This window comes from Xenia sp. Carnegie-2017, unplaced genomic scaffold (assembly GCF_021976095.1).
Source record: "Xenia sp. Carnegie-2017 unplaced genomic scaffold, XeniaSp_v1 HiC_scaffold_20, whole genome shotgun sequence".
Lineage (NCBI taxonomy): Eukaryota > Metazoa > Cnidaria > Anthozoa > Malacalcyonacea > Xeniidae > Xenia > Xenia sp. Carnegie-2017.
Genome location: NW_025813483.1, coordinates 11333343 through 11405431, shown reverse-complemented (window position 1 = coordinate 11405431; position 72089 = coordinate 11333343). Strand labels below are relative to the sequence as shown.

Below are 72089 nucleotides of genomic sequence, written 5' to 3'. Positions count from 1 at the left end.
TCACGAATGGTAAAATCAGCTTTCAATTTAAGCAGTTCTTCAACGACACGAACATGACCGCGTTGAGCGGCAAGGACCAACGCAGACTGGGAGTTTTCCGTCTTTTCATTGACAAAAATCTTGGATTTTGATCCAATGTAAGAGACAATATCACTGTGATTATTGATTGCGGCTCTAGAATGAAATAAATTGTCAAAGTGATAACGTCAGGCTTAAGTCCAAAAGTCCTGAATGATTAAATGTACAGATGATACGAATGAAACGTAATTTCATCATTTATTAAAAAAAACCTACTTATGAATCGGAGTGAATCCTTGTTTATCCTTTCTGTTCAACTGAAGTAAGTCCAAATGTCTCATCACATCCATAAATCGAAATAAACTCTTCTTCATGCCATTTTTGCAAGCCGCATGAATCAAATAACCATCTCCATGTCTGATTTCTTCGCGCAAATCTTCACGAATCACATCTTCATCTTGCAGACAAACTTGTACAGTACATTCATCACCACTGTCCACAGCAACATGAAGTATATTGCGGTAATACTTGCCACCATACTCCTCGCTGAACAATAACTCTTGCACTCTGCTTTTTTCTGAAATAGAAATGTTTTATAAATACATAGGCAGCAGGAAGGGGGCGACTGTACCTTTCGTTTAAACAAATAACATTTTCACATTTCAGGAGGACAAACGAAAAATCTTTAATCCTTCTGCCGAATACGAAAGTCATTAAACAAAATACACATATTATGTTGCAAAAATCGTTTTACCGTGTTTCAGGAAAAGTTCAAGCATATTAGCATGTCCTTTATTAGCGGCGATGTACAATGGACATCTTTCTGTGATATCAACCTCTGTTATCTTTCCACCGTGTTCTAGCAACACCTTGGCGATCTCAACATGGTTGAACGTAGCGGCAAAATGAAGGGGCGATCGACCATTCACGCTTTCAACATGGTTCACAAGATCAACAATGAAGTCATGTTGCAACAAGTTATGAAGAAAATCTACATCACAAAGAGATAAGGTGATAATGAAAATCTCAGGCACTCATGTTGAATCTCGGGCACTCAAGCACTCACTGAATCAAACCCGCCCCCCTCTCCATCTTAAGCCCTTTTGCCGTGTTTTTCAAATATTATATTGCGGATAATACATTGCTCGGTTGAAGAAAGAATGCTTATTTCATAGCACATCTTTTACGCTGTTAGTAATTTACTTTCAAATGCATAAAATAGCATTTACAACATTGCAGTTTTTAAAATTTTATTTGGGAAGGGTATTTCAGGTCCCTCTGCCACATGGCTCACGCTTAACGGGGTGTCTTGTGGTTGATGCCTTCCCTGTGTAAGATCCTTAAAATATCCCTTGGCAAAGAGTACAACTATGAAATACCTTGGCCTAATCAAAATTCACCACAGATAACTTGCTACGTAGAGACAAACAACTATATGGATACGTGAATGGCAACTGCATGGCAATGGGTAAACTTACTGCGTGGTTAGTTAGAGTTGGGATTGGAGTTAGCACGAGGCTAGTGTAAGAATACCAAGAGGAATTCTATACATAATTGCTCATAGGTTGACCTACATTTTAAAGCAAAGTAATCCATTACAGCAGTGACAACAAGTTTGATAGTATGTTAATATCTATCTTCTAGCCTTACCTACGTCACCCATTCTGGTGGCTACATGAAGTACACTCTCTCCGTTCTTAGCTATCACACACTTGGTGTCTTTTACGTAATTTAACAAGGAAGTAAGAGAATTAAGACTACGCGACTCCAAAGCGTAAAATATACATGGTTGGCCTCTTTCATCAGTTTTCGAGAGTAATCTTTGAACTACAAAAGAACATTTAAATATCGAGCTGGTTGAAGGAAAAGAGATTAATATTTCATCAACGAAATACTAACTTTCACTGTCACTTCTTTTCTCTCTCAAAATATTATTGATCATTGTTTGGTCGTCATAAATTGCCGCCAGTTTCATTTGATCAGCTAAACTATTTTGCACCTTACTCCCGTTTTCGTCAACGTCACTCACATCGGGTACGGTCCCTGCTCGTTGCAAATCTGTTGTGTCTTGCTCATCAATGGGTTTCAGTCTGGCCAGGGCAAAATGTGCAGCACGATTGACTTCACTTGACAAATCATAGTCCACGCTTCTCTGGCGTCGTGGAAAACCCACGTGCCAACGCGATCTCACGTGGTTCGCCATTCGTGACAATTATCACTTGGAAAATGCACAAAAAATTCCAATGAGCAAACAACAGGGGCGGCAGAACTTAGACAATTGGCGGCTCATATTCATATATTCATATGTTAAAATCTGTAATCATTTATTGATTTAAGTAGAAACTAATAAAGAGGAAGATGCATGTATGAATATGGAATTATCAATTTTCCATGGTTTACGCATATCCATGGCACATAAGCATGCAGGAAGCCATGCTTCGCCTTTCAATATCTCATAATACTCTCGACGATACTTGACGATGTTATAACTCGAATGAACAATCAATTCGTTGTAACAAATATACCAACCTTATGACGTAATAATAAACGTTGTCACATAACCAGATGTGATTTATATAAAGCTGAAATTGACATACATACCTTTATCAAATTACGTATTGTTGAAACTTCATGAAGCAGGAAAATGGGAGCGCAGACAATACATCATTAAAATCATCACGTCGTTTATTTGACCATAGAACTACAACTGAAGACGTACGATGCACTTAGAGCTTGGTTTCTTGGGTGACTTACGTCGCCAAATCACTAACATTCAGAGTATAGAATACCAACCGTTGCATTATAGGCCTGAAGCACCATCTTTATTTATACATGGTCGTTTATACGAATGTCAGAATAATCGTCACGCGCATCTAAGACAACATGAACTTATCGCCCTTCCAAAATATCGATACAAGTTTATCCGAATATTGTCAATTTCCTACCATCAAGAGGTTAAGTAAATGATACCTGTTCATGAGCTAGATATTGATGGAATAGCAAACTATCACATTTAAGTGCTACGCATCATCGAAGACGCAAAATCATTTTCCGGTATTAACTATGCTAGAGGAAAGACATTGACCGCATGACGTCATTGAAATTGCAAAAATTGAATTTTCATCTCACGACGTTGAGACAAAACCGGATAAAACAATCTTCAAAATTTTATGTTTTGTTGAACAAACGAGAAATGAAACACGAGTCGACAATTTTAGGTATTTTTAAAGAGAGGCAAAAGATCAAGATGAAATGAAATAAATCATTTGGCTATGTAAGACTATCACTTTATAGAGTTAAGGCTGAAAACACACTGGGCAGTCGTATCAGTCGCGCGTCCAAAGCGAATTGATGCGCACGCGTCAGTCGCTTGAACGCTAGAAACACACCTGCAGCGACCATTGCGACTTTTACTGTGGCGTCTATTGAACATGGCGGAGATTTCTGTTTGTTACAGACACAGACATCACTTAAACTTTTTATTTTGGCCTTTATTATAGCTACTAACATATGAATATTTACTCAGTACAAACTACTATGTGGAGAAAAGAGAACAAGCCACTTAAAACACGCCAATATGATCATAGTCCATTACGCGTATATCGTGGATTAGGATTCCAGTTTGTAGCTCGTATTGTCCCTATTTGATAAGTCATATAAAAACTGAAAGATTCCAGTGTGAATTCATTATATATTGCCTTCGTTTTCCAAGGTATAATCTATAAATTTCGTATGATGCATATGACAGGAAATATGATATGCATTTAGGAAGTTGAAATGTATCTATTGGCCAATCAGTGTAAAGCGACTAAAGCGAACAATGTCAAAAATTCAACATGTTGAACTTTCAAAGCGACTAGATGACGCGACTACGCTACTAGCTTAGTAACTACGCAAAGCGGTAGTTTTAGACGCGCGACTAAAGCGACTGCCTAGTGTGTTTCAGCCTTTATCGTGCATTTCCGATACGCATATCTAAATTGGAAAGTCAAATAATGTCAAAACTATCGCATGGATCATAATAAAAACTTGCAAGTCTTAGAAACAAATTAATCCTCCCGAAATAGGGTTGCACCATCTGCTTGGTAAACCTATCGATCGAAGATGGTGGACATGTTTCCCAAGGGGGGAGGGCTATCTTAAAACGGAAATATTTTAGTGAAAATCAAAAAATCAGAAAATCATTTATATTGGATCAACTTCGGCTTCTGTTTTTATTTGAAAAGTTTACTGTTCGCTAGTTGAAATGATGAAAACGATGGTGTGGACATAAAGCTAGACACGAAGGTATACAAAAAGATAGACATTAAAGTTGGCAAAGGTACATACAAAGAGAGAAGACAAGTTTAACAAAAAGATTGATAAAAAGGTCGAAAAAATAGACAAAACTAAATACACGAAGGCAAACACAAAGATAAACAAAAGGTAAACACGAAGGAAGATACAAAGATGGAAGAAAGGTAGAAAGAAACATAGACATAATGATAGAAAAATAGACACGAAAGGTGGGACACAGAGTTGGGCAGAAATGTGGAAACATAGGTACACATAGGTACACAAAAGACACAACTGTAGAGAAAAGATAGACACAAAGGTAGGACAAAGTCAAGCACAAATGATGACAGAAAGGAAGACACAAAGCACAAAGCTAGATAGAAAGGTATAACAAAAGAGGTAAACAAGATAAGTGACACAAGATAGACACAAAGACAGACAAAAGGTAGACAAAAATGAATGACAAAAAGTAGACACAAAAATAGAGAAAAACGTAGACACTGAAAGGTAAACAAAAAGATTGACACAAAGTTAGGGAAAAATTAGTCATGAAAGTACAAACAACACAAAAACAGACCAAAAAATAGACATAAAGGTAAGCACAATGATGGACAAAAGGTAAACAAAAAGAAAGATCAAAAGAGAGACACAAAGGAAGACAAAAGGTATACCCAAACGTAGATAAAAAGTTAGACGCAAAGGCAGACACAATGGTAGACACAAAAAGATAGACATCATGATAGGCAAAAGGTAGATACAAATGTTGACATAAATTTAGATTGAAAGACAGACAAAAAGTTGGATACAATGGTATTCAAAACCAAAAGATACATATAATGTTGTCAAAAAGGAAGACAAAAAAGTAGATACAAAGGTATGCAAAAAGTTAGACAACAAGGTGGACAAAACTTAAAAAGTAGACACAAAGGTAGACACAATGGTAGAAACAAAGGTAGACACAAAGCTAGACAAAAAAGTAGACACTGGTAGACAAAAAGATAGAAAAAGGTAGACATAAAGGTAGACAAAAAGTTAGACGAAAAACGCGGACAAAATGTCATACAAGAAATTAAACAAAAAGGTGGACACAAAGGTAGACATAAATTTAGAAGATACGTAACGTTGAAAAGACCTCTCTTTTGATGAAGTGGAAACTTTTTTAAAATGTGTCTATTTTGGAGTTTTTTTTCAAGAAGCCGAAAAAGAATCGCAAAAAGCCCTGCGTGGTTATCTGTCGTACAGACGTAGGGTTAACTTTTTTCTCTTTTGTAGAGAAATCTAAAGTTTAAAGAGAAAGAGAAGAAAAAGCTAATTCGCCTTAAATAAAAAAATAATTTACCTTTCGTCCCTCGGGATGTATTCAAACGTTGTAAATGGTACACGCCAAGCAACAGCAGCTACCTAAAAAAACGTCAAAAAGTTGAGCGAGTGCGTCAATGCATTAATCGATAATATCCTTAATGTAACAATACATGAGTTTGGTGAACAGTCACATATGATGTTGATGTGCTGAAAACGTCGTTCAAAGTCTTTGTACAATTTGTTAACATGTCGGACAAGCTTAGTTAGGATTTCTTTTGGCAGTGAAACGTCTTCATCACAGCTTCTTATGTATTAAAGAGAGCAGCTAAAGATGGTTGTAAGATGAAGAAAAGGTGTTTTATTAAAGATTGAAAACACGGATTACTTGGATTGAGCAGTCGTACAACGCTACTGGCTGAACTAAAGATGATGTGTCGATCGTTGTTGACAGATTATGTTCAGAGTTGAGTTGACTCACTTCACCTCGCGTATGCTCAACATGACGATGCGGCCAAATATTTCGAAAACTCTTTTTAACTTCTCCAGTTTTTTCGAGGCGATCAGAAACTCGTGGCTCATGATTGTCAAGATCTTATGGCTGCAAGTATATAATAAAATTACATACATGAGTACATGAAAGCTACACGATATCATGAAAAACCATTTACCTTTATGACAAATATTTGAGATCTCAATTTGAAACTTACACGTAGAGAGGCAGCTACATCACGTATACAAAAGACTTTGATACTTCGCTGTAACAGACTAAAAGTTATACACCAAACTTATGGTAAGGTATTAACAAGTAAAACTTTGATACTTTACTGTAGCATTTTCATCACACATCATTACAGATAAGGAGAACGCAGCTCGAGACAAAAAATGAAATACCTGTTGGCAAGTACTAGTCAATACTGCAAGTACTAAGCAACAATAGCAAGTATTCCACAATACTGACAAGTATTATGCAATACTATCAAGTACCATACAACAGAAGCAAGTATTCCAAAATACTGGCAAGTACTATACAATACTAGCAAGTACCATACAACAGAAGCAAGTATTCCACAATACTGACAAGTACTATGCAATACTATCAAGTACCATACAACAGAAGCAAGTACTCCACAATAGCAAATTTAACAGAAAGCAATTGGGATAGTCGTGGGATTAAGCAATATGTTCATGAAAACAGTAAACTAGATCCGCTATATATTCGGCGAAATAACGAATAAGAAATATTTAATCCTCAGTAAAAAAATTCAGAAAACTTAAAAAACAATGAAATGTTTTGCCCAAGTATTAATTAAAAAAAAGATAACGTCTCAAGACAAAAATTTTTTAGTCTCAATTGCTCGAACAGACGTGTTTAGAAATGGCAGATAGCTGCAAGCGAATATCACGATAGTTTTCAGCCCAGAAACTCATTTCTGGACTTTCTACCATCATGTGCAATTCTTGCCGGTCAATCCTCTTTCCACTCCAATCGAAATCACCTTCACCCTCCTGACGAGTAACGGGGCACCAGCTTCATCCAATCGGATAGCATCGGCTGCCGGAGATTGACGGCCATCTGTGATAACCACAGCGACATTCGGGAACGAAGATCGCATTCCAGCTCTTCGCGTAAAGAGATCAGAATTCGCTAGTTTCAAGGCTAGATCGATACGAGTTCAGCCACGAAGATGAGGTAAGAGGTTCAGTTGAGTGGTGAGGTCATTTCTTGAATAAATATCATTAAATGTTGATGTAATGTTTGCAGTATCAATATAAACCATTAAAGCAATATGCGTCTTCCGCCAAGATATTTCTAACGTGTCTGCAATCATCTCAACAAGGTTTTTCGCTTCAGTAAATTTGTCGTTTAAAATACTACCAGACGAATCCAAAATGAAGGCTACATCAAGAGTTCTCTTGCAAGGCAATGGTGCTATAAGAAAAAATAGTAAAATAACCAATATGATTAAGAGGCTATGGACATGACTGGGGCCATCAGCAGGGATGACATTGGCAAAACAATATGCATGTTTGTCAGAATAAACATATCAAAAGAGTTCAAGACGGCTCAACAGATTAAAGCCAAGATGTATATTGAACACGGCACATATTTGTTCCAACTAAAAAAGAAGTTTTAGAGAGGCAAGTGTTTGATGGCTGCGTGACCACGAGAAATCATGTCTTATTGAAAAACATATAACGTCTAGCATAAAATTTGAAAGAACACACAAAGATTGGACTGCTATCTGGTGGTCAGAAGCAATTTCAGGACAAATCACGATTTCTACTTTAAAAAATTTGACCGAAGAATTGTAAAAAAAATAGAAATATGACTGACAATGGTCATAAATATCAACGAGTTATGGATTGCAGTAAAGGCTGCTGGGTAAGGCAGTCCGATAAATAACCTAAATGTGCGAAAGATTTAAAGCAACGATTAAATCTTTGGCGGATGCACTATTTATCGAAATTTTTGGTTGTTTGTGACTGGTATACCTATAGCTATGATTATTTCTATGCCCAATTGGTTCTTCTGAACCTCAAACGCGCGAGCAATAAAGTCAACAAGATCGTAAAAGACAAAGTAGCTACACATCATACTTACAAATCTTTGAGCAGACATCCTTAGTAAAAGCAGGAATCATCTGACTTAAAGTATTAACGGTATTAGGTACAAAGATATCCCTAGGTGATCCTGCAACGCGCTCAAGATCGCTAGCACGACTCGAGCTCAATAAAAATTGCCCTGCTCTAAACCATTCAGAATTAAGAAATTTTTCATGTATAAATAATACACGTGAATACTTATGTTTATAAATTACGAATTGTTTTTACTTCATATCTGTTATCCTTCTGATTTTGGCATCAGATCTTCAGAATTCATACGACTGTATCGCCTCCTCGATTCCTGGAAAAAAGGGCGAGAATCTTCCACAGTTGGTTCATTCTCTTTGTTCTTCTGTAAAGACTCCTGGCTGTCTTTACAATCCAGTTAAATAATTCCAACAGTTCATTTAATTATAACAGTGACGTAGCCAGCCTCTATCATTGGGTGAGAGCTCGTAGACGCATACCTGACTCATGTTGCTAACCGTTTAATTAATTTCGAAGAGTACAATGCAGCGATAATTTACCGTGTGTATATGTCACTTTTAAATTCTGGTATAACTAGCTGCCTTAAAAACGCTGGGATTGACTTAAACAACCTACCAGAGGTGAATGAGTTATTTGATGAAGACAACCCAATCTCAAATCCTTTTGCTGGTATTGACCAAGAGTATCTCCAATATGAATACTACAAGAAGGAGTTTAATCTTGTGGTAAGTTGTAAAATTGGTTTAGAATATTATAAAAAAAGTAATCAAAATTTTACAATCAATATTTCACTTTTTAGGGACAACAAAAGATTGTTCTTGGAAAATACCACACAAAGAAAAGAAGAGGAAATAGATTGAGAGATGTCGAAAAAACAGATGATGCATACTATATTCCCTTGTTGGAAAGTCTGCAACAGCTTCTTAATGATGAGCCAATTCTTAACGAGGTTTGTGTTGATTACATCTGCATGTGATGTATGTATATAATTGTCCATTGAACACAATGCTGAATATAGAAAATTTTAATATTACCATTGCCTTAGCTTTGTTCTGCACATGACAGTATCCGATCCAATTTTGTGTAGGTGGAAATTGGGCCAGGTGCATTTCTTAATGATTTCTTTCATTCAGATACAATATATAGTTATAGCTCAATGGTGCATCCATTATCCTGAGTTGGTTTTATTTTTTATGTAAGCTACAGCTACAGTAATTATAGAAACTTATGTTCGTCTTTCTGAAGGTAAAACATTATATGTTGGTGATGTTGAAGAGAGTGGGCTCATTCGAACGAATCTCCTGAAGTGAACAGACAAACACCATTGTATAGGTAAGTCAGATTGATGTAATTAGTCAGGTGACTGAAATATCTTCATTGTGAATGATGAAATTGCTTGAAATTGCTCTTTATTTACTTGCTTTTCAGTAAAGTTTATGTACACAATTAATTGCTGTGAACTAAATAATATTAATATTTTTCCTATTATAATTTTAGTACCAAATGGATTACTATCAATGGAACAAAATATAAAGTAGGAGCTACTGTCCACATTGGTTATGATTATGTTGAATTTCCCCAGTTTTGGGAAGTTATTGGTATTTATATCATTAACCAAAATGTTGCAAATGCCATGTTTGGTATTTCAAGAAAACAGACTGTCAGGTTTTCTGAACATTATCAGGCTTATGAAGTTGCTCAGTCAAAACAGAAGGAAATTAAAATTAAATATTTTAAAGAGTTAACCTCACATTTGCCATTTAACTTGATAAAGCCATTTGGGTGTAACACAAAATACATTTGCCATAGATATGAAATAGATGTAGAATAAATTTTACTTTCCTGAACACAGCATATTCATGCATTATCGTAATGTATATATTATGGCCTTTCAAAAAAGCTGATTATCTTTGGTATAAATTATTCTATTTACTGTTTAACCTGTGTACTTATTATCAGTGAATGATTTAAAGGGGGGGGGGGCAGGTGCACAGGGGTGCTCACCCATCTATGTTCTGGTCAACACGGTTGCATTTAGGTGTGCCAAAACGGTATTTCTTATTAATTTTAGGTTTTAAAGAACTCACAAAGCCAAGGTTCCCTCTATAAAATCCATGCTTAATCCAGCTCTGGTTAATATAACATATGTATTGCCGCTATTTTTTACGAAGTTTTTAAACTGTTTAAATGAACGCATAAGTCAACTGTTCTGTTATCCGTGTCAGAACGAAAACAGCTGCAGTTTGATATAAGTATAAAAATAAGTTAAAAAAACAGTTAAAATAAGTGTTATTTTGACACCCATGATTTTACAAGGAGAGTGGTGCAGAAATAACGCCCTTTATAAATTATTGTAACTCTTGCTAATGGTGTTAATTTAACACCAACCACTTAACACCAAAAAAACAGTGTTACTTTAGCACCTTTGTGGCAGAACAAGGTGCTATTTCAGCACTATTAATTAGGTGTTAAAGTGTTGAGGTGTAAATTTGACACGCTACAATATGTTTAAGGTCATATGTTGTTAAATCAACACCAATATTGGTGTTATAATAACACCTTTTATTTAACACCACCGGTGGGTGTCAGTTTAGCACTAGAGAAAGTGCTAGTTTAACACCTCAAAAATAACAGTGTATATGTCACTATGTGACATAATATGACATATAAACAAGGTACGATATTGTAATACTAATAACTTGCTTATGTATCGATAAAGAAGAATATAGCAAGGTTTTCTGTTTAAGGAACAAGTTCTTTTTTTGAGATGTTTCTTTATATAAATAAAAACGCTAAATATACAGTGGTATGAATACTATAATGACGTTATCACTTGTCACTTTTGTAACTTCATATTCTTTCCTTCATTCGACACCTCCCCCAAGCTAGAATTAAAAATTATGACTATAAGTTACTATCGAAGGAAAAGTGCTAGCCAAACATTGCTATAGGCTTAGCTGAGTGGTTTCGTGTTCAAGCTATACATTGCAATTTAGCTTGGATTTACTAATTTTCTTCAAGACAGGTCTGGTGGTGGTGAATGTTAATTGGCGTGATATGAACGATAGATCGAACTCAGACATTTTGTACATGTGTGTGCCTTTAAAATTAAACATTGTGTTGGCAAGGTTTATTTCAATAAACTTTGGGCTGTTTTTCATTTCATGTAATTTTTTGTTCAAAAATACGAAACATTAATCTCTGCTAAAAATATTGTTTGAATATATATGAAATTCACATTTAATTCACCAGAGATTGTGTGGTAATCGATTTCTCAGTAAATACTGAAAATAGAAAAGTTCTTCTTTCAATAACCACCCTTAAAAGCAAACCTTCCAAGCACTCCAATTAGGCACATCAGAAAGAATACTTCTTTTGATTAGAGCTATGCGACTATGTCGATGATATTTCAGGGCACGTGTGTCAAAATTTGACGACTGACTTTTATCGTGGATGGTGGTTTGGTACGTATACCATGTGGATCATATTGGTTATTTCAAAGTTTATAGAGGACATTGGCGGGTAATGTGATTATAGTTATGATTGCATGGATAAATGTGACTTTTTTATATAGGATCATAAGTTTTTTAAATGTATGCCATTGCATTTAATAAACGCAGTGTTTTGGGAGATGTACCCAAAGGCCAGGAAATTAAAAAGAAAACGTGAATATTCCTGATAGCCATAATAAATAATATTATGACAAAATGGCTTTGCTTGGCTTCAAATGTGGACACTGTTTTTTTCCAAAACAAAACAAAATGGGAGGGAAAACCAGTGGATCCGGGAAAAAACCCTCCAATAATAAAAAAGATCAAAAATTTAGAAAAATTTTCTTAAATTTTTGTAGTTTTAAGATGTTTCCTTTTTATGTTGTTTTCAATGATCCCGATGATCTATTTAAATATGCTGCAGCGTAGTCAGATCGTGCGTCCTATATAGCCGTATGAAAAATTTGAATTTACAGAGCGACAAGAAAGCGGACTGACTACCCTATTGACACAGCAAATATTTTGTGTTCAACAAAAGAAACGCAAACTTTCGTAGAGAACAAAAAATGAAAGAGTGCAAAATATTAACAAAGATTTTGATAAATAGACGAAAAATGAAAATTAAAAGCATCCCATAAAATTATATGAAAAAATTATTCAGTACGTACGACATGACCATTCATTTGTCAATAACAATGAAAAAATGAAATGACCAAAGTGACGTCATGACTTGCATAAAAATCATTTTTCATGTCTACTAGACTTCATTCAAAATTTCTATGTTGCTTCTTTAATACCTTCATTAACAGCTGGCTTTCACTCACGTGTTTTGTCAGAAAATTTAACAATTGTGAAGATTTAGTTTTAAGCTGTTGTACTTGAAAATGCGTTATACTGATAAACGTTATGCATAACAAAAGTGTGATTCTTTCTACAAGGACGCTTGTTTCTTGGTGCTTCTGTCGGACTTGGTCGTTCATTAATTGTCCAGTTAGTAGGAATACAGAAAAAGTCACTCTACAAAAAACACGTTGTAAATGTCAGCAAAATGAATTATCAAGAACAGAAATTAAATACATTGAAAAGAACAAAACTTTTATACCTGATTTCCAAGCGTTGTCCTGGTCCGTTTGATCCAGGCGACTTGGTCGGTCTCTTCCTATTTTTTTCACCGCGCAATTTTTGTGTGTATGTCGTAGAAATATATGGTAGCATTTTTATTTGCGAAATTCAATGACCCCTAGCTACTTGCAGCATTGCAATTTTCGTTATGAACGTTAAATGTAATTATCAAAAAGTAGTGAATGAAAGCCAGCTATTTTCTCACAGCAAGTGACATCCTTCGTTAATAAACAAAAATTGACAAATTTTGTCATGAAAAACCGACTGTTTTTATTTTATTTGGGTGTTTTTCATGATTAAGGCTCAAATTATAGAAATAGACCATCAGGATCCTTTTTAACTATCTCATGCAGATACTCATACAACACTTATTTACTCAACTTACAAACCACAAGACATGAATCGTGTTTTTCCACTCGCTTGTTTTCCATCTTCGTAGAACATATTTCGTTTTTTTAGTCCAGTAATTTCAATATTATGTTCATACGTAAATATGCCAAAGTGATGTCCATTCAATGCCTTTATACCATTCCATAAACAAAGTACTCAACATTGTTAACCAACAAAGTAGCTAGTGAAATCATGAATCGCCATTTCGACAGATTACAATTTACAATGCACTCTTATGGTAAGTTTCAAACAATCGAAGACTTAACATTGTGGTCAAAGCATTTTACAGTGAAAGCTTTCATATTACGAGGCCTGCACAAAGACTAGTTGATTGCTCCACGTAACTCATACTTCTTTATATCGTCAGTAAAAAGAAAGATTTACCTTTCTTTCTACAACGTTAAAGTGACTAATTAACCGTTGAAGTGAAAAAAAAACTAAATTATATTCTTTAATTGACGTCATGATTAGAATTTTTTAATGTGATTGGCTCCTTAGGAGCTTATCACCTTTCACAAAGACAAATTCAGTGTACTTATATTCATTGCATATATTCAGTAATGAATAATGTGACATTGAAGAAACAAACTAAAAATCAGCAGCATGAATAAAAACCAATGCGATTTTCACAAGAACAATAGAATCAAGAAGCAAATAATTATTTAACGTCAATGTAGTTACTTACGTTTGTACTCACTTGACTTAGTTTCTCCTCTACTCTTGGTATCTGAACAACCGAATTTTTTCACAAATATCGGAAAAATCCTCTTGCTGTTGATCGGATTATGCCAAAATTATCGGCTATTACCGAGTAGTGTTGCAAACACTAACCAATCTTTTTCTTTCTTCTTTTGTAGCGACTTCAGTCCTACGAGCGTATTTTTCTATGTTCTCAAAACGTTTCTTTAAACTCAAAGATTCCAATTCTTGTTCAGTTGCATTCACAGATGTTGGTGGTCTTGATTTTTTCATCAAAACATTCAAATTCATCGGCAATCAAATAAGACGATTTTCGGTAACTTGTCGTCGATGACAGTTGAAGCCAACAACTTTATTTTACTATGCATAATCAAAAATCTTTATACTTGTCGCCTATGTGTATAGTCTTGTTCCATGTTTTATGAACAACATCTGCTTTCCATGACGCCTCGTGACTTGTATGAGGCAAAACTTGAAGTGAATAGTACCTTTATACATGGTGTTAAGCATGTCATTATATGTATTTGTTCCACATGAATTGTTCGTACTTGAACAAATTATCGGATAAGTATCAAATCTAATTTTTAAAAACAAAACGTATTGTTGCCAAACAAAAGAACTGTGCTTTCCGCTCCCTTCATTAATAAACGTAAAATGCAAATGACAATTGACCATTTTTCTGTGATATTACGCAAATCATTAAACCATAAAACAACGCAAATATGAGTTTGGGCATTAAGATGTTGGTGACGTCAAGTTTTGAAACTTTTTATTAACGTCGAGACGTGTTGGAAACGATTGTTTATCACTATGAACTTGAAAATTGTTGTTCAATTATAGAAATGGTGAAATAGTTCGAACTTTTGCGGCTGCGCAAATATAGACTATATAATTACAATTGGTTCTGCTCGTTCGGTGAGCGACGAGCTCACATAAATTCATCGATCATTTTTATTTAATTTTTGTGGGTGTTAGCAGGCGATCAGACACGATGGTCAATTTTGATCATAGCTTACCATGGATTTCCTAATGCAAATTATTTTTTATTGAAATTCAAGGTAAGACAACCTAAAATAAATGTAGATTAACGTAGAAGACAAGCATTTTTTGAATAGCAAGAACTAAAGAAGCAAATCACATAAAATAGACTAAATACATGAAGGCGTTTCATATTCCTTACAAGAAATATCCGCAGCTTTTGTATAAAAATGAAGACAAAAAATATGTATAGGGTCCGAATTTTTTCCATGCCAACTCCACTCGATGTTCCGGTGCGAATCCTGCCTGTTTCCTTGAAACATTCTATGCCTGATCAAAAGTCCACTACTATCAACGTGAAAGACAGAAAACAAGTGACGCTGGTAAATAATAGAAACGTGAAGAAAAGATGTGAATGAGAAACGTGAAGAAGAGAGGTGAAGGAGCGATGTGCAGCTTAGAAGATAACACGATATGTACTTTTTATATTTTCTTAATTTTTGCGAAAAATTTTGGCAAGTGCTATTAGAGCCCGCACTTAATTGCACCGAAGCCGGCGTATTTCGCTTGACGTAAATCACACGATATTAAATTGCTTTGAAATTTCTATTTAATCTATTTGTTTTAAATATTTTAATAAAGAGCGCTTCATCCAACGCAAAAATACCAGGGTGGATCTTGAACCCACAGACAAGAACCTCGAAAATAACGCTGACAATGAGCGTGTTTCGCTCGACCTAAATCGTCTCGATAGTATTTGGATTTGGAACCTTTATTTAATATTTTTTATGCATTTAAAAAAAGAAAGCTCCAGTTGCTACGCTGCGTTAAGCCCAAAGATCATGCCATAGGCCGCCCTGGCGTTAGTAAGGTTTGTATTCCAGAAATATAACACATTAAAACTATTTTTTCCTGTCAAAATTACACATCTTGTTAAAATCATGCGCTACCACTTTGGGGAAATCTCTAACCATAGTGACTACAGTTTCCATAGTAGCATATTGTGGTTAACGAGGTGGAATGAGTTCCTAAGGATTTGCTGTTTCAGCATTTCAGACAACAATGGAATCAGTACGAAGAATCATTGACAGTCAATCATTATTATTAAATAGTCTACTGTCTTCAGCCTCGTTTTCATTCACAGAAATTGTTACATCATCATGAACGACCACTCCATCCTTTTCTTCGTATAGATGCATTTCACTATGCTGTCTCTTTAATTCATTTAATTCGGGATCGTTCTCCCTTGCTTCTGTCTCTTTGTCAAAATCTTCTTCAGAATACTTCAAATCATCAACGACACCATAGTCACTTGCATTCGGTACACTGAATCTCTTATTATCGTTTTGTACTCTTCCCCAAGACTTTCGCTTAGACTCAGCTCTTGTCTCCTCTGAATTAAAGGTTTCTATACTCTCACTGTAACCTATTTAAGAAAATACAAAAGTACGTAAAGGCAACAGCATCTCCACTACTTACAATGTATGTCAATGTAGGTAGTGATGTATAAACAACAAAGAACAAGAACAGTCTTTAAATTACCTAAAATATAAACTAAGATGACGTGTGTCAGTGTAGGTAGTAATGAATGAACAACAGAGAACAAGAACTGTCTTTACATTAACTAAATTATAAACTAAGATAACGTTTGTCAGTGTAGGTAGTGATGTATGAACAAAAGAGAACGAGAACTGTCTTTACATTAACTAAAATATAAACTAAGATAAAGTGTGTCAGTGTAGATAGTGATGAATGAACAACAAGAGACAGAGATCAGTCTTTACACAACCTAAAATAAAAACTAAGATAACGTGTGTCAGTGTAGGTAGTGATGTATGAACAACAGAGAACGAGAACAGTCTTTACATGGCTTTGAAGTGTGTTTGTGGAAAATTCAGAAAAATTTTTACAAATAAGAAATGTTACCTCGAAATTGAGTAGTATCGTTTTGTTTATCTTGACTCATTCTGACATATTCGATTGATCTACGGTTCCTTTCTATTGTAAACTCGTTTTGAATCGCTAACATTTTATTTTGCAAAACAGCATTCTGCTTTTGCAGTTCTTTCACCATTTCAATCAACGCTGACATGTCTTGTTTCTTTCCCATTTCTTCCCGGCTCTCATCGACTACATTGGTAGAAAAATCAGGACCGTAAAATATATAATCCCAAACGGGGCGGGTAAAGTTGTATGTCTTGTTGGGTCTCTCCTGTAAACAAGGTATGAGTGTTTTTTTACTTCGCCATGGAAATGAAGACCTCTTCCGTTCTATGTCAATTATCATTTTCGCCTAAATCGATTAAAAGAAAAATGTTATAAATGTCATAACGATTGCTTTTATTCACCTCATTCATTCATCATCACCTACACCGTTATCTTAGTTTAAGTAGTGTAAAAATTGTCCCCGTTCTCTGTTTTCATTCATCACTACCTACAATGACACACGTTATCATAGTTTATATTCTAGATAGTGCAAAGACTGTTCTCGTTCTCCATTGCTCATTCATCACTACCTACACAGACACACGTTATCTTAGTTTATATTTTAGATACTGTAAAGACTGTTCTTGTTGTCTGACGTTCATTCATCACTAACTTCACTGACATACGTTATCTTTAGGATCTAATTTAAAAGCTTCATGAATATCCTTACCATGTGAATGTGTTTCTGCAGCTTAGCATGTTGCATAATGCTATTGGTATCATCAATGGCAAGGGCAAGCAGAAGGTTCATAATAATGATAGGCATAACGACAAGAAAACCAACGAAGAGGACCAACTGTAGTGGATAAAATGTGTCGTAATCAGAGTAGTCACCGAGAAATGTCTGTTTAAAATCAAACTCTCCCATCGTCATCGTTGCTCCAGTTAAGATAGACACGCTAAACCCCTCAAATCCCTGTCTATCATTCATTATTACTGTAAAAGCAGCAGCAAAAGCGACCAAGAAAAATATTAAAAGACCCATGACCTAAATAAGAATTGCTGATATCATTAAACATTAGGGTAGAGGGAGAACTCATAACTTCAGCAGACGAACCTTGATTAGTGTGTAGGAAATTTTCTTATCATGAGAATAATTATACCGTAGGAGGCAAACCTTCTTAGATACATAATAAGATTCATCCAAGCACAGAATAACGCTACAGAACAGGCCATCCATTGAAAACTTGTTTTTACAGACATACTGTCGTTACTTGGTACAGCAAAGATGAATGTTGATACGTAGAGAACACATTCCAAATAGTTGACTTTGTCCATAAAATAATTGAATTTGTAAACGAATAACTACATTATTAAATAGAGTATGTCAATATCAAGAGATCAAATTAAGCGTAGACATATTTTGTAAATTCGTTTTTAACGATTTCGCAATTCTTATACAGGGGAGAGGAGAAAAAAATCAGCCCTATACACAAAATTATTGTTATAGGTTCGCATCTCGTCATTTCTTAGAGAAATGTTATAGAAATGAAGTATTGCTGTTGAAGAAAGAATGAAACAAATAGTAATGCTGACATATAAAACCGTAATGTTCATATAAATCTTATAAAAACTTATAAATCAATAAAAACTTATAAAAATCTATCCGGCATACTTAAATCTTCTGGAACCGTAAATGTTAACAAAATACATACATTATTAAAAACTCATTTTATAAAAAAGTATTAACATAAAGCTTTGAACTATCTATTTAAATTACTATAATATACTTATATTTTGTTAAGAAGTGCACGACTGCTATATTCGTCTTTAGTGTTTTGAGATGGTTTAATGGCATTAATGATTTGCTTACACAGAATGGTGCACAGAAATACCAAAATACGTATATCGTTTTTATACGGTTGATGGCTTTATAAGTAAACGCATGCTTTCAGGGATATTAGTGAAGGTAAAATGTGCTCTTTTCTATTTAAGATAAAATGTGCTCTATCTATTCTATTCCTTTACTGACATTCACACTTTCTTATAATTTCAAATTATCTTCTTCACTAACCACCTCCCAAAGTTTTCATTGATAATTTTGAAAAGGATAAGAATTACAATAAAACAATTTTTGTTTCAGAAACACTTTCACAGCTAAACGAGCAAGCAACGATGTACAACAAGGTACCAATGATGTACAATGAAAAAACAATGATGTGCAATTAGAAAAAAACGATGTACAATTAGAAAAAAATGATGTGCAATTAGAATGAAACGATATACAATTAGAAAAAAGCCATGTACAATGACAAAGGAACGATGTACAATTAGAAAAAGACGATTTACAATGACAAAGGAACGATGTTCAATGACAAACAAACGATGTACAATTAGAAAGAAACAATGTACAATTAGAAAAAATGATGTGCAATTAGAATGAAACGATGTACAATTAGAAAAAAGCGATGTACAATGACAAAGGAACGATATACAATTAGAAAAAGACTAATTACAACGACAAAGGAACGATGTTCAATGACAGACAAACGATGTACAATTAGAAAGAAACGATGTACAATTAGAAAAAATGGTGTACAATAAAAAAGCAACGATGTACCATTAGTGAAAAACGATATACAAGTAGAATGAAACGATGTACAATGACAAAGCAACGATGTAGAAGATAAAAAACGATGTATAATTAGAAAGAAACGATGTAAAATAATGCTGACCTTTACAAGAATTTGTATGCAACTCATTTACCGGTAGCAATCTCATCTGTTTTTCGGTACAATAACCTGACGATCAACATGTCATATGTGCCTAATCTTCAATCCGGGATAACAATCTGTAATTTGAGACTTCCCTGAAATGGCGATTTCGACTTAGCTCTGACTTCCAGGATAAAAAAGCAATAATCTTCGTGATATGCTTGGAATGTATAGAAGGCTTACTTTTAAAGGTAGTGAAGGGAGGAAAACATTTCCTAATTTCAACATCTACAATGAAAATTACCATACTTTATCTCTGTTCGAATGTCAATTTGGCATAAATCGACAAATATTCATGACGGAGATTGAATTTTTATATTTTCAAAGAACAAATAATATGAGATGAAAAACAACACTAAACTTACTCTTATTATGCATTGTTTCAAAGTGATTAACGTTGTTTTGCTGACATATAGGACTGGCTATATTTCGCCTACTTACCTACTTTCCTCGTTTCTTCCACGCAAAACACGTTTTCAGCCGTATTTTTCCGTCTTGAATGCTTTTCTTGTCAAGTTTTGAATGCATTCAACGATTCTTAAACATTTTCATGGTCATTGATGACAAAATAAGATTTCATCCCAGTTTTGCTAAAAGAATAAATAGACATTTTGCAAAACAGACATTATCGGTCGAATTTGCCGCCATTCCGAAGTGTCATCGCTTCTCTGCTCGCAATAAATAACATTCCTCGGTATTTAATCTTGAGTGTAGTAATGCAGTTTTCAGTAAAAGCTTTCATATTACAAAGCCTGCACCAACACTAGTTCATCTTTCCATGTAACTTGTATGCTTCGTCAGTAAACGGACAAAATTTAACTTTCTTTCTACAACGTTAAAGCCATTAAAATTTTCCGTTGAAGTGAAAACACACTAATTTAAGTATGTTAACATTTATTTAATTGACGTCACGACTGAAATTTTTATTGTGATTTGCACCTCACGAGCATGTCATCTTTCACAGATACATTAAGTAATCCTCCAATGCATTTGAAGGAAAAAAATTCCATTAAAATCTTCAGACTTATTTGGGTTTTAATGTCATTATTATTAAAAGTAACGATGATTTTATTTTCCAGTTTATATAGAGTTAGCTATAGAAAAAGGGGAAAGTTTGAGAGAAACGAGAAATTGCGTGGCAATTTTATTTCCAAATCTCACTAGAAACTATGATGCTAATGATTATTAATAATATACATGAAAAAATTTCTTAATCCTGTTGATTTTTAACTTCAATGTACGTATGCATTTCAGCCGGCAAGTTATTAATACCAATTTGCACCTGGTATTTACTATAAATTGCCCTGCTCTAAACCATTAAGAATTGAGAAATTTTTCATGCATGAATAATACACGTGCATGAGTACTTATGTTGGGAAATTACGAATTGCTATTATTTTATATCTGTTGTCCTCCTGATTTCGGCTTCAGATCATCAGAATTCATTTGAGTATATCGCCTCTACGATTCCTGGAAAAAACGGCGAGAATCTTCCACAGTTGATTCATTCTCTTTGTTCTTCTGTAAAGTTTCCTGGCTCTGTTTACAATCTAGTGAGACAATTACAACAGTTCATTCAATTATAACAGTGACGTAACCAGCCTCAATCATTGGGTAAGAGCTCGTAGACGCATACCTGACTCATGTTACTAACCGTAATAAGTTATTGACTGATTACAATTAATTTTGAAGAGGATACAATACAGCGATAATTTACAGTATGTGTCAATATGTGACATAAAATGACTTATAAGCAAGATACGGTACTTAATTCCGCACACTACAATATTCTTGAAGTTCCGCCTGCTATAGTATCCGCTATTGCATTAGATTTATATCGTGATGTTCGTGTGAAAACATGGAATTGAATATTTATACATGACAACAAATCAAAAATCAAAATGGAAGTTTTTTTTTAGGAAAATTAAGATACGTTTAGTAATAAAGCAATTTTAACTTGAAACTGCGAGGAAGCAGATTGTTATATTTTGCTCATGCATATACTTGCCTGGTTTACAGTTTTCGCGCTTCGACATGTTATCGTTCTTCCCAATATTTTCGAAAGCCTCGTCAACTGGATCGGACGAAAAATCAGGTCCATAAAATATAATTTCCCAAAACTTATGAAGGAGGCCGTGCTTCTTGTTGGGTTCTTCTTTTACGAACATTTTGCTTTGTTTAAAACAAGTTTTCATCCAAGGTATGTACTTTTTTCTTTCGATATCGATAATCATTTTCGCCTGAATTGATCAAAAAAGAAATCTCGTTCTCTGTTTTTCATTCATCATTCCTACATTGACAAACGTTATCTTATAGTTTATATTTTAGATAGAGTATAAACTGTTCTTGTACTTTGTTGCTCACTAATCACTACCTGCACTGACGCACGTTATCTTAGTTTATATTTTAGATAGTGTAAAGAATGTTCTTGTTCTCTTTTGCTCATTCATCACTACCTGCACTGACATGCGTTATCTTAGTTTATGTTTTAGATAGTGTAAAGACTGTTCTTGTTCTCTGTTGTTCATTCATCACTACCTACACTGACACACGTTATCTTAGTTTATGTTTTAGATAGTGTAAAGACTGTTCTTGTTCTCTGTTGCTCATTCATCACTACCTACTCTGACAACGTTATCTTAGTTTATATTTTAGTTGGTATAAAGACTGTTCTTGTTCTCTGTTGTTCATTCATCACTACCTACACTGACACACGTTATCTTAGTTTATGTTTTAGATAGTGTAAAGACTGTTCTTGTTCTCTGTTGTTCATTCATCACTACCTACACACACACGTTATCTTAGTTTATATTTTAGTATAGTGACTGTTCTTGTTCTCTGTTCATTCATCACTACCTACACTGACACACGTTATCTTAGTTTATATTTTAGATAGTGTAAAGACTGTTCTTGTTCTCTGTTGTTCATTCATCACTACCTACACTTACACACGTTATCTTAGTTTATATTTTAGTTGGTATAAAGACTGTTCTTGTTCTCTGTTGTTCATTCATCACTACCTACACTGACACACGTTATCTTAGTTTATATTTTAGATAGTGTAAAGACTGTTCTTGTTCTCTGTTGTTCATTCATCACTACCTACACTGACACACGTTATGTTAGTTTATATTTTAGTTGGTATAAAGACTGTTCTTGTTCTTTGTTGTTCATTCATCACTACTTAAACTTACACACGTTATCTTAGTTTATATTTTAGGTAGTGAAGAGGCTGTTCTCGTTCTCTGTTTTTCATTCATCACTACCTACACTAACACACGTTATCTTAGTTTATGTTTTAGATAGTGTAAAGACCGTTCTTGTTCTCTGTTGTTCATTCATCACTACCTACACTTACACACGTTATCTTAGTTTATATTTTAGTTGGTATAAAGACTGTTCTTGTTCTCTGTTGTTCATTCATCACTACCTACACTGACACACGTTATCTTAGTTTATGTTTTAGATAGTGTAAAGACTGTTCTTGTTCTCTGTTGTTCATTCATCACTACCCACACTGACACACGTTATGTTAGTTTATATTTTAGTTGGTATAAAGAGTGTTCTTGTTCTCTGTTGTTCATTCATCACTACCTACACTGACACACTTTATCTTAGTTTATGTTTTAGATAGTGTAAAGATTGTGCTTGTTCTCTGTTGTTCATTCATCACTACCCACACTGACACACGTTATCTTAGTTGATATTTTAGATAGTGTAAAGATTGTACTTGTTCTCTGTTGTTCATTCATCACTAGCTGCACTGACACACGTTATCTTAGTTTATATTTTAGGCAGTGTAAAAACTGTTCTTGCTCTCTGTTGTTCATTCATCCCTACCGACACTGACACACGTTACCTTAATTTATGTTTTAGGTAGTGTAAAGACTGTTCTTGTTCTCTGTTGTTCATTCATCACTACTTTCACTGCGCACTTTATCTTAGTTAATGTTTTAGATAGTGTAAAGACTGTTCTCGTTCGCTGTTGTTCATTAATCACTACATACACTCACACTACAAATCTTAATGATCTCATTTGATAGCAACATATGAATATCCTTACAGTTTGAATATGTTTCTGCAGCTTAGCATCTTGCATAATTTTACTGGTATCACCAATCGCAAGCGCGAGCAAAAGGTTCATGACAATGATTGGCATGATGATGATAAATAAACTAAGAAAGCACAATTGTAGCAAGAAAAATGTGTTGAAATGACCGCGGTCTCCAAGAAACGTGTCTTGAAAATTAAATTCTCCCAATGTCATCATTGCTCCAGTTAGCAGAGAATAGCCAAAGTTCTTGAACAACTCTCTGTCATGCATGATGGACGTAAAAGCTGCTGCAAAAGCGACCATGAAACATATCAAAAGCAGCATCACCTAATTAATAGAAGTTGGTGCGTTCGAACATTGGCCATAGGAGACGTTATAGGTCGTAAAGATCGATCATGTTTGGCATCTTGCGTGATTTTATGGATAAATTGAATGCAAACAGATTTGGGAGAAATAAGAGGAAGACATGATACATGTCTGCATATAGGTATGGAGAATACAAGAAGCATATGAACAGTAAACAATGTACATGACGAATGATACTTAATACATGATTTATTTTAAAAACTTATCTTTTTAACATAACTGAAATGGTAAATTTGTCATCATCTTACATTACACAGAAGGGTTTTCAATCGCAAATTCATGATTCAGATACACGAACCTTCATTGTTGAGAGTAAGATTTTCCACATCATTTGAATAATGATACCGTAAGAGGCAAACCTTCTTAGATACATGGCTAAATTTATCCAAGCACAAAACAACGCTATAGAACAAGCTTTCCATTGAGAACTTGTCTTTGCAGCGATGTTTTCATGACATGGTACAGCAAAGATGATTGTCATTGCGTAGAGAATCCATTGCAAAAGGTTGACTGGATCCAGAAGATAATTCATGAAAGCCTTCAAGTTAACCAATATCTGCATATTTGAAAAAAAATGTGTGAAATCATAAGGTTCAATTGACACCGAGATATGATTATGTGGACCATTGTATTATGAAGTTACATGTTTGTAAATGTAGATCATCCAGGTTGGTATAGTTCTGAGAGGTACTCTTTTTGTTGTTGTTGACTGACTTTTCGACAACCTTGGCGGTAGTCCTCTTCAGAGTCAAATGAGGAGTAAACGTCAGGTTTGCCGTATTTGTTATCTGGTTCTTACGTCATTGTATTGTGTGTACAGGAAATGTGTATTGTCATTGTGAATTAGTGTGAAGTGAAATATTTTTATTTTTCGTTGTGATGTCTGATTTAGGTGTGATGCTTTTAGTGGTAATGTGTGTGTGTCAATTGTGTATTGTCATTGTGAAATAGGGAAGTGTAATGTTTTTAGTTGATCGTTTGTTTGTATTGTGAATAAGTCGTTTGTAAGGTGCCGGTAATTGCTGTGATCTGTTCAGTGGGGTTTGTTCCAAGTTGGTATACCAACTTTTTAATGTAAGCCATTGTCTATAGTCAGTACTGTAAGTAATGCATTTTGCCGAGTCCTAGTCAATGTTGTGCTTTGTGATTCGGTGATGTTCGGCAATGTGATTAGTTTTGTCTTGTTTCTTAGTAGCTCGTTTGTGCTCAGGGTTTTTGTACAAGTAAGTGCCAGATTAAGTGGAATACTGGTGAACAGTGATTTCACATCAAAAGACACAAGTATATAGTTTCCGGTATTTGTATAGTCTCAGTTTTTTAATGAAAGTTTCAGTGGAGTGTAGCTTGTGTTTTGATTTGTTTGTAAGTGGTTGCAGTATGTTAGTCAAGTACTTTGAGAGTTCGTAAGTAGGCGAACCACAGAATGATACAATTGGTCGCATGGGTATTTGTGGTTTGTGACGTTTTGGTAGTCCGTATAGTCTAGGTGGTCGTGGTACTAAATATCTGAGTCGATAATAAATACGTTCAGATATAATGTTAGATTTTCTCATAGAGAAGATCTTGCTGTTAAGTTTGCGTACTAGTGATGGTGTTGGGTCTCGTTTGAGTTGTTCGTACGTTTGTTTGTCGTTAACAAGGGTGTCCATTTTGTTGAAGTAATCATTCCTGTCCATGACCACAGTCAGGCGTCCTTCGTCTGCTGGTAAAATGGCGATGTTGTTGTCGTGTTTTAGTCGTTTGAGTGCTTGTTGTTCGTCCTTTGTCAAGTTGTTGTCACGTATATAGGACGATTGTAAAGTAGAGGCTATACTGCTTCTGATCTCGTCTTTGGTTGTCTCTGACAAGTCTCTTTGACACGCAAGGACAGCCTCGACACTTGATACTATCGTCTCAGTCAGGATTCGTCTAAGTGTTATGGAATGTTTTAGTCCGTAAGATAGTAGTCGCGTTTCAGTTTCGTCTAATGAGCGGGAAGAAATATTCCTCACCCAGTTATCGTCATGTTTATGTCTTGTACGCGTTTTGGTTTGTTTTAAACGTTCAAATTTTTGTTGCTGTTTGATTTGATGTTGTGTCTCTGTCTTGTTTGCTCGTTTCTCTGCAATAGTTTGTATCGTCGAAACTGAGTTTCTTCAGTTTGTTCAGTCTTTGTTCTTGTTGTTTGATGTAATAGTTGATTCGTCTGTGACAGTCGTTAATCCGTGGCAGTGCCGGATTAACCATATGGCAGAAGCGGCATATGCCGCGGGCCCCGCGCTTCTGGGGACCCCGCGCTTGCCTTTGGAAAAAGAAAAAAAGGGAAATAAAACGAAACGGCCAAGACTAATTGAAATATAAAAGCGTGAGGCCCAATTCCAAAAACGGTAACACTGCAAGTATCAATGATTCACTGGCAAAATATAGGCTATATTTTGCAATGGGATAGGAGATCCATTTGTATCGTCATATTACATGTTGCAGTTTCCGTTAATTTAGCTACACCTATTATATTACATAAAGTCTTTCGTCTGGCAGTAGGATTGCAACTCGATATTGTTGTAGTCTCGACTTTCAAACCGTATTGAATACTATCAGACTTTTTTCGATTCATTTTGATAATTTTTGAGATTGCTGTTGTTTGTGACTTGTAAGTGTTGTTGACAAATTCAAACTGGAGATATTCAAGGTATTTGGCTGAATGCTGAAGCAGTGACGGCGACGCTTGGTAAGTTTTGATGATTTACTAACTGCCGTGAGCCGTCTGCATTCTTACGTTTCCTTGGTTACATGTTTATTCCTCATATATAAATTGCCGATTTATATAAAATAACAATATATTCCAAAAATGTCCTGAATTCCTGGCAGCTCCAAAGGCCCAAGAAGCGTATGCGTGTTTGATTTATTTTCTCACAATTCTATATGTGCGATAGTAAACCGTCAAATCGTCCTTCTATGTTTTTGTGAAAGTAAATATTACTAAAACGTCACTTTCAAATTTTTAGGTTTGCTAATTGCTATAATATAGTTAACAATTAAAGAATGAGTTCCACCAGTGGGGGTGGCAACCGCGACCGCGACAAAAATCGCAAATATGCATCTGGAGCAGCAAAACGAAAGGCAAAGGATGAACGAATTTTACGGGAAAGTAAAGTTTTAAGTAAAATGCCGAAAATATCGGAACTGTTTCCTCCGAAGGCTGATGAAGGTTCTTCTGAGCTGACTGCTGCAGATGAAGCGATGACAACAATGGCAGAAGCAGTTGAGGAACGACACCGGCGACACATCCAAGGAGTTGACATCTGGTGATACGTCCATTTCCACTGATAACAATGATGGATACTCTTGTGATTTGGGATTATGGCCTACTGATATTTCTGACAATATGAGAGAGCACTGGGCAGGTCAAGGGAGTAGTCAGTGCAGAAATTCCGATGCCGATTTCAGCGCAACATCAACAAGATATGAGGGAGATGCTTACAATAGACGATGTCAAAAAACTTTGTTCACGTACACACATGAGCTTACAAAACAGCAACATCCTCGAAACTGGCTCTGCTATTCACCATCCAAACATGTCGTGTTCTGTTTTGCGTGTAAACTCATGACTGACAGCATCGTTTTTGGAAAACAAGGTTATAATGACTGGAAACGCGCATCCCAGTCAATTCCACGACATGAGAAAAGTTCAGCGCACCGTAATGCTGTTTTCAGCTACTCCAACGTAGCGATGCTGGCTGCCGTATTGATTCAGAACTGGTCACACAGGCCAGTGATGAGCGTAACTATTGGCGGGCAGTACTTGAGCGGGTAACAGAAACCATCCGTTACCTTTCCGAGCGAAGTTTACCATTTCGCGGCACTGATGAGATCGTTGGATCGCCAAAAAACGGTAACTACCTGGGAACATTAGAACTTATATCGATGTTCGATCCATTTCTAGCGCAACACATCAACCGTAATGCAAATAAGGGAAAGGGTCACACATCCTATCTCTCAAAGACCATTTGCGAGGAATTCATCCAACTGATGGCAACTCGAGTTCGCGAGCAGATTTTACAGAAGTTAAAGCTGCAAAGTATTTCTCCGTCTGTGTAGACTCTACCCCAGATATTTCCCACGTTGATCAACTGACATGCATTCTTCGATACGTTTTACCCTCTGGTCCTGTCGAACGATTTGTATCTTTCCTTAACATACGTGGACATAGCGGAAAATTGCTAGCTGAAAGGCTACTAGATTATTTGAAAACCAATAATATAAATATTTCGGATTGCCGCGACCAGTCATATGACAATGCAAGCAATATGAGTGGGAAATATAATGGTATGCAGGCCATTATTCAGCAACATTGTAGCCTAGCACAGTACATACCCTGCGTTGCACATTCCCTTAATCTTGTTGGACTATCATCTGCCAGTTGTTGTCAAGAAGCATCAAGATTCTTTTCAGCAATATGAGTGGGAAATATAATGGTATGCAGGCCATTATTCAGCAACATTGTAGCCTAGCACAGTATATACCCTGCGTTGCACATTCCCTTAATCTTGTTGGTCTATCATCTGGCAGTTGTTGTCAAGAAGCATCAAGATTCTTCAACTTCCTCCAACGATTGTACTCTTTCTTTGCTGCTTCGACGCATCGTTGGAAAGTTTTAACCGACCAACTTTCAAGCAAGAGACTTCCAACGGTTAAACGTATGTCTGATACTCGATGGTCAGCACGTGCAGATGCTACAAAAGCTCTAGTAATAGGGTACGAGGAAATTAATGCTGCTTTAGACGAGATCCATGATGATCAAGATGAGAAGCCTGAAGCCAAAAATGAAGCCAATAGTCTTGCGTCTGATATGGCCCAGCTTGAAATTGGAATTCTGGCAGCATTATGGCATCAAATCTTGCAACGATTTCAGAGAACAAGTCAGATCCTGCAATTAGATCAAGATCAACATCTGTTGCATTATATGAACCAGATTTGAAGAATTTGAAGCCAAAGGAAAGGAGCTCAGTGAATGTGATCAATATAAAGAAGAGATCAAGCGCGTGCGTAAACGAAATCGTCGTAACGACGAGCCAGGATCAGCACCTGATTTGTTGCAGATTCCAGCCGACAAGTTTCGCACAGGTACTTTCCTTGTAATAATCGATAGTCTGGATGCTGAGTTGCGAAAACGACTGAGTGCTTACATCAACATTGCTGAAAAGTTTGGCTTTCTGCGAAAGCTTACAGATCTGCCAGCTGAAGACGTGTTGGAAAACGCACAAAGATTGCAAAAAGCATTTTCCACTGACCTCGAAGTCAATTTGGGTGATGAATTGCTCCAGTTTTCTAGCTTTCTCAACACAGAATTCGTGAAAAGAGCATTAGATGCGAGTCATGCAGCTGCACCTCATTATTCTTCAGCTCGAATTGGATCTTCTGCTCAGCCTAGTGAAGACCATGACATCGATGTAACATCCGATGATGATGACGACATCAAAGTGAACGTAGACTCCTAGAACTGCGTATATACAGGTTTCTTGTGGGAAATAACCTGAAACTGTATTTCCAAACACTGTTATTGTGTTTCGCATTTACCTCAGTATGATGATATCAAATTGTTCTGGTGAACGGTCGTTCTCGAAATTAAAGCTAATAAAGGATCATCTTCGTTCAACCATGACACAGGAACGACTAAATAGCCTTGCTCTTCTGAGTATTGAAAATGATGTTCTGCGTAGTATTGATATGTCATCCCTGATTAATGATTTTGCTCTTATGAAATCCCGTAAGCATAACGTTAATAAGGCTTAACACTTCTGCACAGTAAAACCTTTTACATCTTTTTTTATCGTGTTTATTATATTAGTCTGTTTAATATTGGTATGTAATGTTTGGTATACGTACATGATTGTAAATTGGAATTATATTCAACGTATTGGTTTAAATAGGCCAAAATACGAGGTTTTATTGTTTGAGTTAAAAAAACAGTTTTTTATTGCATTTTGGTAAACACAGGGGTTGGGGCAAGGGCCCCGCACTGATATTATGCCATGGCCCCCGCAAAATGTTAATCCGGCCCTGATCCGTGGTCTGCTGGTGGATTTGACAATCTGAATAGCCTCTTGTGTGTTCAACGGGGACTTAATTCTAAGTCCTGCCGGAACGAGAAATCAAATGAAATCAAGTGTAATGAAATCAAATGAAATCAAATGTAAAAAAATATATAATACGAAAACAAATCCTGTTTGCTGTATTTGATCATCATGGCAAAGAATTTATTGTTTTCATAAGGTAAAATCTTTACGCCATCCAATGCAGCTCGAGGATATTTCATTAGTGTCATTGGTGTCACATCACTTACATGCTTCAATTGATTGGAAGGTTAAATCTGCATGCGTTGCACCTTCTCAGTAGGTAAATACAACTGCAGCAGCAGGGAAGATATGAACCAAGAATAAAATCTGCTAGCGTACAACAACAATATGGAGGGCCCTAACTTACTAAGTGCCCAAGAGCACTTGCAGCGACATTTGCAGTCGAAAACACAGTAATTTTTTCATAGCATATAGATATATATAGATGGCAAATTACAGCACAGGATGCACACTAGAGGATGAAGTATTTGCTAGCAAAAGATAGAGTTGAATACTGACCTGAATTATTTCATTCAAACTTTCAATGCCAGTAAAAACAAGACAAATAACCATCGCTGCCTTAACATCTATGTTTGCTTCTGGTAATTCTATGCAGAAATATTTAAATTCAGGTATCAAAAATATCTACTTAGCAAATTTGAATATGTCCAATTCAAAATGTTTGTAAAGTACACAATGTTGTGATCTATATTCAATACCTGTGCTTTTTACTGATGGATTGTATGGAGGAATATTAGTTGCATACACGTTCAGAGAAATTAGAAATGCCATGTAGAAAAACAAGCGTATCATATACAACCCACATCCAAGTTCTTTCCACTTTTCTTCAAGGAATTTGCAGCAGACAGGATGACGTAAACATTTGTAGCTTTTAAAAAGTACCATATTTTTGATAGCGGTCAACGGCTTGAATTTTTTAGTTCCTTCACTTGTCTCTGTCAGAGAAAAACAAAAAACACCCAAATTATTTTGTAATGTGATGTACAAATAATTTTATACTAATTCTGAGTATAATACCTGAGGGATTATTTTGTAAGTACTTAAAGTCATATTTGACTTTATAATTCTCACATTTTGGGTGATTTTCGGGTATCATGCTTTTACACAAAACTTGATATGCCACCTCTGACATTTTTTTCGAAATCAAATTGGCCATTGTTCCTTGTGGACCATACATTGTTTTCTCTATTATCTAAAGAGCAAAACCATTATTCAGGCAGTCGTACACTTTACAGCAGTTTTGCTTAAATTTATGAAAATTTCTTTACTTCATGCATGACACATCATTGATTAAGTGGTAGACGCTATAATGCAAAACTTAAGTTTCAATGTTTCTAACATTGTGCTGAGCATGATGCCAAAATTACTAAAATAGCCCTTGAAGGATGAGCATACGTCTAAAATTGACAAATAATACTAAAAAAATTACTGAAAAAATGTAAAAATGTGTTTTTTAAATAGTTCGTTAATGCTCAATGCACCAATTGGATTCCGTAGCAAGTGTTTTTTAGCAGACAAAGAGATAAAATTCGTAGGAACCTCATCCCATTTATCATGACACACCATCGCAATAGCATTATCTTTATCGCCATTTAAAATGGCATAATCCAAGCAGCCAAATAATTCACCATCTTTCGTAATGGCTGCTTCTTCATCCAATAAATATTTCACCACATTTATTTTGCCATGTGAAGCAGCTTCGAGTAATGCTGTTCGTTTTTTGTCGTTCTCGCGATCGATCATGGAACGTTTATGCTCTACCAATAATTTAACAATGTCGAGTTGTCCGTGCTGCGCTGCGATATGAAGAGGAGTAGACTTATCTTTGTCGCTATAAAGTAAGGCAAAACATTTGGCTTAAATTAGCCTTTCGCTTTTTTTTCTTCTTTTCCTAGTGATCTTGACAGAAATGAAAAAAATTATTTACGTTAACATGATTGCTCCGTTATTCAGTAGACATTTGACGACCTCGGAGCTATTTGTTTTTGCTGCTGTATGAAGCGGGGTTTGCCATGTATCATCGACCTTGTTGATCAAAGCTGGTTTATGGACGAGGATTAATTCAACCACATCAGAGTTCTGAGAAAGAACAGCGCAATATAATGGTGTCCGATAACTCGTCGAGAAGACATTCGGATTAGCGCCATGTTCCAGCAGAATTCTTACACTCTACAAAGAACGTGGTATTTAAAGCTTACTGTTTTGCTTAAACGAGCTTGAAAAAAAATGAACTCAATTGCCTCAAGAAGTCCGTTATAAGCTGCGTCATGAATGGGAGTATAACCACCACCTTCTCTTTTTGCATTTATCAATAAAAGGATACGATCGTTTTTCTAAAACGTTTTGAGAAAATATACGTTTAAAGCTTCTCTATCCGTCTCTATAATCTAATAGCTTCCATATAACAACAAACAAAATCAAGTTATACCTTAAGTAAAATTTTTAATATTTCAGGATAAGCGATTGCATAGTGAAGAACTGTTCTGTTTCCATTGCTGCCATCGCGGATGTTAAAATCAGCATTCAGATCCAGCAGTTCCTCGACGACCTGCTGATAGCCACGTTCTGCAGCGAGGACTAAAGCAGACTGAGACTTTTCCGTCTTTTCATTTACAAAATCCATGTTCATTGATCCTATGTACCTAACAAGACCGCTTCGATCGTTGATTACAGCTCTAAAATGAAAAAAAGACAATACAAACAATAAATAATGCATAAGACCGAAGATGCGTTTATTGTTAAAGACATCATAAAATGAAAGGTATTTATCCTTTAAAGAGCAAATTTATCAAAAGTTGGTTTACATTTTCTTTATTGATTGATTCTCATCTGCTACAGACCACTAAAGAGTTAATTTAATAAGCTTGCATGTGCTCAAAACACTAATTATAAGGCTAAAGAAGAACAATTTCCATCTTTCAAACAGATAACTATACAAATCACTTACTGATGTAGTGGAGTAAATCCCTGTTCATCCCTTCTCTTCATTTGCTGAGCAACTATATCTTCTGCCTTCGACACTAATTGTGACAAAATATTCTCCATTCCCTTTTTACAAATTTTATGAATCAAATAGCTATCATTGATTTCTTCTTGTAAATAGTCTCGGCCGATATCATCATGATGTTCAAGAAAGACTTTTACTGTACTTTCATCTCCACTGTTCACAGCAGCATAAAGTACTTTGCGGAGGTCATTCACATTGTATTTTCCTGAAACCAAAATATAGCCATCATATAAGAAAGGAAGTCTGAGCAAAAGAGCAATATCAACAATACCTAGCAGCCATATAAGCATGTAAGTGGTTATGAATGAACAACAAGAAAGAGATTAGTCTTTACACTATTTAAAATACAAAATCACTGTCAGTGTCAGAGAAAGAGGAATAATTTGTATGTAATGAAGTGATGAAGGTACAACAGGAAACAAGAACAGTCATAACACTATCTAAAATATAAACTATGTTAACGTGTGTCAGTGCAGGTAGTGATGAATGTACAACAGAAAACAAGAACAGTCATAACACTATCTAAAATATAAACTATGTTAACTTGTGTCAGTGTAGGTCGTAGACGGGGACGATTGAGTAGTAAAGAAGCTTAACTAATTGTGTATTGTGTATTTTTTTTCAATAATATAACCACTTAAAAATAATGAAAACAATGTATAACGCTGTAAAAATCCATTCACCTTGTTTTAGAAAAAAGTCGAGCATTTTAGCATGGCCGTTATAAGCAGCAATGTACAATGGAGATCGTTCTGTGGTGTCAATCCGTGTTATCTTTCCATAGTGTTCCAACAACATCTTAGCGATCTCGAGATGGTTGAACTTTGCGGCAAAATGAAGTGGTGATCGACCATTTTCACTTTCGACATGGTTTACAAGACGAGCAATTAATTTATTTTCCAACAACTTACGAAGAATACCTACACGATGAAGCAACATGCTATTGATGACAACCCTGTTAGTTAAGTCACATGCAGATATACCAAAAACACATAAAAAATTTTTTGCTTCCAAAAATCTTGAAAAAGCCGAGGCAAAGTCCACGCACACTTTTCTCACAAACCTCACCTTCGTCACCCATTCTCGTGGCTACATGAAGCACACTTTCTCCATTATAAGCATCGTAAATTGCCGCAAGTTTCAATTGTTCAACATCATTTTTTCCATCTTGAGTGTCTATCTCATCACTCAATGACTTCAACGGGAAATGAAATGAATTACTAGAAACAATCCCTTCCACGTTATCCTCGTGTCGCAAGTTGGCATTCCTACGACAATTTTGTAGAATCGCCATTTCCATTCTGGACGAAAATATAGGATTAACTTGCGACAACCTGAAGACAAAAGCATCAATAACAAAGGGACTTAAATCGTTCCTAAAAGATAAACTGCAACATATTTTTTGAATTGTTCTTATATGTTATTTTCATACACGTCATCAGTCATGTGTTCATACATTGATAAATCCACTTTGAGGTTAGTAGTAATTACAATATCGAAAAAAATACATTCTTTCTGCTCACATTTTCCTCACTCGAGCATTGTGAACAGAATGTGAGATAATCACACGTAGAAATACCGAATTCGACTAAAATACAACTATAAGAGTACGATGCGTTGTTTCTTGTTATATGCGCCCAACAGAAATATGATTTTTGTGATCACCAGCGTAGCTTATTCCAGTATAATATTCTTATTATTTTGAGTTGTCTATCATCAATTTTTATTCACGATACAATGAAGTGATTTCGGTTTTGATTGGTCAACTACCTGCAAATCGTTCTTGATATCTGTAACTGTAAATATGACGTCGTGTTTACAAATAATTCCTGGTATTTGTAAGCATGACGTCTTATCTACACATTATACTTTCTATAATTGTTGACGCGAATATAATCAATCAGCTAAAATGGAAGTTTGCAACAATTTCTAAAAACGATATCCAAAAGTTTTTCGGGACAAAATTAAGGTCGTGGAAAACACAAAAAAGGCGACAAAGCTTGATTTGAAAATACTTACAACATATTTAAAAGAAAAGAACTTGTATACACCCTCTGATAAGGATAAATTGGCGGATGTTGTAAAATTGTTTTTAAAAATTTTGTAAAAATCAAACTGTTTCAATATTTCTTTCAGTTGAGGGGAATAATAAAAGTGCAAACTAAAACTTTTTGTATAAATTGAAAATCACAGTGTTTATGATACATCCAGCTCATAGAGATCACCAGGCAGACAAACAGCAACAATCGAAATTTTTCAAAAAGGTCGGGAGAAGGAACAGTCCGAGTCAAGTCACGTAAATGAAAACGTCCTCCATATATGGTGTTCCTAACACAAACATAACTTAGAAAACATTCAGAAAATCTGGCGGCAGTTCCACAGTACATAATAATTTATACATGAACCACTTCTTTGTTTATAACATATTTTATGTATATTTGTTTCATGTCGATGACGCATAAAGTTGCATTTGCTAAGTATTACAGCATTTGAAAATAAATCATAGTGTGACAAATGATAAAAATTAATGCCCAACATAAAGTTTTAATTAGAGTCATAGAAATAGATCAAAAATTGTAAAATTGAATTTATTGTGACGTTTCGTCTTTACTCAAATTCCATTCCCCTTAACCTCTTTTAATTTCTCTTTACTTTACTTCCAACTTCCTTATCATATAATCCATTTGACACCGCCTCCTTTAGTAGTAATTTAACACCTTTCGTAAATATAATATCTTGTCTTAACATCCTATTTATTAATTGTCTGAAGATGTCTTAAGTAAAAACGAAACGTCACAATAAATTCAATTTTACAATTTTTGGTCTATTTCTATGACTCTAATTAAAACTTTATGTTGGGGCATTAATTTTTATTACACGAATTCGATTTCCGCTCAGCAAGTCTCTCGCTACAAATGATAAATTGTAGTTCGGTGTTAGCAGTTTTACATCAAACCAATGACAACAGCATTTAGAATTATGCAGCCCCTTTCACAGTCAATAATTAATAATTAAGTAATTGTATGACACATCTTAACAAAAATTTCATACCTACACAATGATAATACTGCTCAGTCGATGACAAATCGGCAACTCGAGATTGATGTTAAACTTGGACAATCGTAGATTGACGACTACATACCAAAGTAATTTTTGCGCAATTGAGTTTATAATTTAGAAATACCTAATGGATTCCCAAGGTGCGAGAGGAATGATAACTTCCTTTCTTATTTAAATCAATTGGATATCATTATTATAAAACAATCAATAAATATATGTCATGTGAACTCTCACACAATACCTATAGGGGGAATATATTCCAATTATTTAAAGATTCCCGTTTACACTAATACGCTTTCGTTTGAAAACGAACACATTTTGATACGTTTAGGCCTTCCGTCTGGTAGATGGGCATATGGAAATCATAAGGAAATCTTGGAATTTCTCATGCTTCAAGAATATATAATTGTTTGTAGTTAAATCTTAAATTGTTCCGTTATACAACGCTATGATGGCTTTACACCAAGGACAGATAGATGTTCAACGATAATACGTTCTATATGGGCCTTCCAATGCACAATAAGAGCAAAAAATCGGTCTTCGAATGCAAACCTTATCATAATACACCCGCAAAGACCGTCACAGGCAATCAGGCTGGTCGCTCAACACATGCCGAGCATGCATAAATTACCATTTTACATCAGGCTACGATTTGCAATCATCGTATTCAAGCGATTTAATGCGTCTTGTAAAAAATTTCGGTCTTTTAAAAACGCATACAAGCGAAAACGCACTAATGTAGACTGGGCCTTAGTTGTGATGTTTGCCTTAATATACACGTACATATACACAAAATGTTGACAAATTTAATTTAAGAAGCCTGTCACAAAGAAGGGGCCAGAGAGTAAAAGCACATGAACAGATCCTGTATTTAAGACGCTGACTTTGGCCTGATAATTTGCTTTCCTATGGAAAAAGAAGAATATAGCACGGTTTTCTGCAGTCTCTGAAGAGCAAGTTGTTTTCTCAAGATGTTTCTTTATATAAATAAAAACGCTAAACATACAATGGTAAGAAACTCTAATGACATTCTCACTTGTTACTTTTGTAAATTCAAATTCTTTCCTTCATTCGACACCTCTTCCAAGCTATAACTAAAAATTATGACTATAAGTTATGATCGCAAGGGAAGAGCTGCTTAGGCCCCCTTGTCACCAAAAATTGCTAGGTATAGCTTAGTGGTTTGGTGTTCAAGCATGTATTGCAATTTAGCTTTGATTTACTGTTAAGTATTGCTCTAAGATATGTTACATTGTAAACAGTAGCAGTGTTAAGTGTTATCTACCTTTGTTGATAAACGGATACACTATCTTCCTATGCACCATGTGTCCACGATATCTTCCTATGAACCATATTTAATCATAGCACTGTAATAATTCAACCAATCATAAATCAATCATCTCATGTGTATAGATACAACATATTATTCCATTAAACACTTGAACACTTCTTCTTCTTGTCGTGTGAGTCTCGGTGTATGAGAATAGTTATAATGTCTACGACTGCAAACTTAACATTTACTTCGAGACAGGTCTGCTAGTGGTTAATGTTAATTTGCGTGATATGAATGATAAATTGATAGTCATGGAAATTTATACATACGTGTCCTTTTCACTTCAAGCATTGTGTGGACAAGGTTTATTTTAACGTTTATTGATCCAAATTTGTCGAAATGTCACCAAACGTTTGGCGGTTCGCCTTATTTTGAGCGTTCTTTCTATGTAACAACAAGCTACACTCGATTGTGTTATGGATGCATGAGTACTCCTCAGCTTGGAAGATACAGCGCTCGAAAAGCCGACGGTCAACTTCCGGCATAAATATATCTATTTTACAAAACTTATAAATAAATTCGTAGCCATTTTCGATGAAAACAATTTTTTTGAAATAATAATTACATTAAAAAAAATTTATCGTTAAAAAATTTTTCATACTTTCTTTACTCAACAATTGTTTATCAAGAAATTGTCTTACAACAATTTAACAAGGTTAAATAGTTGGAATGTTATTATACAAAAAGAATGATAGCATAATGCTATAACCAACAACTACAAACAATAACGACCTTATCTAACAACATTTGAGAAAACTAACCTTCCACTCCTCTTCCTTGTAAACGAGACAAGTCTACTTAAAAGCAGAGAGCCTTATACGCTACAAGTCCCGGGCTTGTGACCGGTATAGCAGAGTTAAAATGTGAAAGGTTTATCATAGAGTTAAGCTGTAGACCAGCTATAGCTGACTTTCACTCGTGTGTTTTGTCAGAAAATTGTGACAATTTAGTTTTGCCGAAATTTTTAACGATTGAATTTGAAAATGCGTTATACTGATAAACATAATGCATAATGAAAGTCGCAAATGCGAATCTTTCATTGAGGACGCTTGTTCCTGGTATGTCTGTCCGAGTTGGTCTTTCATCCATTAGACAGTTAGTAGGCCTACAGACATAGCTATTCTATAAAAAAACACATAGATGTCAGTATAATGAATGGTCAAGAAGAGAAAATAAATATATTGAAATGAACAAAACTTTAATACCTGATTTTCAAGTGTTGTCTTGGTCAGTCTGCATGACCCAGGTGACTTCGTCAGTCTCTTGCTTTCATCTAATTGTTTTTATGTGTACCGTAGAAATTTATTGTCTTATTTTTCATCAGAAATGCAATGAACCCTATTTGCAACTATTGTGTTTTAATTTTTCGTTACTCATACAACACTTATCGTTCTTTCTGCAACGTTAAAATGAACTAATTTTTCAATGAAGTAAAAGCACGCGAATTTAAATATGTCAGTAATATTTCTTTAATTGACGTCATGACTAAAATATTTTATTGTGATTGGCTCCTTAGGAGTAGGTCACCTTTCACAGAAACAACAACTAATCCTTCAACCATTTAAACAAAAAAAATCATTATAATCTTCAGATTTATTTGCATTTTAATGTCGTTAAGTAACGATGATATGATGGGATAGGTTAAGACCCCGTTTACACTTTACAGGATAACTATCGCAGCAGGTTAAATTTTCTTTCTATTGAAAGGCAGTGAAATTGTTCAACGTGCAGAATTGCACAATTGCATATCTTTATACTGTCGTCTATATGTATAGTCTTGTTCCATTTCATTCGAACAACATCTGCTTTCCGTGGCACATCGCGGCTTAAATGTGCATGCAAAACTTGAAGTGAACAATATCTTTATGCAGGGAAACATATACGTTACTATATCTTTTTGTTCCACATGATTGTTTTAACATTCATTGTTCCACTTCAACAAATTATGGGATGTTTAAGCCTGGTTCACACGAGTAAAATAAGCAAGAATGTCAACACTTTTGTTTCTATTGCTGTAGATGTTTACAAAGACAAAGATATTGGGATTTTCGTTCTTCTTCTGTTCTTCTCTTAGTTTATGCTGGAATTTTTTGGCAAATGGAAACGATTCAACACTTACTATCAGATAAATCTTCTCAAGCAATTTCACAATATTCTGATCTAATAACTTCTCAAAACATTTGAAATTGAAATAACCAATTTCCCCTAATTGGAGAATTACAACAGGAGTGACGTCCCTCAGACTTTTACTAAACCTCCCTTGGTTTGCGGGATATTTAATCACTAAGGCCTGTTTTAAATGTCGCATTTTACATGAGCCGAGTGCATTTAAAACAAAAGATGTAAAATGCGACGTTTGAAACGGGTCTAACAGCCCTGAAAGCGTGCGTTTAGCAAAATAGGCTTACAACATTGCTACACGCGTATCTTCGAAATATACAACATCGAATTGGGATCATACTTTTGACAAAACATTTCACTGCATATTTTACTTGTGGGACGTAGCTATGTTTTGTTTTTTGTTGAAGCAGTCTGCAGTTTTGTTAAAACTTAAAATTATCATTTGGACTAAAAAACAGAAAGCAATTGACAACATTAAATTTTGTGAATTGCAAAAGCAATTGCTAACATGAAACTAAATACATGTGTATTTTTTCTAATTTTTGAAACCAAACAATACACTTTAATTCACTTTCCAAATCTTGTGCATTTTAAAAACACTTTATATCCCTGGACATATACCGACATACTATTTTATCTAAAACAAAACTCAAATCATTCAAATGGTTTTTTGTCGTACAGGTATAAGATACCTTCATATCAAGTAAATCAAAAAAAGCATAGCTTTTTCTCATTATTTACGTTTGAGGATTGACAACAATATGAAAACCTCACGAAAACATACCTTGAATAATTTTTAGAAAACAAAAACGTTTCCATTGCGAAATCTTTATTACTTCATTTAATGTGATATGACTCCTTATACAAATTTTCGAGTAAGTGAAAACTACCTTAAAATTATATTTTTAGTGAGTGAGGATACAGTCCAATTTTTGCAGTGAAATACCCTGATAAAAGATTTTGCATTGTTTCAACTTCTACTGAATACCGTCTATAAGTCGGATATAATGACAGTCGTTATATTTTAAAAAACAATACGCGTACACGCAAGATGTATACAAACGAGTTGAATCTAATTTTGGAAATTTTGAAATGCCATTATTTTCAATCATTTGTCTTCAACTTTCGTATTTCCAGACCGTATGGTCACCAACACCATCGTCAACATCTTCTGAATTCATTCGACTATGTTGTCTCTTTAATTCCTCCAAACGAGATTTATTCAGAGTTGTTTCGTTCTCTTGCTTCTTAAATAAAATCAACTTATCATGATTTAAGGCCATACTCAAACTACGTCTGTATTGTTACTTACTTTTTTTAAAAGACGTCGCCTAAACTGGACTATTGTATCTCGTGAAGATTTCTCGCTCTCGTTACATACTAGTTGAATAAATGAAACTATTTATTTACTAATAATAATAACAATAGTTTCTATATTTGTGTAAATCTCTGATCATTTATTGACTTTTCAAAAAATATGTAATGGTGTTAACACATTTTGAAATGATGCAGAAATGGATCATTCGATTGATCATCGAATACTGATCATGAAATATTGTAACATTTTATTGCTGTTGAACCACAAAAATTTGAGAATCAATCATTGGAAAAAAAGGATTATGGATCACACAGGCCTATAATGAGAAATGCATACCCATTGTTACTGCGTATGAAACTCTTTGAATAAGAACATTTCTACGTTTTTTTTTCTCAAGGAAAACGGGATTCATTAGGTTTTTGCAGTGTTATAGCGAAAACAATGCAAGCTTAACATTTCGCCAAATACATAGAGATTGTAACAAATAAAATATTCATAAGAATAAATGATAAATAGAAAAGAATACACATTTTACCTTGACTTGCATCAATACTCTTGCTTGGTTTACCGTTTTCTTCCAAGCTTGCCATAACTTTTTTCTGAAAAATAGCATTCTGCATTTGCAGCTCTTTAACCATTTCAATCAAGACCAACGTGTCGTCTTCTTTTCTCATTTGTTCCGAGTTTTCGTCAACTTGATCAGTGGAAAAATCGGGACCATAAAATATGATTCCCCAAAGCTTACGAGAGAAGCTATCTTTCCGGTTGGGCCATTCGTCCAAAGGATCGACGAACGATACTCTTCTTCTCGTAAAAAACGTGTACCTCTTCCTTTCCATATCAATAATCATTTTAGCCTAAAGTAACATTAAATAAATTTACGCACACATTTCGTAATCTAGTTTATACTTCTATTGGTGTAAAGACTGTTCTAGTTCTCTGTTGTTCATTCATCACTACCTACACTGACACACGTTATCTTTGTTTATATTTTAGGTAGTTTAAAGGCTCTTCACATTATCCGAATCTTCACTCATCAATACCTCTACTGACATACGTTGTGTTAGTTTATATCACAGAAGTTGAAGACTGTTCCGTTTCTCAGTTGTTCATTCACTACTATCTACACTGACACAAGTTGTCCCGAGGCTTCCATTTTGTAGCTTTGTATTTATGTCCTTACCGTCTGAATGTGTTTCTGCAGCTTTGCGCGTTGCATGATGCTACTAGTATCATCAATAGAAAGGGCGAGCATAAGGTTGATGATAATGATAGCCATGAGGACAATGAAAATAATAAGAAGTGTCATCTGCAGCGGGTAAAATGTGTTGTACTCATTTCGATCACCGAGAAATCTTTCTTTAAAATTAAACTCTCCCATCGTCATTGTTGCTGTAGTTAAGATGGACACGCTAAACCTCCGAAACTCCTCTCTGTCATTCATTATCACAGTAAAAGCTGCTCCAAACGCGACGATGAAAAAAATCAAAAGTCCCAAGACCTAAATGAGAAACGTTGACGACATCAAACCTTGATCATTTTATTCATTCATCATCTTACACGAATAGAAAGAAGTGTCATCTGTAGCGGGTGCTGTACAAAGTAATTTCTCTTCACAAACATGTAGCACATGGACCACATACATCATGTGGTCATCTAAACGAACCTTGATTAATGTGAAAAAGATTTTTTTCATCATCAGAATAATGATTCCATAGGAGGCAAACCTTCTTAGGTAAATAACAAGATTTATCCAAACACAAAACAAGGCTATAGAACAGGCTTTCCATTGAAAACTTGTCTTTACAGAGATATTGTCGTTACTTGGTACAGCAAAGATGAATGTTGATACGTAAAGGACCCATTCTAAAACGTTGACATCGTCCAGAAAATAATTCGTCCTGCGTAGCAAAATCTAAACATTCAAGAAACATGCTAAACCAGGGGGCTTCTTTGGCTCATACTTATCATTTTTCATCATTATATCAACGAAAACTTTCATACACATAGAAATACAATAAGAAGCAAAATAAGAACTCAATACTCATACTGTAATTCCAATGCTTATATTCTAATCAGTAGAAATTAACGTGATCAGCTTGCAAATTTTGTCCAGCTATGCATAAATAGCTGTGTGATCTTACTGAAAAAACATTAGATTTCTTAAGAAATAAACGATGCTTATACTCCAAAATTTACATAGCAGGGGATCGGTTGCACGAAGCTTTGAGAGCGTTATCCATAGAATAGGAAAATTTTCGAACTTGTAAAAAAAGTGTCAGTGTTTTCATTACGACGAAGAAATTTTGTAATCTTACAAGCAATGTTTTATTTCAGTGATTACAAAGTTCAAATCTTGTCTTTTTCTTTTTAACGTGTTTTTTTATAAGTTTAAAAAAATTTGCTATCTAATAGATAACGCTGTCCAGGCTTCGTGCAACCGAACCTGCATATAGTCTATACACCACTGTTCGTACACACCAAATGAATAAGTTATTTATAAAAGTAACAGCATAATTTTGTGGGATAATCTGTTTTAAAAATTTAAATATATATGCAAGAATAAAAAATTGAGCAAAATATAAGCATGCTAGATAGACTTGAATACTTACCTGACCTATTTCAATCAAAATTTGAATGCTAGCAGATAGAAGACAGAACACAGTCGCAACCTTAACATTGATCGATGCATGTGGTATTTCTATAGAGAATAATTTCAATTCATATCAAACAGCGATCGTAAATTGTAATTTGAATGCGGGAAGAGATGGTTGGAAGTACATAATAAGTCATACCATAAGACTTCGTTGAATTATTTGGAATAATCGTCGCTTTGTATGAAGGAATACCAAAAGCATACACGTTAAGAGAAACAAGAAAAAAAAGAAAAAGAGTTAATCCGGCTGAATACATTTTCCACCCGAACTCCATCCATTTTGTTTTAAGGTATTTGCAACAGACAGGATGACGTAAACATTTGTAGCTTTTATGACGTAGCATCGCTTTGATGGCGGTCATCGGTTTAAGTTTCTTAGCTGCTTTTCTTGTTTCTGGTACGTAAAAGCAAAAAAAGCGAAATGTTTTTTCATACGAATACAATAATACATACAACTTGTACACCATACCTAAGGCATCATTTTGTAAACACATAAAATCGTATTCAACTTTATAATCGACACTTTCTGGGTGACCTGTGGATTTTCTGCTGTTACAAAGAGCTTGATAAGCCACTTCAGACATGTTTTTGGAGACCAGCTTTGCCATCGTTCCTTCGGGACCGTTTTTTGTTTCGTTCATTATCTAAGGAGTGAAGATAAATACTGTAAAGTCATGATTACAAAGCAAGTCTCCACATTCTATGTGCATCGTATGACAAGTGCCTTTAAGCAGACATACATAAAAATAAACTTTATGCATTAACCTCTTTCCATCTTTCATGACACATCATCACCATAGCGCTATCGTTATCGCCTTTTATAATGGTCCAATCCAAGCAATTAAAAAATTCTCGATCTTTGGTAATGGCTGCTTTGTTGTCCAGTAAATATTTCACCACATCTGCCTTTCCATTACAAGCAGCTTCAAGTAATGCTGTCCGTTGATCTGTATTCTTAAGGTCGATCATAGAAGATTTATGCTCCAGCAATAATTTGATGATATTTAGATGTCCATATTGCGCTGCAATATGCAGGGGAGTGGATATTTTCGAGTCACTAGACAATAAAAAAAAAGCTTTTGGTTAAATTAAATTTTCCTATGTGGTTCCATCTTTTATCATTTAACCTAGCAAGAAACAAAGCAAAAAGTCATTGAAAACTCACCCCAGTACGGTTGCCCCACTATTAAGAAGACAGTTGACGACGTCTGGGTTACAATGTTTCGCTGCTGTATGAATCGGAGCTTGTTTTTTGTCATTGACCTTGTTAATCAAACCAGGTTCATGGCAAAGTATCAATTGCACCACATCGGGCTTTTGGGAAATCACAGCACAATGCAATGGTGACTGATAAGTTTTGGAGAAAACGTTTAGATCTGCACCATGCTCCAGCAAAATTTTCACACTCTATATAAACAAACCTTTTATTTAAGACATAACGTTTTGCGAGAAGAAATTTCAAGGAAGTCAACTCATTTACCTCAATAAGACCTTTATAAGCTGCATCGTGAATGGGAGTATAACCGTCGTCTGCTCTTTTTTCATTTATCAACGAAAGCATAAGATCATTTTTCTAAAAAGTTTAAAGAAGCAATATAGATTAAAAGTAAGAATTTGAGTTAATATCTTATAGTGAATTATAGCTAGCATGTTGAAATAATACCTTCAACAAAATCCTCAATATTTCAGGATGAGCAGTTGCGTTGTGAAGAACGGTTCTATTGCTGTCATCGCGAATAGTGAAATCAGCTTTCAGTTTTAATAATTCTTCAACGACTTCAATGTGACCTTTATCTACTGCTAGGACCAAAGCAGACAAAGAGGTTTTCGTTATTTCATTGAGAAAACCTTTGGACAGTGATCCTATGTACCTCACAACACCGCTGTGATTATTGATCGCAGCTCTAGAATAAAGATAACATAAACTGAAGGATAATAATGCACAATCAAGGATAATAGACTTATTGGTGCTTAAAACACTTGGTAAAGTTGATGAATAGGATAAAATAGTCAAGCCATGAAACATACTAGAACAAATCACGTACAGTTGTAATGGAGTAAATCCCTCTTTATCTTTTACCATCATTTGTTGTACAACCAAATCTTCCATCATGTCCACAAATAGTGACAAAACCTTATCCATGCCATTATTACAAGCGGCATGAATCAAATAACTGTTGGAATTGATTTCATCTCGCAAACAAGGGAGTATGATACCTCCATCTTGCTGCAGACAAACTTGTACTGTACGCTCATTACCACTGTCCAGAGCAACATGAAGTATATTACGGTAATGACTTCCACCATACTTCTCGCCAAACAACAACTCTTTTACTGCGCTTTTGTCTAAAATAGAAATAGGCATTTATTATGAATAAAAATCATTGCACATGAACGATTATTTCAGATCGTGAGATATATAAACGTGTGTCAGTGTTGGTAACGATGAATGAACAAACTAACTAAAATATAAAATAAAATAACAGGGTCGATATGAATAGGTATGAATGAGCAACAGAGAAAACGACAACAGTCTTAACAAAACCTAAAATATAAACTAAGACGACAATAATCAGTGACGTAAATGATGAACGAACTACAGAGAACTCACACAGTCTACTATTTAAAATTCAAACCAAGATAACATGCGTCAGTGCAGACAACGATCAAATAACAGAAAATAAGTGCATGAAATAAATATGCTTTTGCCTGGTTGCAATGGCAAGTTGGATTTCATTTTATGAAATTACTTCGTTCTATTAATCTAGTAATATATATGTCAGTATGGAAATTTATGAGATAACCGACTAACTTGTTTAAGATAAATAAATCTGATGTATATTCCTCACAGTTAATTTTATTATTTGAAAATAACAAAAGGATCTCCATATGCTACACAAACCACTTTACCATTTTCTAGAAACAGCTCAAGCATTTCAGCATGTCCTCTATAAGCGGCGATATACAATGGGGATCTTTCTGTAATATCAACTCTCGTTATATTTCCACCGTGTTCCAGCAAGACCTTGGCGATCTCCACATGATTGAACATCGCTGCAAAATGAAGTGGCGAGCGGCCATTGATGCTTTCAACATGGTTCACGAGATCAACAATGAAGTCATATTGCAACAAATGACGAAGAATATCTACAGGATGAAGAAATTTAGCGTTGACGAATGATGACGAAAGCTTGTTTGTTGAGCAACCCATGACAACGAGTTTCAAAAAACGCAAACAGGAAAATATCAAAATGAAGCAAAAAGATCTCATAAGTCAATGCAATCGTGTGACATCAAAGTCGTAACATAGAATAAACTTTAAGAAATAAGAAACGTTTGCTTTTGCTGTTTTGCTTAGGTATTTGCCAAAGCAGACTTTATACTTTCACATTTCACAATGCTAAAGATATTTTGATATATCTCTTGCTTTGTAGAGTGCAAAAGTATGAAAATCTGTTTGGCAAATATTTACATTTGATAAGTATGGATGTTTAACAGTATTTCATGTCTCACTTTATGTTCCACTTTCATTTTTTAGTTTACCTTCGATTGATAAATAATACACTTTACAAACGAAATCAAAGAAATTTGGTAAATCGAATGATTACTGATAAAACTGTTAAAAGCAAATTAGCTATACTGGGAATAACAATCCGGTTCCGACACCTTGTTTTGCCCCCCCTCGAACACATTCAAACCTTTTAACAAAGATATATTCAAAGTCCACAGTCACGTCACGGCTGCCAGCCTTACCTACGTTACCCATCCTCGTGGCTACATGAAGTACGGTCTCTCCATTCTCAGCAACCACAGATTTGGTGCCTTTTACGTGATTCAACAAGCAAGTAAGAGAATTTCGTGTCCGTGATTCCAAGGCATGAAATATACATGGCTGTCCAGTTTCGTCAGGTTCAGAGAGTAACCTTTGAACTAAATAGAGCGGTTGAAAGTTATAAGTTAGACATGATAAAGCTAGATTGACATATCTCATTCATAAAATACTAACTTTCCTCCCCGGTGCAGGCACTCAATATATCTTTGATCTTAACTTCGTCATCGTAAATTGCTGCAAGTTTTAGTTGATCAGCTTCGGGATTTGTATTATTATTCCCGTTTTGTTCTTCATCTTCAGTGTCTTCCGGATCGATGGATGTCAGTGGTGTTGAGGGAGAATCAAATCTAGCGTTATTAAAACTGCAGTCCTCGCTATTTTTGTATCTGAGATAAGCTTTCCTCTGTTCACCCGGCGTAAACATTTTTCACCGAAATTCGCTGCTTAATCAATGGAAAGTATGAAATTCATGATTCAAAACGGACTGAACGAAAGAAAAGGCCTTTACACAACAAGACAACAATTTACGATGTTATTTTTAACTTAATTAAAAGTCATTACCAACAAGTTGTTTCTTGGAGAATACATCTTCTACTACTTTACATTTATTTCACCAAAAAACAACTTATGCATTTTGATTCATTGAACGCAGTTTGAAGTTGAACCAACAATTAAACGGCAGCAAAATTCGTGCATTGATATGTGGATTATAAGGCAGCAGAAGTCGTGCACTGATGTGTGGATTATAAGGCAGCAAAAGTCGTGCACTGATGTGTGGATTATAAGGTAGCAAATGTCATGCATTGATGTGTGGATTATAAGGCAGCAAAAGTCGTGCACTGATGTGTGGATTATAAAGCAGCAAAAGTCGTGCAGTGATGTGTGGATTATAAGGCAGCAAAAGTCTTGCACTGATCTTTTGATTATAAGTCAGAAAAAGTCGTGCACTGATGTGGGGATTATAAGGCAGCAAAAGTCGTGCACTGATGTGTGGATTATAAGGTAGCTAAAGTCATGCATTGATGTGTGGATTATAAGGCAGCAAAAGTCATGCATTGATAAGTGGATTATAAGGCAGCAAAAGTCGTGCACTGATGTGTGGATTATAAGGTAGCAAAAGTCTCGCATTGATGTGTGGATTATAAGATAGCAAAAGTCGTGCATTGATGTGTGGATTATAAGATAACAAAAGTCGTGCATTGAGGTGTGGATTATAAGGCAGCAAAAGTAGTGCATTGATGTGTGGATTATAAGGCAGCAAAAGTCATGCATTGATGTGTGGATTATAAGGCAAAAAGTCATGCATTGATGTGTGGATTATAAAGGCAAAAGTCATACATTGATGTGTGGATTATAAGGCAGCAAAAGTCATGCATTGATGTGTGGATTATAAGGCAGCAAAAGTCATGCATTGATGTGTGGATTATAAGGCAGCAAAAGTCATGCATTGATGTGTGGATTATAAGATAGCAAAAGTCGTGCATTGATGTGTGGATTATAAGATAACAAAAGTCGTGCATTGTGTGGTTATAAGGCAGCAAAAGTAGTGCATTGATGTGTGGATTATAAGGCAGCAAAGTCATGCATTGATGTGTGGATTATAAGGCAGCAAAAGTCATACATTGATGTGTGGATTATAAGGTAGCAAAAGTCATGCATTGATGTGTGGATTATAAGGCAGCAAAAGTCATGCATTGATGTGTGGATTATAAGGCAGCAAAAGTCATGCATTGATGTGTGGATTATAAGGTAGCAAAAGTCATGCATTGATGTGTGGAATATAAGATAGCAAAAGTCGTGCATTGATGTGTGGATTATAAGGTAGCTAAAGTCATGCATTGATGTGTGGATTATAAGGCAGCAAAAGTCGTGCACTGATGTGTGGATTATAAGGCAGCTAAAGTCGTGCACTGATGTGTAGATTATAAGGCAGCAAAAGTCGTGCACTGATGTGTGGATTATAAGGTAGCAAAAGTCATGCATTGATTGTGGATTATAAGGCAGCAAAGTCGTGCATTGATGTGTGGATTATAAGGCAGCAAAAGTCGTGCACTGATGTGTGGATTATAAGGCACCAAAATATGGAAAATGGGGTATTGATCACCACATAATTGTTTAGTGTGATGAATGATGACAACGTAAAGGTAAGAATGTTTGCATGGGTACAACATTGAAACCAAATTCATTACCATGACATGACGTTGAAAATACAGCAACTTTTAAAATTTTTAAGGAAGTTTTCACATTTTCAAAGTTCATTTAGCAGGCACACGTAGGTTATAAGAAAATGCTATTTTTGTTCAAACACAGTTTGGCCTTAAAAAGTTTGTCATTTCTGGTAGTATTTTGCAAGTAGTCTGGTGTTTACTTTTTATTGAGAAAAAATCGAACCAGGTTTGCTTTGCATATCTTTTGAGAAAAGGCGCGACAACTCCTATTTGTGGAAATACACTTTTGCATTCGCGGGATTAAATTTCTTGAAATGAGTGAATTTCCGATTTTTGTTGCATTTCCTGAATTTCATTGATTTAAAATGTACAGAAAACGTCACATGAACTTTCTGATTTGACACAAATATGTGTGGTCAACGTTGATTTTGTTGGCACTGGCCTAATTTATGTGACTTTATACACTCATACATAAAAACGAGCTGATGAAAGTTTTAAATATCTATGGATGAACTTTTAAGACGACATCGTTCAGTTTAGTGTCGTACTAACAATGTTTCTAAGTTTATGTAACAACAGGTAATTTACTCATGCAGTGGTAATTTTTCAGCAAACCTATTTCGCTTGTACAAAATTAATTCGCTTAATTGTCTTTACAGTGATTGAACACAAAAATGTATACATTGTTATGGTAAAAAGGAGTCGGCTTTGCTTCTGACAGATGCAGTTTTATTCAGTATGTGTAGTTTTAAAACAAACTAATCAATGTAAAACATAATATTTAGGAAAGTAATCTATGTTGATTTTGCCAACATTTAATTATAGGTGACCATATGTAAATGAAATTAATACGACTGAGCAGTTCTAGTCTTACGCACCTGTATAATAAGACTTAATAACAGAGATTGTTCCGGTCAGTTTCAAACCACCAACAAGTTTGCAATCTTTAACAAACGACAGAAACAGTTAAGTTCAGTGTGAGCAGTTAGTGTAAACCAATCAAGACAGCAACAATAATTAATATTCACTAGAAAATTATATCTTGCGCAAGCAATGTACAAAACATTCTTAAAATGGTTGAACAGTTGTTGATCATGACAAAAGACAATAAACTTGATGGCCTTTTACTTCAAGCAAGCACGTTCAAATTGCGGAATTTTTATACAATTCAACAAAATGTAGAAAGTAGCCTTGAATAATCAATGTTTGCCGAACCATTAAATCAAGGTCCTTGACACAGAATATACAAACACTTTTACATTAAAGATTTTTTTATAAAGCGCGACAACATCTTGAATGCGTGCTTCTTCCACACAAAAAGAAAGTCTCTAGAAATACGATGCATGCAATAAGATGAAAGTATATCTCTGTCTTTAAGAATTTTTTCTCGTGCAGAAACATTTTTCAACCTCAGAGTTAAATTCACACCACAGAAAAATAAATTTATATATTCAATAGGCATCTTCATCTTCCACACATACAAGCCGCTATATAAATGCATCAATTTCTTAAAAGAAGATAAGATTGAACGATGTTTGAAATTAAATATTATGAAATCAAAGTAAAGAAATGTAAAGAAGTAAAGAAATCAAATCAAAATCACAGCATGGCTTTAAAAGTAGCTAACGCACAACAAATGCATTTGTCATAGAAAATTTGCTAACTTGACTGACTTTGTTCGTCTGTAAGGTCTGCAAAGATAATATGACAAATCAACCAAATGTGATACGTTGATACGTACAGACGATCAAAGAAAATTTGCCACATAAAAATTTGTCGTAAAGATTTTATTGCCCGTACACACGGGCATGCGAGTATTGTCACAGAAAATTTGTTCGTATGTAAGGAGCTTTAAATTAGATCATACGTACACACATACTCAACAGGGTAGATAAAGTCTTACACACCTGGATTAAGAGAAATCGTCCAGATCAGTTTTACACCACGAGATGTTTGCAAGCTATTAGAAACAAAAGATTCAGTTTGGTCGAGTTTTATGTTGATCGCATCAATAAAAACAACCTTTATAAACACTCAGTCACGTACGTAGTACAGTCAATAATTTTAGGTGATCAACAATACAGCTAATTTTTCCAATCCTTTCTGCACAAGTAAAATAAATTCGTCAACTTCTGAAAGAAAGTTTTCACGAACATGGATGCCGTTTGACTCAAAACAAACTAGTGACAGCAATATTTATAAATTAACTTAAAGCCGCCGAAGCACAGTCAATAATTTACATTTTATACAATATAATAACGCATTAGATATGTGGGCATTTATTGATGACCACGCAAAAATGTGATCACGTAGCTTCAAATCATTATTGAATGTTTATAAACAATGGGATTTCTTCTAGCAAACAAATTTCAGGAAGTTACCGTGCTGTGCAAGACATGACCTTTCTTTCTTCTTTCTTGAACTGAATATCCTAAATATAGAGCGAAATGCATTACGACCCTTACGAAGGAATAGTCAAATAATTTGCAATAGCATCGTAAAGTAAATTTGTTAGTTATGGTCAGATTCATAGGGAAAAATATAACACCAATGTATGATACTGACTTTTATATGTAAGAATACAAGAGGCAGTATAAAAAGACTGCAGACATGTAAATAGGTAAAAATTAAGAGTTGCCTTTTACATACCTTCATAAGAACTGCCAACCCACGCAAAATAATTATCTTGCGACGTATACACCGTTTTCTTTTTGTTTGGGTTTCGTTACTTGCACCAATTACCTTGTACCGTTCACTAAAAATTTTTTGTTCAAAACTTCTTTAGGCATAACTCCTTTGAAAAAAATAAAGGTGTCTTTTTTATTGCATGTATAGACTTAATACTTGAATTGATGGTTTTAATCTTTTACCATTCACAATGGTATTTGCTATATTTAGAAGTATTTTTAAAAACAATTATCCTAAAAATTTTTTACTTTATATGGTCATATGTAGATGAACGTGAACGACATAGCGTAATTAATGTCCTACGCACCTGTGCAAACTTGTTTGAATTAGAATCGCTCACATTTTTTCAAAGTAAGATAAGTTCGCTACCTATAACAAAAGAAAAAAAGATACAGTTTGGTTCAGTGTTTGAAGTTTTAAACAAAATCAATGATTTATTACATTTACAAATACACAGCCCCATGCACAGTCAATAATTACCACATTCAATTTTTTTGGCAAGTTTTTTCCAAATCGCACGAGAAACTATGATGAAACTATTGATTATTAATAATATATATGAAAAAATTTCATAATTCTGTTGATTTTTAACTTCAGCGTATGCATTTCAGCAGGCAAGTTGTTAATACAAATTTACACTGGTATTTACTAAAAATTGCCCTGCTCTAAACCATTCAGAATTAAGAAATTTTTCATGTATAAATAATACACGTTAGTACTAATGTTTAGAAATAACGAATTGCTATAATTTCATATCTGTTATCCTCCTGATTTCGGCATCAGATCTTCTGAATTCATACGACTGTATCGCCTCTTCGATTCCCGGAAAAAACAGCGAAAATCTTTCACAGTTGGTTCATTCTTTTAGTTCTTCTGTAAAGTTTCCTGGCTCTCTTTACAATCCAGTTAAACAATCGCAACAGTTCATTCAATTATAACAGTGACGTAGCCAGCCTCTATCATTGGGTGAGAGCTCGTAGACGCATACCTGACTCATGTTGCTAACCGTTTACAATTAATTTCGAAGAGTACAATGCAGCGATAATTTACCGTGTGTGTGTATGTGTCACTATGTGACATAATATGACATATAAACAAGGTACGATACTTGTAATACTAATAATTTGCTTATCTCTCGATAAAGAAGAATATAGCAAGGTTTTCTGTTCAAGGAACAAGTTCTTTTTTCCAAAATGTTTCTTTATATAAATAAAAACGCTAAATATACAATGGTATGAAACTATAATGACATTATCACTTGTCACTTTTGTAACTTCATTATCCTTCATTCGACACCTCCCCCAAGCTACAATGAAAAATTATGAACAGAAGTTACTATCGCAAGGGGAAGTGCTAGCCAAACATTGCTATAGGCATAGCTGAGTGGTTTCGTGTTCAAGCTATACATTACAATTTATTTTGGATTTGCTAATCTTACTTCAAGACAGGTCTGGTGGTGGTGAATGTTAATTGGCGTGATATGATCGATAGATCAACAGTCAGACATTTTGTACATGCGCGTGCCTTTAACTTTTAACATTGTGTTGGCAAGGTTTATTTCAATAAACTATGGGCTGTTTTTCATCTCGTGTAATTTTTGTTCAAAAATACGAAACATTAATCTCTGCTAAAAACATTGCTTGAATATATACGAAATTCACATTTAATTCACAAGAGATTGTGTGTGGTAATCAGTTTCTTAGTAAATACTGAAAATAGACATGTTTTTTCTTTCAATAACCACCCTTAAAAGCAAGCCTTCCAAACACTCGAATTAAGCACATCAGAAAGAATACTTCTTTTGATTAGAGCTATGTGACTATGTCGATAATACTATATCAGGGCAGGTGTGTCAAAATTTGACGACTGACTTTTATCGTGGATGGTGGATTTGGCACGTATACCATGTGGATCATCATGGTTATTTCAAGGTTTATAGAGGACATTTGCGGGTAATGTGATTATAGTTATGATTGCATGCATAACTGTGTATTTTCATAAAGGACCATAAGTTTTTTTAAATGTATGCCATTGCATTCAATAAACGCAGTGTTTTGGGAGATGTACCCAAAGGCCAAGAAATTAAAAACGAAACGTGAATATTCCTGAAAGCTGAAATAAATAATGTTATGAGAAATTGGCTTCGCTTGGCCCCAAATGTGGACACTGTTTTTTCCAAAACAAAACGAAATGGGAGGGAAAACCGGTGGATCCGGGAAAAAACCCTCCAATAATAAAAAAGATCAAAAATTTAGAAAAATTTCCTTAAATTTTTGTAGTTTTAAGATGTTTCCTTTTTGTTGTTTGCAATGATCCCGATGATCTATTTTAATATGCTGCAGCGTAGTCAGATCATGCGTATAAAAAATTTAAATTTACAGAGCGACAAAAAAGCGGACTGACTACCCTATTGACACAGCAAATATTTTGTGTTCAACAAAAGAAACGCAAACTTTCGTAGAGAACAAAAAATGAAAGAGTGCAAAATATTAACAAAGATTTTGATAAATAGACGAAAAATGAAAATTAAAAGCATTCCATAAAATTTTATGAAAAAATTATCCAGTACGTACGACATGATTATTCACTTGTCAATAACAATGAAAAAATGAAATGACCAAAATGACGTCATGACTTGCATAAAAATCATTTTTGATGTCTACTAGACTTCATTCAAAATTTCTATGTTGCTTTGTTAAGACCTTCATTAACAGCTGGCTTTCACTCACGTGTTTTGTCAGAAAATTTAACAATTGTGAAAATTTAGTTTTAAACGGTTGTACTTGAAAATGCGTTATACTGATGAACATTATATGCATAAAAAAAGTGTGATTCTTTCTACAAGGACGCTTGTTTCTTGGTGCTTCTGTCCGACTTAGTCGTTCATTAATTGTCCAGTTAGTAAGCCTACAGAAAAAGCCACTCTACAAAAAACACGTTGTAAATGTCAGCAAAAGAATGATCAAGAACAGAATTTAAATATATTGAAAAGAACAAAACTTTTATACCTGATTTCCAAGCGTTGTCCTGGTCCGTCTGATCCAGGCGACTTAGTCGGTCTCTTCCTATTTTTTTATCGCGCAGTTTTTGCGTGCATGTCGTAGAAATATATGGTAGCATTTCTATCTTCGAAATTCAATGACCCCTAGCTACTTGCAGCATTGCAATTTTCGTTATGAACGTTAAATGTAATTATCAAAAAGTAGTGAATGAAAGCCAGCTATATTCTTACAGCAAGTGACATCTTTCGTTGATAAACAAAAATTGACAAATTTTGTCATTAAAAACCGACTGTTTTTATTATATTTGGGTGTTTTTCATGATTAAGGCTCAAATTATAAAAATAGACCATCAGGATCCTTTTTAACTATCTCATGCAGATACTCATACAACACTTATCTACTCAACTTACAAACCACAAGATATGAATCGTGTTTTTCCACTCGCTTGTTTTCCATCTTCGTAGAACATATTTCTTTTTTTATTCCAGTGATTTCAATATTATGTTCATACGTACATATGCCACAAAGCGATGTCCATTCAATACCTTTATACCATTCCATAAACAAAGTACTCAACATCGTTAACCAACAAAGTAGCTAGTGAAATCATGAATCGCCATTTCGACAGATTACAATTTACAATGCACTATTATGGTAACTTCAAGCGAAGGAAAAGGGATCACTTCAATACCCCAGTTATATCATCACTTAAAGAATGCTTAGCGCAGAGTTGATCTTCTATGAGTATCAGCTGACCACCTTAGGTGGGCGCATATAACAATGGGGCCCATCATCATTATATGAACAAACAACTGACATAAACAGAGAATCCAAACTACAGATAAACATTCTTGGCCATGAATCACCATGACACATAAGCAACGAGAAACTAGTAAGAGTAATTGAAGTGAATGGCACAGGTGGTAAGGGCACTTTCACAACTCCATCCATGTGGGATCTACAATATAAGAAAATATGAAACACATGTACAAGATTTTATGATGAATATGACGTTAGTTTGCGATTTTAATTCTTAATCAGATATATTGAGAATGAGAAAATTGCAATATGTTTTATGTTTGACGATCCAAATGGTAGAACAGTCACCTACATTGCACGAAAAGCTTCAGTCAGTTGAGTTTGAACGATGCAACAAGAACTTTCGAACGATCTCAGGCTTAACATCGTGGTTAACGAAAATTGCAGTGAAAGCTTTCATATTTCGCGGCCTGCACTAAGACTAGTTGATTATTCCACGCAACTCATACTTCTTTATATCGTCAGTAAAATGACAGATTTACCTTTTCTTCTATAACGTTAAAGTGACTAATTTTCCGTTGAAGTGAAAACACACGAATTTTCTATATGTTAGCCAACATTTCTGTAATTGACGTCATGACTATAATTTTATTGTGATTGGCTCCTTAGGAGCTTATCGCTATTCACAAAGACAAATTCAGTGTACTTATATTTATTGCATATATTCAGTAATGACTAATGTGACATTAAAGAAACAAACTAAAAATCAGCAGCATCAATAAAATTTATTGCGATTTTCACAAGAACAATATAATCAAGAAGCAAATAGTTATTTAACGTCAGTGTAGTTACTTACATTGGTACTCACTTGACTTAGTTCCTCCTCTCCTCGTGGTATCTTAACAATCGGATTTTCTCACAGATATCGGAAAAATCCTCTTGCTGTTGATCGGATTATGCCAATATTATCGGCTATTACCAAGTAGTGTTGAAAACGCTAACCAACCTTTTCCTTTCTTCTTTTGTAGCGACTTCAGTTCTACGAGCGTATTTTCAAATGTATTTTTCTATGTTCTGAAAAAGTTTCTTCAAACTGAAAGATTCCAATTCTTGTTCAGTTGCATTCACAGATGTTGGCGGTCTTGCTTTTCTTATCAACACGTTCAAATTCATCGGCAAACAAATGAGACGTCTTCCGGTAACTTGTCGTCGATGACAGTTGAAGCCAACAACTTTATTTTGCTCTGCACAATCAAAAATCTTTATACTTGTCGCCTATGTGTATAGTCTTGTTCCATCTTTTATGAACAACATCTGCTTTCCATGACGCCTCGTGACTTGTATGAGGTAAAACTTGAAGTGAATCGTACCTTTATACATAGTGTTAAGCATATCATTATATGTATTTGTTCCACATGAATTGTTCGTACTTGAACAAATTATCGGATATCTATCAAATCTAAATTTTGAAAACAAAACTTATTGTTGCCAAACAAAAGAACTATCATCTCCCTTCATTAATAAACGTAAAATGCAAATGACAATTGACCATTTTTCTGTGATATTACGCAAATCATTAAACCATTAAATAACGCAAATATGAGTTTGGCCATTAAGATGTTGGTGACGTCAAGTTTTGAAACTTTTTATAAACGTCGAGACGTGTTGGAAACGATTGTTTATCACTATGAACTTGAAGATTGTTATTTAATTATAGAAATGGTGAAATAGTTCGAACTTTTGCAGCTGCACAAATATAGACTATATAGTTACAATTCGTTCTGCTCGTTCGGTGAGCAACGAGCTCACATAAATTCTTCGATCAAATTTTATATCATTCTTGTGGGTGTTAGCAGGCGATCAGTCACGATGGTCAATTCTGACACAGCTTACCATGGATTTCTAAATGCAAATTATTTTTTATTGAAATTCATGGTAAGACAACCTAAAATAAATGTAGATTAACGTAGAAGACAAGCATTTTTTGAATAGCAAGAACTAAAGAAGAAAATCGCATATAATAGACTAAATACATACAGGCGTTTCATATTCCTGACAAGAAATATCCGCAGCTTTTGTATAAAATGAAGACAAAAATATGTACAAGGTCCGAATTTTTCCATGCCAACTCCACTCGATGTTCCGGTGCGAATCCTGCCTGTTTCCTCGAAACATTCAACGCCTGACCAAAAGTCCACTACTATCAACGTGAAAGACAGAAAACAAGTGACGCTGGTAAACAATAGAAACGTGAAGAAAAGATGTGAATGAAAAAAACGTGAAAAAGAGATGTGAAGGAGAAACGTGAAGAAGAGAAGTGAAGGAGCGATGTACAACTTAGAAGATAACACGATATGTACTTTTTATATTTTCTTAATTTTGCGAAAAATTTTGGCAAATGCTATTTGTGCCCGCACTCGATTGCACCGAAGCCGGCGTACTTCGCTTGACGTAAATCATCACGATATTAAATTGCTTTGGAATTTCTATTTAATCTCTTTGTTTTAAGCATTTTAATAAAGAGCGCTTCATCCAATTCAAAAATACCAGGGCGGATCTTGAACATACAGACAAGAACCTCGAAAATAACGCGGACAATGAGAGCGCCTTTCACTCGACCTAAATCGTCTCGATAGTAATTGGTTTTGGAACCTTTATTTAATATTTTTTATGCATTTAAAAAATGAAAGCTGCAGTTGCTACGCTGCGCTAAACCCAAAGATCATGCCATGGGCGTTAGTAAGGTTTGTATTCTAGAAATATAACACATTAAAACTATTTTCTTCCTGTCAAAATGACACATCTTGTTAAAATCATGCGCTACCACTTTGGGGAAATCTCTAACCATATTGACTACAGTTTCCATAGTAGCATATTGTGGTTAACTCGGTGGAATGAGTTCCTAAGGATTTGCTGTTTCAGCATTTCAGACAACACTGGAATCAGTACGAAGAATCATTGACAGTTTATCATTATTATTAAATAGACTACTGTCTTCAGCCTCATTTTCATTCACAGAAATTGTCACATCATCATGAGCGACTACCCCATCTTTATCTTCGTATGTATCCATTTGACTATGCTGTCTCTTTAATTCATTTAATTCGGGATCGTTCTCTCTTGCTTCTCTCTCTTCGTCAAAATCTCCTTCAGAATACTTCAAATCATCACCGAAGCCATAGTAACTTGAACTCGGTACACTGAATTTCTCATGATCGTTTTGTACTCTTCCCCAAGCCTTTAGCTTAGACTCAGCTCTTGTCTCCTCTGGATTAAAGGTTTCTATTCTCTCACTGTAACCTATTTAAGAAAATACAAAAGTACGTAAGGGCAACAGCTTCTCCACTACTTACAATGTGTGTCAATGTAGGTAGTGATGTAAAAACAACAAAGAACAAGAACAGTCTTTAAATTACATAAAATATAAACTAAGGAACGTAGGTCAAAGAAGGTAGTGATGTATGAACAAAAGAGAACGAGAACTGTCTTTACATTAACTAAAATATAAACTAAAATAAAGTTTGTCAGTGTAGGTAGTGATGAATGAACAACAGAGTCAGAGATCAGTCTTTACACAACCTAAAATAAAAACTAAGATAACGTGTGTCAGTGTAGGTAGTGATGAATGAACAACTGAGAACGAGAACAGTCTTTACATGGCTTTGAAGTGTGTTTGTAGGAAATTTAGTAAAATTTTTACAAACAAGAAATGTTACCTCGAAATAGAGCCATAGCGTTTTGTTTATCTTGACCCATTGTAAACTCGTTTTGAATCTCCAACATTTTATTTTGCAGTTCTTTCACCATTTCAATCAACGTTGACATGTCCCGGCTCTCATCGACTACATTGGTAGAAAAATCAGGACCGTAAAATATAAAATCCCAAACGGGGCGGGTAAAGTTGTATGTCTTGTTGGGTCTCTCCTGTAAACAAGGTATGAGTGTTTTTTTATTTCGCCATGGAAATGAAGACCTCTTCCGTTCTATGTCAATTATCATTTTTGCCTAAATCGATTAAAAGAAAAATGTTATAAATATCATAACGATTGCTTTCATTCACCTCATTCATTCATCACCACATACATCGTTATCTTAGTTTAAGTAGTGTAAAAATTGTCCCCGTTATCTGTTTTCATTCATCACTACCTACAATGACACACGTTATCATAGTTTATATTCTAGATAGTGCAAAGACTATTCTCGTTCTCCATTGCTCATTCATCACTACCTACACCAACACACGTTATCTTAGTTTATATTTTAGATACTGTAAAAACTGTTCTTGTTGTTTGACGTTCATTCATCACTAACTTCATTGACATACGTTATCTTTAGGATCTAATTTAAAAGGTTCATGAATATCCTTACCGTTTGAATGTGTTTCTGCAGCTTAGCGTGTTGCATAATGCTACTGGTATCATCAATGGCAAGGGCAAGCAGAAGGTTCATAATAATGATAGGCATAATGACAAGAAAACCAACAAGGAGGACCAACTGTAGTAGATAAAATGTGTTGTAATCAGAGTGGTCACCGAGAAATGTCTGTTTAAAATCAAACTCTCCCATCGTCATCGTTGCTCCAGTTAAGATAGACACGCTAAACTTCTCAAATCCCTGTCTATCATTCATTATTACTGTAAAAGCGGCAGCAAAAGCGACCAAGAAAAATATTAAAAGACCCATGACCTAATTAAGAGTTGTTGATATCATTAAACATTAGTGTAGAGGGAGAAGTCATAACTTCAGCAGACGAACCTTGATTAGTGTGAAGGAAATTTTTCTCATCATGAGAATAATTATACCGTAGGAGGCAAACCTTCTTAGATACATAATAAGATTTATCCAAGCACAGAATAACGCTACAGAACAGGCCATCCATTGAAAACTTGTCTTTACAGACATACTGTCGTTACTTGGTACAGCAAAGATGAATGTTGATACGTAGAGAACACATTCCAAATAGTTGACTTTGTCCATAAAATAATTGAATTTGTAAACGAATAACTACATAATTAAATAGAGCATGTCAATATAAAGAGATCAAATTAAGCGTAGACATATTTTGTACATTTCTTTTTAACGATTTCGCCATTCTTATATAGGGGAGAGGACAAAAAAATCAACCCTATACACAAAATTAATGTTATAGGTTCGTAGCTCGTCATTTCTTAGAGAAATGTTATAGAAATGAAGGATTGCTGTTGAAGAAAATATGAAACAAAATAGCAATGCTGCCCATTAAAACTGTAACGTTCATCACTAAATTAAAATAAAACTAAAAAGATAAATAAACTTTAACAAATAGCAGCCATATTGTTGACGTCATGCTATTGTTGTTCTGCAACTGCAATCGCACTTTCACTGAGAAAGCCGATGTTCCAAGGCAAAATACATACGTTTTCATTCTACGTATCATTCTGCTGTCATGAATAAGTCTCATTTGTTGTTGGCAGTCCCTAATATTTTATAACAGCTTTGCAATGAGCACAAACATAAAGTGGCATTTATAATTTACATGGTTTACACGAGGGAACTTTAACGACCACAAACTGAAAATGCTAACCTGACAGATTTCTTTCAATGTTTGAACGCCAGCAGATATGAGACATATAATCATCGCAACCTTAACATTTATCGACGCATTTGGTAATTCTAAACACAAATAGTTTCAATAATGAAAACATAAAACTAAACAAATTCAAGAAAGTCGTCAAATAATTAATCTCCTCGAAAATGTTTTTCGGGAACCACTGAGTATTTTAATTAAAATACATAACAACGGTAACTCCAAATATCGTAAGCATTTTGATTCAACATTTCTACTCTATTTAGTCATCATCAGGAATGATTATATTAAATGCGTGCTTAGCATATATAATAAAATTTATGTAATTTGACCAAGTTAACAGAAGACAGATAGGTGTGACCAATCCTTGCCCTGTCTATGATGTGACAGTTGTTCAGCTGGAAGAGAGTTAGGTGAAATTGTTCTGTATTTGGTTCGTCCATGTTAAGTTGTAAGAAATCAGTGAGATGGATAAATTGTTCGCAGCTGTTGATGTGTTTATAGATTTTTGATTTGTTGTCTGTAGTAGCATGTTCGTGTAGTCTTGTGTCGAGGAAAGAGAGAACTCTCTGTTTTCTGCCAACTATATCAAATCACATAGAGTCTACGTACAATGCATACACATGTAACATAATCATTTCTGATGATGACTAAATAAAGTTGAAACGTTGAATCAGAATGTTTACGTTACTTAGAGTTACCGTTGTTATGTATTTTGATTAATCTTTACATTACCATCTTTGCCAACAGACGCCTTATATGAAGGAATTCCAAACGCGTAAACGTTAAGAGAAACCAAAAACAAGAAATAAAACATAAAACTTGTTGTGTACACTTTCCATCCAAATTCCATCCATTTTGCTTTAAGGTATTTACAGCAGACAGGATGACATAGGCATTGGTAACTGCTATTTCGCAACATCGCTTTGATGGCGGTCAATGGCTTGAGTTTTTTATCTCTCTTGTTTGTAACTGCGAAAAAAGGATAACTATAAGGAAAGCCTTGTAGAAAAGGAGACAGAGTATGTACACGATAAAAACAGTAAAATGAAAACATGGTTCTAAAAACGTAGTCAGTGGCTATGTCTATACAAAATGTCTTGTTCAAATATGATAAGATATAAATAACCTAATCACGTGACTGTTTCTTTTATCCGACCTTGGCGACTTTTTGCAGACAATACAATACTTCATTAATACATGGAACCAATGATTCGTAGACTTATGGTGGTGGTGATGGTGGTGTTGTGGTGGTGGTGGTTGTTGTGGTGGTGGTGGTGGTTGTGGTGGTTGTGGTGGTTGTTGTTGTGATGGTGGTTTTATGGTGGTGGTGATGGTGGTTGTTGTGGTTGTAGTGATGATGATGATGGTGGTGGTGGTGGTGGTGGTTTCTGTGGTAGTGGTGATGGTGGTTGTGTTAATGGTGGTGGTGGTGGATATTGTGGTGGTGATGATGGTGATTATAATTGTTTGTTTATACTTTTTAATTGTATAAATGAAGAAAATACAAAGCAATAACATTTTCTTTGTGTAGAAAATATTGCACCCTGCCCCAACCACTTGGCGGAGCCATTGAGCGTAGTAGCTACTATGAGAGTTGTAGCATTCTCAATTTTTTAACGTTTTTTGAGAACTTTCTTTGGATTATGTTAAGATTCACAAGCAGATCTTTATTTTCTATATAAGATAGCACCACACCTGTATTTTGTAAACACAAAAAGTCGTATGAAACCAAATGGTCAATACTTTCTGGGTGTCCAGTGGTTTTCATGCTGTTAGAAAGAGCTCGATACGCCACTTCGGACATATTCTTAGAAATCAACTTTGCCATCGTTCCTTCTGAACCATTTTTTGTCGTCAAAATAATCTGAAAACGTAAACGACAGTTTGTCAAAACACAACAACACCAGTACACCGAAGATGCACAAGAATAAGAAACATGTTGAACATTTACTGTCAAACTTACTGTCAAACCGAATGCTATGCCTTCCACCAAATTGCTATACTGACAATAAAATCAAATACACTTAAAATAGGCGACAAATTTCTTTATAGCAAACAGGTTTCGGCATACTTTATGCCATCTTCAGTGAGAAGTGAATAAATATAGGAAGTTTACATGATAATATGTGATAGTGATAAAGTGGAAATATCAATAGTTATGAATAATTATTTACAGTTGAATAAGGTGTTATAAAATGCTATAATGAAATTTGTTGTCTACTTTAAATGTCTTATAACCATTGTGCTCAAACGAAATTATAAAAATCAAATACATTATAATGAAACATACCTCTTTCCATCTATCATGACACATCATCACCATAGCTTTTTTATTGTCATTTATGATGGCCCAATCCAAGCAGTTAAAAACTCATAATCTTTGTAATTTTCGCCATGCTATCTAGCAAATACTTCACAACATCTGCTTTGCCTTTCACAGCTGCTGTAAGCAATGCTGTTCGTTTGTATTTATTTTCCCAATCGATCATGGAAGGTTTGAACATCACCAACAATTCAACAATATTAAGATGTCCTTTGAACGCCGCAATGTGAAGTGGACTAAACATATTTCCATCCCTTAAGTACACAATAAATATTTTACTCAAATCTATCTTCCCTATCAATTAAGTTAAGACATTTTACAGTTATCTTTTTCTCTGTAAACTTCGTCGAAGGCAAGATAGAAAATTACCTCAGTATAATTGCTCCGTTATTCAGAAGACATTTGACGACCTCTGGGCTACTGAAGTTTGCTGCTGTATGGAGCGGTGTTTTCCCGGTAGCATCAACCTTGTTGATCAAAGCTGGTTCATTGGCTAGGATTAATTCAACCACATCAGAGTTCTGTGAACTAACAGCGCAATGTAATGGCGAACGAGAAGTGTTCGTGAAGACATTCAGATCAGCGTTATATTCTAACAAAATACGGACACTCTGAAATAAAGAAATGAGCCTCCTGTAATGTACTTGTGTATGTCTTGACTTAATCTCAAAGCAAAGCAACCCATTCACCTCAAGAAATCCTTTTAAGGCGGCATTATGAATGGGAGTATAACCGTCTATTTCTTTCTCGTTAATAAGCAACGGCACGAGATCTTTTTTCTACAACGTGTTTGATTATGATTAAAATTTAAAGCTTCGCTTTTCATCTCCAAACAAAACGATAGCAACCAAGTGAAAATAGTATACCTTAAGCAAAATTCTCAATGTTTCAGGATATGCAATTGCATAGTGAAGAACCGTTCTATTGCTGTCATCACGAATGGTAAAATCAGCTTTCAATTTAAGCAGTTCTTCAACGACACGAACATGACCGCGTTCAGCGGCAAGGACCAACGCAGACTGGGAGTTTTCGTCTTTTCATTGACAAAAATCTTGGATTTTGATCCAATGTAAGAGACAATACCACTGTGATTATTGATTGCGGCTCTAGAATGAAATAAATTGTCAAAGTGATAACGTCAGGCTTAAGTCCAAAAGTCCTGAATGATTAAATGTACAGATGATACGAATGAAACGTAATTTCATCATTTATTAAAAAAAACCTACTTATGAATCGGAGTGAATCCTTGTTTATCCTTTCTGTTCAACTGAAGTAAGTCCAAATGTCTCATGACATCCATAAATCGAAATAAACTCTTCTCCATGCCCTTTTTGCAAGCCGCATGAATCAAATAACCATCTCCATGTCTGATTTCTTCGCACAAATCTTCACGAATCACATTTTCATCTTGCAGACAAACTTGTACAGTACGTTCATCCCCACTGTCCACAGCAACATGAAGTATATTGCGGTAATACTTTCCACCATACCTCTCGCTGAACAATAACTCTTGCACTCTTCTTTTTTCTGAAATAGAGATGTTTTATAAATACATAGGCAGCAGGAAGGGGGCGACTGTACCTTTCGTTTAAACAAATAACATTTTCACTTTTCAGGAGGACAAACAAAAAATCCTTAATCCTTCTGCCGACGACGAAAGTCATTAAACAAAATACACATATCATGTTGCAAAAATCGTTTTACCGTGTTTCAGGAAAAGTTCAAGCATATTAGCATGTCCTTTATTAGCAGCGATGTACAATGGACATTTGTCTGTGATATCAACCTCTGTTATCTTTCCACCGTGTTCTAGCAACACCTTGGCGATCTCAACATGGTTGAACGTTGCGGCAAAATGAAGTGGCGATCGTCTACTCACGCCTTCAACATGGTTTACAAGATCAACAATGAAGTCGTGTTGCAACAAGTTACGAAGAAAATCTACATCACAAAGAGATAAGGCAATAATGAAAATCTCAGGCACTCATGTTGGCCTAGCACTGAATCAAAATTACTCCCACCCCTCTCTATCTTGGGCCCTTTTGGCGTGTTTTAGTAATTAGTATTTCAAATATTATATTGCGGATAATACATTGCTCGGTTGAAGAAAGAATGCTTATTTCATAGCACGTCTCTTACGCTGTTAGTAAATTGCTTTCAAATGCATAAAATAGCATTTACAAAGATGCAGTTTTTAAAATATTACTTGGGAAGGGTATTTCAGGTCCCTCTGCCACATGGCTCACGCTTTACGGAGTGTCTTGTGGTTGGTGCCTTCCCTGTGTAAAATCCTTAAAATATCCCTTGGCAAAGAGTATAACTATGAAATACCTTGGCCTACAACAAAATTCACCACAGATAACTTGCTACGTAGAGACAAACAACTATATGAATACGTGAATGACAACTGCATGGCAATGGGTAAACTTAGTTCGTGGTTAGTTAGAGTTGGGATTGGAGTTAGCACAAGGCTAGTGTAAGAATACCAAGAGGGATTCTATACATAATTGCTCATAGTTGACCTACATTTTAAAGCAAAGTAATCCATTACAGCAGTGACAACAAGCTTGATAGTATGTTAATATCAATCAAATTTCACAAAAACCATTTCAAGAAAATTTTGCTTTTAACAACTTATCAAACAGAAAAGCCTAAGTCCGAATACGCAGCATGGCTTCCAGCCTTACCTACGTCACCCATTCTCGTGGCTACATGAAGTACACTCTCTCCGTTCTTAGCTATCACACACTTGGTGTCTTTTACGTGATTTAACAAGGAAGTAAGAGAATTAAGACTACGCGACTCCAAAGCGTAAAATATACATGGTTGTCCTCTTTCATCAGTTTTCGAGAGTAATCTTTGAACTACAAAAGAACATTTAAATATCGAGCTGGTTGAAGGAAAAGAGATTAATATTTCATCAACGAAATACTAACTTTCACGGTCACTTCTTTTCTCTCTCAAAATATTATTGATCATTCTTTGGTCGTCATAAATTGCCGCCAGTTTCATTTGATCAGCTAAACTATTTTCCACCTTACTCCCGTTTTCGTCAACGTCACTCACAATTACAAATGTCATTTTCCCGTCTGTATGAGAATTTTTAAAAATTTTTTTTTGACAAATGCATTTGTCATAGAAAATTTGAGAACATGAGTGATTTTGTTCGTCTGTAAGGTCTATAAAGATAATAAGACAAATCAACCAAATGTGATACGTTGATACGTACAGACGATCAAAGAAAATTTGCCACATACAAATTTGTCGCAAAGATTTTATTGCCCGTACACACGTGCATGCGAGTATTTGTCACAGAAAATTTGTTCGTATGTAAGGAGCTTTAAATTATATCATAGGTACACACATACTCAACAGGGTAGATAAAGTCTTACACACCTGGATTAAAAGAAATCGTCCAGATCAGTTTTACACCACGAGATGTTTGCAAACTATAAGAAATAAAAGATGCAGTTTGGTCGAGTTTTATGTTGATCGCATCAATAAAAACAACCTTTATAAACACTCAGCCACGTACGTAGTACAGTCAATAATTTTAGGTAATCAACAATAGAGCTAATTTTTCCAATACTTTCTGCACAAGTAAAATAAATTCGTCAACTTCTGAAAGAAAGTTTTAACGAACATAGACGCTGTTTGATTCAAAACAAACTAGCGACAGCAATATTTATACGAAAATAAGAGGCAGTATAAATAGACTGCAGAGGTGTAAATAAGTAAAAACGTCCTTTTACATACCTTCCATGAGAACTGCAAGCCCACGTAAAATAATTATCTTGTGACGTATAAACCGTTTTCTCCTTGTTCGGGTTTCATTACTTGCACCAATTACCTTGTACCGTTCACTAAAATTTCTTTATGCATAACTCCTTTGAAAAAAATAAAGATGTCTTTTTCATAGCATGTATAGTCTTAATACTTGAATTGACGGTTTTGTAGAGTTCACGAGCAAACGCAAAGAGATGTAAGTACCCTATCAACTTTCGTGGGAATGGAGTAGACCGCAGTGGACGGGATATTGTAAATGTGTAACAAGGAGAGAGAAAATCGGCATTAAGATTTCGGGCTTTACACGAAAAGCTGTTCATAAGAACATAATTGCAGTTGTTACAATAAATTTGCAATAGCATCGTAACGAAAATTTGTTAAATATGGTCAGGTTAATAGGGAAAAAATAAACACCAATGTATGATACAGACTTTTATATGTAAGAAAATAAGAGGCAGTATAAATAGACTGAAGACATGTAAATAGGTAAAAACTTCCTTTTACATACCTTTCATAACAACTGCAAGCCCACGTAAAATAATTATCTTGTGACGTATACACCGTTTTCTCCTTGTTTGGGTTTCATTACTTGAACCATTTACCTTGACCGTTCATTAAAATTTCTTTATGCATAACTCCTTTGAAAAAAATAAAGGTGTCTTTTTTATAGCATGTATAGTCTTAATACTTGAATTGACGGTTTTGTGGAGTTCACGGGCAAACGCAAAGAGATGTAAGTACCCTATCACCTTTCGTGGGAATTGAGTATTCCGTAGTGGACGAGATCTTATAAATGTGTAACAAAGAGAGAAAAAATCGGCATTAAGATTTCGGGCTTTACACGAAAAGGTGTTCTTAAGAACATAATCACAGTTGTTACAATAAATTTGCAATAGGATAGTAAAGTAAATTTGTTAAATGTGGCCAGGTTAATAGGGAAAAAATAAACACCAATGTATGATACAGATTTTTATATGTAAGAAAATAAGAAGCAGTATAAATGGACTGCAGACATGTAAATAAGTAAAAAGTTCCTTTTACTTAGCTTAACTTCCTTTTATTTAGTCTTATTACTTGAAGTGACGGTTTTGTGGAGTTCACGAGCAAACGCAAGGAGATATAAGTAGCCTATCAACTTTCGTGGGAATGGAGTATTCCGCAGTTGTCGGGATCTTGTAGATGTGTAACAAGTAGAGAGAAAATCGGCATTAAGATTTCGAGCTTTACACGAAAAGCTGTTCATAAGAACATAATTGCAGCTTTTATATTAAACAAAGACGAGGTTCGTTTGTCGGCAGATTATCAATCTCAGGTGTACTGGTTGAACTTTGACAGGCTTGAATCCACATTATCAATCCACGACAAAACCATGAAATTGAGAACCCCCCCCAAAAAAATGGCATTGACGTTATTTTATTGACATACGAAGCAGGACTATTTCACCTACCTTATTTCCAAAGCACTTGTCTTCAGGCATTTTTTGCCGTCTTGTATGCCTTTTTTGTCGACTTTTAAAAGCATTCGCCGATGCGTCTACATTTTCATAATCATTGATGACAAAATAAGATTACCAGGGACGCCGGAACTGGGGGGCAAGGGGGGCAACGCCCCCCTTGCCTTTTTTGGAGGTGGGCAGGGGGGGCAAAATTGCCCTACAGGTTGAAAATTTATTGTTTTTAATCCAAGATAAAGACTACTTAACCGTTGTGGGATATTGCATTCTTTTTAGCTTAGCAATAAAATTGTCGTAACTATGTTAGTTTTCCTTTGACATTTCTTTGTTTTAAGTACGTTTTGTAAGTTCTTTGTTTGTTTAGTTCTTCATTTTTGTTGCAACGCGTGAGAACTTGAAACGCAATGAAAGAGTGAGTAATGAAACAGAGACTTTGTCGTGGTGACAAACTTAAAGATAGATTTCAAAATAGCAAATACCATGGTGAATGGTGATAATAACAATGTAATAGTTCTTAAAAGAACTGTTTTAACAAAAATACTAACCAAACAATTCAAAGGAACCGTTATTTACAGCTAGAAAGAGACACTATGCATTTCGGCAGACTACTCATCAGGTGTCAACGTCTGCTAAATGAGAACCTCCAAACCATGCTATATTTATAACGTTACAAAAGGTCAATGTCATCCCTATTTTTAGAGATGACACTTAAAACAGAGACAGATTAAACACGTAATCCTTTTGTCGGCAAAGGACAGGATTAGTCAATTTAATTAATACCGACTCCATGACGCGTAGCTGGAATAACGAGCGACATTTTTTAATAATTCTAAAGTTTTCATCAGAATAAGCATTGGCACAGCGAATGTTGCTCAAAAGATTTTTTCCAATCGCTGAATCACATAGAATCGGATTTTCACTTTTACACCCACGTTTTGGTGTAAAGGAACAATTTTATTCCTGACAGAAGCTGGTACATGCTGTTTTATTCTTTCACTCAACCTTTGAGAAGTCCTACCTACATATCGAGCATCACACTCACATTTAAGCTCGTAGTCTACATTGCTTGATATTTGAGCAGGGAGAGACTCTTTGGGAGTGGGTGGAAGAATAGTTCTTCTTGAGAATATAAAGACCACATTGCATGCAAAAGACAAACTCTCGGTGATATTTTTAGTTTTCCTCTCGATGTCATTTAGTTTCCCTCTTTGCTCGAGAAGCTTTCTAATAAGCTGCAAGCGGTTGCTATTTCAGCTGAGTACGCTCTATTTTCAATAAGACATGTCCTGCAACGTCTTCATGAGATGAGAAGCGAAGAAGAGTTTGAGCGTACACTTGATGACGCTAAGAAAGTTTTTCGTGTTATGATGTCGTTTCCACTGGAATTTAGTGAAAAATTTGGCACTGGCACTTGACTAAGAAAAGTTCCAAGATTGATGAATAATGAAGAAATGTTAATAACAGAAAGCCTTCACGTCACAGACGCCTCAGTTTACAACAGTGCGAATATAACACCAATGCGAAGCTCGTACTACCAAGCCATTGATGCAATCATCTCAGGTCTAGGATCGCGATTTGAACAAGACGATCTTTTCCAGATCAAATGTATTGAGAAACTGTTACTTAACTCTATGAAAGAAAGATGAGTATCTTTAGACGGATTAAGCAATTCTTTGATTGATAAAGATGCTCTAAGAAAGCAGCTTGATGATCTTCCCACCATTCTTGGGCTTTACAACGCGGATCAGAGAAAAAAATAACAGAAGTCACGCGTATTTCAACAATAGCAGAGATATTCAATGCCATGTCGTCAGCAAAGAAAAGGTGCTCAGATATTGTTGTATAATTTAGGATATTTCATTTATATTTTTGCATGCCAGATTTTATAAGTTCCCATGCAGAGTTTTATGTGTGCCAAAATTATAATTAGGGTGTATATACTTAACACTTCCTAAGTATTTTCTCTCTTAATTAATTCATGTTGTAATAGTGCACGTAAGTCACGAAATGTAAACATATAAATAGACTCAAATTTGTAATAGTCAAAGAGATTGTGTAGATTGTTCATTGCTAATAAACTCCATAAAACAAACCGAATCAGAGTGCAGATCAATTTTCTGGACGAACTCAGTGAATTCTGCGACAAGTGGTCCTTCGAGATAGTATGGAGGAGTTAGCAAGAAAGAAAGAGTACGAGCAGGTCATCGCGGTTACCTGACGAAAGTTGTGGCGTCGGCAGCAGGCTTAGTCGACGCATTCGATGAACGAAGAAAGAATGACGCGGAACAGCAACGCGACAAAATCTTGGAGACAGTCGCTATGCTCCAAAAACTGGATGAAGACATCCTTAACTTGATTGCTGGGGACGAAGAAGCGTCAGAACTTGACATTGTCAGCGAAGTCGAGGAAGCTGGAAGAATAAGTTCTGAAGCAAAATCGATGGCGAGGAAGCTTCGCCAAAAGATTGACGGCAATTGCGCTTCGGAAAATAGAATGAACAGTTCGTTAAGGTCTGACGGAGGAGCGTCGGTGACCAATAGAACAGTTTGCGCAAAATTGCCAAAGCTGCATGTTAAGCGGTTCAATGGAAATGTTTGCGAATGGCAGGAGTTTTGGGATTCCTTCGAAAGCGCCATTCACGGAAATGGAAGTTTGTCCGACGTTGACAAATTCAATTATCTTTTAGGCGAACCAGCGAAGTCATGTATCGCGGGATATTCTTTGACTTCGGCGAACTACAACGCTGCAATAGACGCGTTGAAGGAACGCTATGGGAAGCCAGAATCGGTCCAACGAGCGCACATGCAAAACTTTTGAACTTAGATAGAGTGAAAGATCCGAGAGATATTACGTCTCTTCGTCACTTGTGTGATAGTGTCGAAGCACATCATCGAGGTTTGGATGCATTGGG

At 35.1% G+C, this 72089-nt stretch overlaps 4 protein-coding genes, 3 long non-coding RNA genes and 1 pseudogene across 16 annotated transcripts in view; 2 read left to right on the top strand and 6 right to left on the bottom strand.

Annotated features, from left to right (window-relative positions):
- LOC124441687 (transient receptor potential cation channel subfamily A member 1-like) overlaps nucleotides 1-3071 on the bottom strand; it is a gene marked incomplete at its 3' end in the record, with an annotated part of 8635 nt that extends 5564 nt beyond the window's left edge. The window contains exons 1-6 of the mRNA XM_046992154.1: nucleotides 2620-3071; nucleotides 1918-2236; nucleotides 1669-1845; nucleotides 773-1009; nucleotides 295-595; nucleotides 1-174 (exon numbers count right to left, since the gene is read on the bottom strand). The exon at nucleotides 1-174 is cut by the window's left edge and continues 67 nt beyond it. Coding sequence (XP_046848110.1) covers nucleotides 1-174; nucleotides 295-595; nucleotides 773-1009; nucleotides 1669-1845; nucleotides 1918-2221 — 1193 coding nt within the window. The remainder of the gene's footprint in view (nucleotides 175-294; nucleotides 596-772; nucleotides 1010-1668; nucleotides 1846-1917; nucleotides 2237-2619) is intronic.
- A 3797-nt stretch (nucleotides 3072-6868) lies between these two features.
- LOC124441686 lies at nucleotides 6869-8215 on the bottom strand (annotated as a pseudogene).
- A 1197-nt stretch (nucleotides 8216-9412) lies between these two features.
- Nucleotides 9413-10127, top strand: LOC124442246. The gene is made up of 2 exons (XR_006947187.1): nucleotides 9413-9519; nucleotides 9685-10127. It is a non-coding gene; the product is annotated as an uncharacterized LOC124442246 (long non-coding RNA).
- Nucleotides 10128-16637: 6510 nt separating this feature from the next.
- On the top strand, nucleotides 16638-33644 carry LOC124442252. The gene is made up of 2 exons (XR_006947192.1): nucleotides 16638-16692; nucleotides 33587-33644. It is a non-coding gene; the product is annotated as an uncharacterized LOC124442252 (long non-coding RNA).
- Nucleotides 16938-17566, bottom strand: LOC124442256. The gene is made up of 2 exons (XR_006947196.1): nucleotides 17524-17566; nucleotides 16938-17079 (listed from the first exon to the last, which is right to left on the bottom strand). It is a non-coding gene; the product is annotated as an uncharacterized LOC124442256 (long non-coding RNA).
- On the bottom strand, nucleotides 20445-36276 carry LOC124442226 (transient receptor potential cation channel subfamily A member 1-like). Of its 5 annotated transcripts, none has more exons than XM_046992719.1 (15): nucleotides 36162-36276; nucleotides 34179-34444; nucleotides 33794-34030; nucleotides 33051-33315; nucleotides 32532-32778; nucleotides 32344-32436; nucleotides 32031-32272; nucleotides 31643-31934; nucleotides 31121-31295; nucleotides 30802-31038; nucleotides 30602-30690; nucleotides 24286-24543; nucleotides 23631-23948; nucleotides 21576-21807; nucleotides 20445-21117 (listed from the first exon to the last, which is right to left on the bottom strand). In XM_046992719.1, the coding sequence occupies exons 2-15, from the start codon at nucleotides 34408-34410 to the stop codon at nucleotides 21029-21031; spliced, it is 3006 nt and encodes a 1001-aa protein (XP_046848675.1). In that variant the 5' UTR covers nucleotides 34411-34444; nucleotides 36162-36276; the 3' UTR covers nucleotides 20445-21028. The 5 variants fall into 5 exon arrangements, with proteins under 5 accessions (XP_046848675.1, XP_046848677.1, XP_046848676.1 ...); XM_046992721.1 differs by having other exon boundaries at nucleotides 34179-34411; XM_046992720.1 differs by having other exon boundaries at nucleotides 36166-36276.
- A 4160-nt stretch (nucleotides 36277-40436) lies between these two features.
- On the bottom strand, nucleotides 40437-51842 carry LOC124442224 (transient receptor potential cation channel subfamily A member 1-like). Of its 6 annotated transcripts, none has more exons than XM_046992715.1 (19): nucleotides 51645-51842; nucleotides 51506-51558; nucleotides 50477-50542; nucleotides 47605-47870; nucleotides 47352-47528; nucleotides 46509-46745; nucleotides 45644-45944; nucleotides 45262-45502; nucleotides 45079-45171; nucleotides 44764-45005; nucleotides 44364-44655; nucleotides 44068-44242; nucleotides 43738-43992; nucleotides 43555-43643; nucleotides 42609-42857; nucleotides 42126-42443; nucleotides 41478-41799; nucleotides 40937-41004; nucleotides 40437-40871 (listed from the first exon to the last, which is right to left on the bottom strand). In XM_046992715.1, exons 4-19 carry the CDS (start codon nucleotides 47852-47854, stop codon nucleotides 40743-40745), a joined length of 3438 nt encoding a protein of 1145 aa, XP_046848671.1. In that variant the 5' UTR covers nucleotides 47855-47870; nucleotides 50477-50542; nucleotides 51506-51558; nucleotides 51645-51842; the 3' UTR covers nucleotides 40437-40742. The 6 variants fall into 6 exon arrangements, with proteins under 6 accessions (XP_046848671.1, XP_046848673.1, XP_046848670.1 ...); XM_046992717.1 differs by having other exon boundaries at nucleotides 40437-40868; nucleotides 51621-51813; XM_046992714.1 differs by having other exon boundaries at nucleotides 47605-47873; nucleotides 51621-51812.
- Nucleotides 51843-58686: 6844 nt separating this feature from the next.
- On the bottom strand, nucleotides 58687-67020 carry LOC124441685 (transient receptor potential cation channel subfamily A member 1-like). Its single transcript, XM_046992152.1, has 14 exons — nucleotides 66876-67020; nucleotides 66627-66803; nucleotides 65644-65880; nucleotides 65166-65466; nucleotides 65023-65045; nucleotides 64806-64972; nucleotides 64629-64718; nucleotides 64309-64550; nucleotides 63988-64193; nucleotides 61611-61699; nucleotides 60803-61051; nucleotides 60416-60733; nucleotides 59764-60052; nucleotides 58687-59347 (listed from the first exon to the last, which is right to left on the bottom strand). Exons 1-14 carry the CDS (start codon nucleotides 67018-67020, stop codon nucleotides 58974-58976), a joined length of 2907 nt encoding a protein of 968 aa, XP_046848108.1. The 3' UTR covers nucleotides 58687-58973.
- Between the last annotated feature and the right edge of the window lie 5069 nt (nucleotides 67021-72089).

Excerpts from the sequence above, each read along its gene's own strand:
- LOC124441685 (XM_046992152.1), bottom strand. The coding sequence starts at position 67,020 with ATGACATTTGTAATTGTGAGTGACGTTGACGAAAACGGGAGTAAGGTG. Across the intron at positions 65,046-65,165 it reads GGATTCACTCCGATTCATAA|AGCCGCAATCAATAATCACA; the intron begins GTAGGTTTTTTT and ends ATTTCATTCTAG. Across the intron at positions 60,053-60,415 it reads TGCAGAAACACATTCAAACG|GCAAAAATGATAATTGACAT; the intron begins GTAAGGATATTC and ends TAATCGATTTAG.
- LOC124442224 (XM_046992715.1), bottom strand. The coding sequence starts at position 47,854 with ATGTTTACGCCGGGTGAACAGAGGAAAGCTTATCTCAGATACAAAAAT. Across the intron at positions 44,243-44,363 it reads GTCATGAAAGATGGAAAGAG|ATAATGAACGAAACAAAAAA; the intron begins GTTAATGCATAA and ends TTCACTCCTTAG. Across the intron at positions 41,800-42,125 it reads TGCAGAAACACATTCAGACG|GCTAAAATGATTATTGATAT; the intron begins GTAAGGACATAA and ends ATGTTACTTTAG.
- LOC124442226 (XM_046992719.1), bottom strand. The coding sequence starts at position 34,410 with ATGGAAATGGCGATTCTACAAAATTGTCGTAGGAATGCCAACTTGCGA. Across the intron at positions 33,316-33,793 it reads CGACTTTTTTCTAAAACAAG|GAAAATACAATGTGAATGAC; the intron begins GTGAATGGATTT and ends TTTTGGTTTCAG. Across the intron at positions 32,437-32,531 it reads TATTAAAAATTTTACTTAAG|AAAAACGATCGTATCCTTTT; the intron begins GTATAACTTGAT and ends AAAACGTTTTAG.